Genomic DNA, 72089 nt, shown 5'->3' on the forward strand with positions numbered 1-72089 from the left:
CTGCCTTCCCAATAGGCAGGGGTAAGTTGAGCACCAGGAGTCAGAGTACAAAGGGAGGACCTCACCAAAGAGTACATCAAGACAGGGAGGACCTCTCCCAGACCTCCAGCATGGCAACCCAGTTCAGCACAGGGCAAGTGAGTCTGCTGGACACCCAGCCCACTGGAAGCCCCTGACCCAGGGCAGCTGCTGACACACACACACACCCCCATCCTCCGGGACCCAACCCAGTTGCACATGATGTGTCCAGCACCAAGTCTTCCCTGTCCATTTCCCGAGTCCTCATCTGCCTGTGGCTGTCAGCACCTCTGCCAGGCCCAGGTGAGCTGGCTGGAAGAGGCTGCTCCCTGGTAGAAGAAATACCTCTCACAGTAGTCATTGTGCACCCCACCACCATGCTGCACTCTGAGAATCTGAGCCCAGAAATCGCAGACAGTGAGGAGAGCGGCCTCAGAAACCTCCCATCGCCTCCTGGCAGCCTCGTCCCTGGCCATGTCCTTGGCTCCCAGGTGCTGCCCCAACCCCCAGAAAGGGAAGAACCAGTCCCAGCAGCCCCTCCTGCTCACTACAATTCAATCAGTCTGTAAAAAAGATGGAAGGTCAGGAAATAGAGCAGGGAGAACAACCTGAACACAAAAAAGTGGGGCATCTTGACCCACACGTGAGACATCCAAGGCTCCAAGTCTAGGCAGAAATCCATCTTCCAATGGAGGTACCAGGTCAGGGGCTGTCTGTCAAGGCAGAGGTTGCTGCCTCTGTCGGAGGCAGGCTCAGAAACGTCAGTGATTCACAGCCCGGTGCCAAGGCCTGGCTGGGGCTTGGAGCTACTCAGAGCAATCTCCCTGATGGTGTTAACACACAAAATTGGAGTTCTCTTACCCCGTGTGCATTTTAAAAGCCAGTTATTATAGCATCAGCTTTTGGGAAAAGAAAACAGCATTATTGCTAGATCAATCTGCAAGGAACCAGGGAGCGTATGCCCACAAATCTGTCTCCAGAATCCAGAGCTTGGGGTAAAATTTATAGGATGAAGGGTAGGGCAGTCTGAAGTGTGGAGATAGATGATTGGAGGTAAGGAGAAGAGAGGTAATTGATGGTCTGCCCAAACATAGTCAAGCTTCCTAGTTCTTCATAGGACACATGTTCACAAAATGGTGGTGTTAGCATGATCTGAGGGTGGAGTTTTCAGCTGTTTGATGTCAAAAAGGTCACTTATCAGGCATCTGTGCAGGCCCAGTTGGGTTGGTGGTCTCAACTGACCTGAACTGGTCAAGGGGTCTCAGTTCCTGAAAAACCACTCTTAGTCACTCTATTGATAAGATTGGGTCAGTTAAACTGGTCCTAGAGTGCCCATGATTATAAATCCCCGCCTTTTTTTTGTTCATTACCCAATCTTGAGGGAGATGGAGTGACAACTACTCTAGCTTCTTCCTGCTGATAAGGGGCATAGGTTGTTCCATCTCATTGAACCAGTCTCTTAGTAAGGCAGTGATGCATATGGGCTCCCAAAGTTAGGCCTATATTGTGTAAGCAAGTAACCACATATTGAACAAGAAATATTTCTAGAGAAACAAAAAGAAAAACAAGGTTAATGATGGGAGAAAATTATAAACAAGTTTCTGAGCCCAGGGGCAGTCAATCAAGATTTCTAGATGTCAGAGTCAAAGCATCTTTTGTGGTTTAAAATGTCTCTGATGATGTCACTGGGCATTCAGGTATCTGTCTGAGTGGCTTATACAGCAACAGGCATGAATCTCTCTTAAGTTTATATTGAGTTGTCCAGCTTCAGTTTCAGGCCTCTGGAAAAAGTGATTTCAGTTCTCAATGATCCCAAATGAAAATGATGGAAAAAATTGAAAACATTAGTTTGGAGATTTGTAGCCAGATATCTCAGGAGAAGGAGATATCTCAGGAGAAAACCTCAAAGATAATTAATAAAACTAGAATCTAATCTCCACAAATGTGTATTATGGTTTCTACTGAAACATAACTTTTCTCTCTAGAATCACCCTCATTTTTACCAAAGATAGCCAAATTAAGACTAATTGGCTGGCAAAATAAGTCTAGTTTCAATCAACTTGTCCGAGTTATTTACATACGTACAGCAAGAATAGCAATTAACCATAAAGGCTCTTTTAAATCTACTTTGCTGGAACTTTTTATAAGGAATCTCACATTGAACTTTAAAGGCCTCTTGCAGCCAGGAAAGTCAAGCCAAGGACTTGTCATCAGACTCTGCCTGCGGTACCTGTAGATTTTGGTAGATTCTTCTCTTATTGAGGTTTCCCAAAATGTCCTGAGGTTCTTCACACCTGCCAGAGAAGTGACCTTCTTTACTCACTTGGTAAGATTGCTAGGAATCCTATAAGCAAGGTACCCAGCCAATATTTCCAAGTAGATTTATTTCATAAAGTCAATCTTTGTTCCTCAAAGCTATCTGGCTATATCTGAGTCTATGCATGTTTTCCTCAAATACGACATTCCAGACAAAGCCTTGGTAATCAATGTTTCCAACTGTGTCCTGTAATAAGGAGAACAGATTCTTATTGAACCTATGCAAATGTCTATATTGCCATGAAAATAAGAATACTCATTCATCAAGAGTTTCCAAACTCTGGAGGGATCAGGTAGGGAGAAAAAACAAATGTTTCCATTTTGCTTACAAAGGTATAATTCTACCAAATTGCTTTAAGTCATAGTTAGCTTAAGAGGAGAAAAGATTTCCTTAAATCTGGAAAAACAAAACATTTTTAAAAATCAGCAATATTTCAAATAAACAATTGTCAAAATCATAATCATCCTCATCAGTTCATTTAGTCCCATGTAATCAACTCTTCACCTTGATCTTCTGTTAGTAGTTTTATGAGGACATCAGTTTCTCTGTTAGAGTTCTATAATTTCTTACCCAGTTCAGTTTTATAATCCAAAAGTTTATCAGAAACCTTCATTCTAGAGCAAGTGTCAGAGTCCTTTGCGTGAATCTCTCTGAAGATGAAATACATCTGCAAATACATCAGAGTAAAACAACTGTCTGAAAATGACAAAAGACTCAAAAAGGGCAATTGACAAAGAAACTTGATTATTTCTGTGATGTACAACACTTTAAAATAATAGCTAGAATTATGGATGACAACTAGGACAGAACAGAATTTTAGGAATGTTATATAATATTTAAAACAGTTATATCAATAACATTCACCCACACAATATAACCTAAGAAGATTTATCATCATTTATTTGACAATACTTCCCATGTAATTCAACATACCAAATAAGTCTAATTAGTTTAATATCTCCTTCTTTATAGAAAGAGAGAACAAATTCTTTGAGAAGCCCAGGGCCTCATTGGAAATTCTCAAAGTCTGAATTTGAGAGAAGTTTCAAAAATATCAAAAGGTTTTAAAACATTCAGGCAAATAGGAAACAATGCTTACTGTGAAACAATGCTTAGTTATCTACCCAACCAAAGTGACAATAGAAGAGGTTAATGGCAAATACACAGAGTTAAAACATTTTTTAAAAAAAACAGCCCAAAGTTCTCTTAATAGAAAGATTTCAGCCTTTTAGAACATAGGAAATTATTTTGACAAATCACAGAATTTCTGTCTTTTAGATAGACTTACTCAAAAATAAAGAAAAACCTCTTATAACCTTTTTATCAAGAGCAGACAAAAAGTTTAAGAAAATTATCCTTTTAAGAGAGAGAAAACCAAATTCTAATTTTGTACCAGCTTACTTTTTGATATTAAAACTCATTCACTTAATTAAATTTATTTTAATCTCAACCAACTTGACCATGCACAAAACTCTTTCCTCAGGGTTACCCTTCCACAAACCTTCCATAACTTTCTTTTTACATTCAGAATTTGTCCCATGCCTTCTTTCTTTCTTCCTAGTACTTTAGGACAAATTTGTCTTTCTTAACAAAACAAAAATATTTTCATTCCTTAAATCTTCTTTACTAAAACATACATCTCACATTCCTTAATTTTTTATATATTGACATAATGTAGATTGGCAGATCCACAAATACTGTATAGAAAATATCTCAGTATGGCACAAAACATGTTTATCAATAAAACCCAAGTATTTTCCATTTTCTCTTTGATACAAAGACAAAGGTAGATAAATCTATGTTTAGTAATTAATATCTAATATTGTATCTTACATAGAAATGACCTAGATACTCAGTAAATTCTCTCATTTAACTCAATGTAGCAAAACTCTAAAGTTTCAAGTTACTGAAAGGTTTTGAAGTTATTTTAAGTATATACACCACAACACATAACTATTGTTAAAAATTTCACCCAACACTTTCATCTTTTTCATATCTATTTCATTTACTTGTTCCCAATAACTATTTAGATTGCCTACAAAACTTCATGAGACATTAGACAAAATAAGCTATTATTTTCAATTATTTTTAAAAACCAGTTTTGTAACAGAGATAGCATGAGCTTATTTGACAAATCAATGTAGGATAAAGATTGCATGTCAGCATTATGTCCATTGCTGATGACTTTGAAGACAGCCTATTTCAATCAAGTCAACATACTTAAATAAACTTCCATTTACCAAAGATTATTTTGTATCATGTTAACTTGAAAACATTAGGGTCAGGTTTTATTACATTTAGAAATAATTTATATAACCACTTACTTTAAGCCAATTGAATAGAGCTCTTTTAGAAATTATACCATCCAGAGGTAAGATATCACACATACATAACATACATATAGACACACATGCACAAAGACTACACAGTTTTGCTGGGCTTTTTGTATGAGGGTTCCCTTTTCTCCACATCCTTTCCAACAATTGTTGTTTTGTCTTGGTAATTATAGTCATTCTAACAGGTGTAAGGTGATATGTCATGGTAGTGGGGTTTTTTCATGTTCACCACCCAAAGACTAATTACAATCCATCACCACACACATGTGCCTGTTCATTCCTTTCACCCTCATCTCTCCCCCCATCCCCTCTGGTAACCACCAATCCCATCTCTGTCTCTATGTGGCTGTTTGTTTCTGTTTTTATTTTCTACTTATGAGTTAGACAATGTGGTATTTGACTTTCTCCCTCTGACTTATTTCACTTAGCATAATACCCTCCAGGTCCATCCATGTTGTCACAAATGGCTGGTTTCATCATTTCTTATGGCTGAGTAGTATTCCATAGTGAATATATACCACATCTTCTTTATCCATTTGTCCCTTGATGGACACTAGGTTGCTTCCAAGTCTTGGCTATTGTGACTAATGCTGTGATGAACATAGGGGTGCACATATATTTACACATTCTTGTTTTCATGTTCTGTGGATAAATATCAGCAGTGGAATAGCTGGATCATATGGTAGTTCTATTCTCAATTTTTTGAGGAATCTCTGTACTGTTTTCCATATTGGCTGCACCAGTTTACACTCCCACCAGCAGTGTATGGCAGTTCCCTTCTCTCCACATTCTCTCCAACACTTGTTATTTCCTGTCTTGTTAATTATAGCCATTCTGACTGGAGTGAGGTGATATCTCATTGCAGTTTTGATTTGCATTTCCCTGATAGTTAATGATGTTGAACATCTTTTCGTGTGCCTGTTGGCCATCGGTATATCTTCTTTAGAGAAATGTCTGTTCATATCTTTTGCCCACTTTTTAATTGGGTTGTTAATTTTTTTGTTGTTGAGATTTGTGAGTTCTTTATATATTTTGGACATCAACCCCTTATCAGATACATGGTTTGCAATATCTTCTCCCAATTGTTAGGTTGTCTTTTCATTTTGTTGATGGTTTCCTTTGCTATGCAGAAGCTTTTTAGTTTGATGTAGTCCCATTTGTTCATTTTTTCTATTGTTTCCCTTGCCCAGTCAGACATGGTACTTGAAAATATGCTGCTAAGACTTATGTCAAAGAGTGTACTGCCTATGCTTTCTTCTAGAATGAAGTGTCATTCTTTTGCATGTGGCTGTCCAGTTTTCCCAACACCATTTATTGAAGAGACTTTCCCCTCTCCATTGTATGTTCTCGGCTCCCTTGCTGAAAATTAGGATGTCCATATATGTATAGGTTTATTTCCAGGCTCTTGATTCTGTTCATTGATCTGTGTGTCTGTCTGTGCCAATACCATGCTGTTTTGGTTACTATAGCTTTGTAGTATATTTTGAAATCAGGGAGTCTGATACCTCCAACTTCTTTCTTTTTTCTTAGGATTCCTTTGGCTATTCAAGGTCTTTTGTTGTTCCATATAAATTTTAGGATTCTTTGTTCTATTTCTGTGAAAAAATGTTGTTGGAACTTTGATAGGGATTGCACTGAATCTGTAGATTGCTTTAGGAAATATGGACGTTTTAACTATGGTAATTCTTCCAATCTAAGAGCACAGAATATCTTTCCATTTCTTTGTGTCTTCTTCAATTTCTTTCAACAGTGATTTATAGTTTTCAGTGTACAGGTCTTTCACCTCTTTAGTTAAATTTATTCCTAGGTATTTTATACTTTTTGTTGCAATTAAATGAGATTGCATTCTTAATTTCTCTTTCTGCTATTTTTTGTTAGTGTATAGAAAGGCAACTGATCTTTGTATGTTGGTTTTGTACCCTGCAACTTGACTGTATTCATTTATTATTTCTAAATAATACACAGACGCAAAGACTCCACAGCTATTGCTTTAAAATTACTGCCATGAATCAGGTACAATAATATAAGGTTCATTGTGTATGAAAGAATAATTGAATCCAAATTTTGTTTCAAGCTTTCTCTACTAGTATTTGTGGTGAAGACACCAGGATGCTAGATTTTAGGCAAAGGCACTCTATAGGAAGTTTTGCTTTCCTTTTTTCTTTTTTTTTCTCTTGAGTCTTATGAATTGGTGGTGGGCTAGGTAACCATTCCCAGAGAGGAAATAAGTCTTTTTGAGATAAAGGAACTGGGTGGAATCTGAACTGCCTCTAGAGTGGCATTTCCAGTTTTGCAATGATTTTTTAAGGACAGTTGCTCTTAATTCCTCAAAACTTGGTTTGTGACTTAAATGATCTACCTGTTAAATGCAACTTAAGTTGATCTACCTGTCCAACTACCATCATCCTTTGTTTGTTTCTTTCCCTTTGGGTACTTAGTTGTATATTAACTTAGGGAACAAGGCCCCCAGAAAAGTCCCTATCAGGCTCTGAATGTCAGCTAATTTCTGACTGTAAGTTGCTAAATCTATTCAAATATCTTGTCAGCTCTCAGCTTGGATGAGCAGTAACTATACCTGGCAGTAGTGAACAGCAGTTTCCCAGGAAATCTCTCAGAGTCTCATTAACTCTAGGAGTAGATTATGCAAGTGTCTACAAAGCCATGACCTAATATGCTTTTCTTTTAGGTACCTTTTATAAGTGACTTTCTTCTTTCTGCAACAAAACTTTCAATAATGTTACTTCAGAATTTTGAAGTCTTTACTTTTAAGTGCACTTTCAAATGATCTTATCTAATCGGAATATTCCTTCTAATGGCCAATGTAATTCCCCTGAAGCTGATAGCAGTGTGGTAGGACCCTTAACCGCAAAAAGGAGTGTAACCCACATTTCTGTCCAACCATCTCTGACCAAAAAATGGGGTGCAACTGCATTTTTGTCCAACCATGTTTTGGAGACCTCACAACCTGATGATTGTCAAGCAAAGCTCTCAGGACATGAAACAAGCTTGGTAAGACTTTGCAGTTCTTTGTAAATATTTACAGCTTCTGGAATCTTTAGGTTTTGAGTAATCGTGCCAGAAGATGGAGCGCTTGATTCTTTAAAGATTGAAGACTTTCCCTGTTCTTTGGTTTGGAAACTCAGAGCTCAAAATGGCCACAGTAATTTTAAATGATCTCAGATTATCTTTCCAGCTGTTCACAGTTATCCCATTTTAGGGGGCTTTTCCCAAGGTGGCTGCAACAAGTAAGGTAATTTCTAAAAAGAGTTTATTACCATCACCAAGAAACTCAGTCCCCAAAGAACCAATTTTAATAAATAAAACAGGGGCTGGCCGAGTGGTGCAGCAGTTAAGTGCACACGTTCTGCTGCAGCAGCCCCAGGTTCGCCCGTTCAGATCCTGGGTGCAGACAGGACACTGCTTGTCAAGCCATGCTGTGGTAGGCTTCCCACATATAAAGTAGAGGAAGATGGGCATGGATGTTAGCTCAGGGCCAGTCTTCCTCAGCAAAAAGAGGAGGATTGGCAGCAGATGTTAGCTCAGGGCTAATCTTCCTAAAAAAATAATAAGAATAAATAAATAAAACAGTCAGACATAGACAAACATGAACAGACACAGAAATCCAATACTCTGGGACTCTAACCCAGGATGCTCTGGGACCCTACCCCAGAGTTCAGGACTCTAACCTGATCCTTTGAATGCCCCAGTGGCCGTAACCCTTTTATATTTTGTCCCTTGGAGCAGGACTCAAACCTACAATTCTAGCCTTGGGACTTTAATGCAGCAAAAGTCTCCCCAGGGGGACTCTAACCCACAATTCTGACAAGGTTGTTAGAAAATTTAGGCACAGGCACATTTTAATGAGGTCACTCACCCAAAAGACATCTGATCCTGGTGCTGTTTCTTCTCTTAAAAGGAAGAAGGGTTCCTGGGGGCCTGGGGCACCATGGCAGGAAACGGGATCTAATCAGTTGAGCCTCCAGACAAAATCGTCTGGGCAGCCACTTAGGGTCAGTGAAAAGACCCCACACCCCACTGGGGGCTCCAGAGCCTCGGGCGGGCAGTCACAGGACCTAGTCCCTTTGTAGTCGCCAAAGTTGTTACCACACAAAACTGGGGTTCTCCTACCCAATGCACATTTGAAAACCAATTATTGCAGCATCAGCTTTTGGAAAAAGAAAGCAGCTTTATTGCTAGATCAATCTGTAAGGAGACAGGAGGCATATGCCCTCAGATCTGCCTCCCCAGTCCTAGGCTTGGGGCAAAATTTATGGGATGAAGGGCAGGGCAGTCTGAAGTGTGGAGATAGACGATTGGAGGTAAGGAGAAGAGAGGTAATTGAAGATCTTAGCAAGCATAGTCAAGCTTCATGGCTCTTCATAGGACAATGTTCACAAAATGGTGGTGTTGGCATGATCTGAGGGTGGAGTTTTCAGCTGTTTGATCTCAAAAAGGTCACCTATCGGGTATTTGCATAGGCCCAGTTGATGGGTTGGTGGTCTCGACTGGACTGAACTAGACAAGGGGTCTTAGTTCCTGAAAAACCACTCTTAATTACTCTGTTGTATGAGATGGGCCCAGTTGAACTCGTCCTGGAGGACCCATGGTTACAATGGGTCACTGTGCCCAGGTGCTGGTGGGCTCATGGCCTGAAGACCTTTGGCCTGGGACTGACTTCAGCCTGATGTCCTGGTGGCATGTCACTTGGGGAGCCTTTCTCTGGGGAGTTCTCTTGTCCAGAGGGAGCAAAGGCGGCCATGCGTTAGAACAGGAGAACGAGCGGAAGTTGGAGGAGCTGTCCGTGGAAATCCAGCGTCTAGAGAAGGGTTTGACAGACTCTGAGGGAAAGCTCAAGTTGACCAAAACAGCTCTTAACACCGGCAGGGAAATTAATGAAGATCTGCGCAAGGGAGTGTCCGAGCCAAAAGGTTTCCTAAAACTGTGTGAAGAAAATCAAAAGCTAAAAAAGTCTGCTTGTCAACTTGGCGTCACAGCAAGGACATGATTTAAAGCATTTTCCAGACGACCAGGCCTCCCTGGACACGGCACGAGATGAGGAGGTGGGGGTGCCAGCAAGTTCTGGAGGAGACCGGGCCCTGAGCCCAGAGGAGCCCCGGCGGAGCCCCTCCGGGCTAAGGACAGGGCCTCCCGAGGAGGTGACAGGGCGGGGTCACAAGGACAGGCCGAGCAGCGGAGTTGGCCGCACCCGGGCCGTGAGCTGGGGAGCTTCCACCAAGAAATGCGGGGTTCCTGGAAGCTTTTGCCTTCCAGGCGACATTTCCACACTACCAGGGGCTGACGTCCCCGCACACGGCCACCCCAGGAGGACATAAAAGAGAGCTGGGGTGGAATGTGGTCCCTCCTTGAGTGAGGTGGCGCGAGCTTCACGACGTCTGTGGGTTTTAAATACAGAAGTGTCCCGGGTGGTTGTGATGGACAGCCCGGGGTCGCAGTCACTGCACGGCCGCACGAGCAGTCGCATCCTCCAGCTGGCGAGTCCGGACAGGGCCAGTATCTAATTTGACCCTGAGAGCAGAGCCGTGAGGGGGCAGGGGTCCCCACAGCTCTGAGAAGGTGTCTGGAACCACAGGGAGGCGACACTGAGCACAGCCTGCCCGTCCCCCAGTCAGCGCTTCTCGCACGTGGTGACTCCTCTGAAACTCGAAGCCGCGCTGAGGTGGGCGCCCTCCTGCTGGGAAGGAGGCGAAGCCGGGTCCGCACCTGGTTGTTTCTGCCGCGACCGCTTCTGGCTAACACCTCCCAACCAATTTGTGGCAGACGTGGGCGCGGACCCCGACAGGATGGCTTCCAGCTCCACCCGCCCGGCAGCAGGTGCTTCTCCCCCGCAGGCTCCTGTCTCCTGCGGGCCTTTGATGAGCAGATGTGCCAAGCAGATATGCGGGGTAAACCCGGGGTGGGGAGAGGCTGGAGGCAGGCAGGGGCAGCAGGCCCTGACCCTGGGGCAGGTGGGTGGGGTGAGGGCGGCAGGGGAGGGACTGGAGATGGGGGCCAGGGTTGGGCACTGCGTTCTCAGGGCCACGAACCCCTTGCAGGATGGGGGAGAGACGTGGGATTCGCTCTCATGCTCTGGGGGCAGGGTTGGAGGGACAGAGCAGGCGAGCAGGAGACAGGTGGGCACAGGTGCTTTGGGAGATGGGAGGGTGTCTGTGGACATGGAGGCGGGGGCCCCTCCAAGAGACAGAGCTGAGAATCGGTGATGAGTTGGATGCTGGGGGCAGGGAGGGAGGAGGCGGCCAAGGTTCCAGGCTCAGCCCTCCAGTGCGATGGGCCCCTCAGCTCCAGGGACTGTGGCTGGAGCTCAGGTGAGGTGGGGACCCCATGAGTGGGCCACCTGAGTCTCAGGCCGAGGTGGAGGTGGAGAGCCTGGGGCTGTGGCCCAGGGCGGTGCTGGAGGCCCACGTGCTCATAGCAGCCGGGCCTAAAGGGAGGAGAGTCATCCAGAAGCTGGGTCTGGGGGCAGGTGAACTTGAGGGGGACTGGGACGCTGTCTGAGCCATTTCCAGGGCTGCTGGTTTCAGGAGCCAGTGGGGAGGGTGGCGGAGTCCAGGTAACTGGGAGCTGAGGGGAAGTGGCTCACGCTGGTGTTAACGGGATAAATGTGGCGTCAGACGGCGAGGACCCGGAGGAGGTGCAGTGTGAGGAGTGACATTTGGTGAAGGTGTGCCCTGGGGTGGGCACTGTGGGACCTGGACCTCTGGGCCGGCCCTCCCACAGGCAGAGGCAGCATTTCATACTCATTTCCTATCAACTGGGGACCCCAGGTCTCCTGCACTGGGTGCGGACTGAGGGGCAGAGGTCAGAGGGCGCAGGGTGCACTTGTGTGGTCCCAGCCCTGGGACCCTCCACTGCTCAGCTGCTCAGACCCGACTCACCTGCATCCCAGGTGCTGAGACACAGCAGCCTCCTGGAGGCCAGAGGAGCAGGACCTGAGTTTGGGGGTGTGATCTGAAGCTGCTCATTCCTTCCCAGCCCCCAGTTCCCTCCTCTGTAAAACGCAGATGATTTGGGGATGGGGTGGGATGAGCAGGAGGCAGGAGATGACAGGGGTTGGGGAGGGCGCAACAGGGGCAGGGGCCTGATGGAGTCCCAGGGAGGCAGAGTCCACTGTGAGCTGGCTCAGCTCCTTGTCCTGGCCCTTCCTTCCCGAAGGCAAAACATCAGCTCTGGGAGGATCGCACCCTGAGTGCTGTCTCTGCCCCACACCTGGCCGTCTCTGCCCCCTTGGTCACAGGCTGCCACAGCCCAGCACCTGCATTCCACAGACCCCTCCTGTCTCCTCCACTGCTGCTCGGCCCCCACATGTTGGGTCCTGGGCCACAGGGAAGCTTTGAGCTCCAGGAAGCCAGAGTGGGATGGCTAGCTTTAGGGAGCTATTCTGTGACATGTTGATAAATATGGCATATAGTGTGTGTGTATATATATACATATATAGAGAGAAATATTTATAGATTCACAGAAAGCTGCAGATTGTACAGAAATGTCCCAGGTACCCTTCACCCATTTTGTCCCAGTGGTAACATCTTAACATCACTTACAGTACTGATACCAGGAAACCGACATGGGCACAGTGGGCATGTCTGGTTCTGTCATTTTATCATGTGTACCTTCTCATAACCAGCAGCACAATCCAGGTGCAGAACTGCTCCATCAGCACAAAGACCTCCCTCATGCTGCCACCCCTGCTCCCACCGTTCCTGCCCATGGCGACCACCATCTGCTGTCCATCTTGGGAGTTTTGTCAGTTCTACAACGCTACATGAATGGAATTTTTCTCACTCAGCAGCATGCCCCTGAGATCCAGCCAAGTTGTGTGTGTCAGTGGTTCTTTCTCTTTTGTTGCTGAGCAGGGTTCCATAGTGTAAACATACCACAGTTGTCCATCCATTCACCTTTAAGGAACACTTTGGATGTTTCCGGTTTTTTGGCCATCACAAATAAACTGCAGTGAACATCTGTGCACGGGTTTTGGTGGGAACTTAAGTTTCGTTCTCTGGGATGATGATCCAGGAGTGACTGCTGGGTTGTAGGGTACATTTATGTTTAGCTTTTTAAGAACGTCTCAGACTGTCTTACAAGTGTGGCTGTACCATGCACGTACTCACCAGCACGTATGAGAGATCCACATTCTTGCCAACATTTGTGTTGTCACTGTTTTTTCTTTTAACCAGCTGTTCTAATAGGGGGGTAGTGATGTCTCATTCAGGTTTTCATTTGCATTTCCCTAATGGCGAGTGATGTGGAGCATCTTTTCATGTGCTTATTTGCCATCTGTGTATTCTCTTTGGTGAAATGTCTATTCATGTCTTTTGACCATTTTCTATTTGGATTGTTTGGTATTTTACTGCTAAGTTTTGAGAGTTCCTCGTATATTCTAGATACAAGTCCTTTGTAAGATATGTGGTTTACAAATATGTTCCCCTAGTCTATAGCTGTCTTTTCATTATCCTAACAGTATGGTTAATAGAGCAAAAGTTTTTAATTTTGTTCAAGTTCAATTTATCATTGTTTTCTTTCATGGATAGTGCTTTTAGTGTCGTGTCTAAGAATTCTTCACCAAGCCCTAGGTCCTGAAGATTTTCTCCTATGCTTCCTTCTAAAATTTTTGTACTTTTACATTTTGTTTTTAAATCTATGCTGTGATCAATTTGAGTTCATTTTTGGATAAGGGATGAAGTTTAGGTCAAGGTATTTTTGTTCATTTGTTCTGTTTTTCCTGTGGCTGTCCAGTTGCTCTGCACCATTTGTTGAAGAGACTATCCTCCTCCATTAAATTGATTTTCACCTTTGTCAAAATCAGTGAGTTGTGCTAGTGTAGGTCTATGCTCGGTCCTCTATTCCGGTTGAGCATGTCTTTTCCTCCACCAGTACCACAGTCTTGAGTCTTGAGATGGAGCATACTGATTCCTCCCATTTTATTCCGTTTCAAAATTGTTTTAGCTATCATAGTTCCTGTGCATTTCCAAATAAACTTTAGAATAATCTTGTCTTTGTCTATAAAAGAAAACTTTCTGGGATTTCTATAGGAATTGGGTTAAACAAGCATATCAACCTGGAGAGAATGGACATCTTTACTGTGTTGCATCTTCCAGTCCATGAGCATGGTATGTCTCTCCACTCATTTACATCTTCAATTTCTTTCATCAGTGCTGTGTAGATTTAAGCATACAAGTCTTGTACTAGATTTTTAGATTTATATGTTTTAATAATCATAAATGGTATATTAAAATTTCAGTTTCCATGTGTTCATTGCTAGTGTATAGCAATAAAATATCTGTGTGCTTATGTTGTATCCTGAAACTTCGCTGAACTCACATATTAATTCTAAAGTGGTTTCTTGTTGTTTTGTTTTGTTTGTACATTCACTGGAATTTTCTACGTAGACAATCATGCTGTCTACACAAAGGGATAGTTTTACTTTCCCCTTTCCAATCTCTCTGCCCCCCTCACTTGCCTTACTGCACTGACTAACTTCCTACACGATGCTGAATGAGAGGGATGAAAGCGGACGTCCCTGCCTTGTTCCCGATCTTAGGAGAAGAGCATTCAGTCTGTCACCATTCGATGTAATGTTAGCTGGAGGTTTTTTTAGATGCTCTTCATCAAGTTGAAGAATTCCTTCTGTTTTGATTTTTTCTGAGAGTTTTTATCATGAATGGGTGTTGAATTTTGTCAAGTCCTCCCTCTGCATCAACTGATGTGCTCATGTGATTTTCCCTTTTTAGCCTGTTGATATGGTGGATTATGTTGATTGATTTTCAAGTGTTGAAACTGCCTTCCTCCCTGGAATAAACCCCACTTGATCATGGTGTACGGTTCTTTTCATACAGTGCTGAATTCTATGTGATAATGTTTTATTGTGGATTTTTGGCATCTCTATTCACGGGGGATATTAGTTTGTGGGGTTTTTTCTATATTATCTTTGTCAAGTTGAGTGTCAGAGTAATACTGGCTGCATAAAATAAGGTGGGAAGTGCTCTCTTGTCTCCTATTTCTGGAAAATATTATGTAAAATTGATGTTAATTCTTCTTTAAATGTTTGGAGGAATTCCCAGTGATACAATCCAGGCCTGGATGTATCTTTTTTGGGAGCTTTAAAATTATCAATTCAATTTCTTTGATAGTTATAAGGGTATTTAAATTACCTATTTCAAGTGGGGGATGGATAGTAGTTTGTGCTTTTTGAGAAATTGGTCCATTTCACCTAAGGTGTCAATTTGTGTCGGTGGAGTATTCCCTTATTATTCTTTTGTTGTCTGCAGGGTCTAGGCTGATATGCCTCGTTTCATCCCCAATATTGATAATTTGTGTCTTCTCTTTTTATGTATCAATTTTGCAAGAGGTTTGTCAGTTTTATTGATTGCTGTTTCATTGATTTTCTCTATTTTTCTTTTTTCAACTTTGTTGATTTCTGCTCTTACTTCTATGCTTTCCTTCCTTCTGTTTGTTTTGGGTTTATTCTGCTCTTCTTTCTTCTAGTTTCTCAAGATGCAAGTTTAGATTATTGACATAGACATTTATAAAACACTCCAATCAACAAGAGCAAAATTCGTATTGTTTTCAAGTCCCCACAGAACATATAACGAGATAGGCTGTGTCGTGGGTCATGAAACAAACCTCAACAAATTTAAAAGAATTGAAATCATACAGAGTATGTTCTCCAACAACAATGGAGTCATACTAAAAAATAATAGAGAGATTACAGGAAAATCTCCAAACTCTTGGAAACTAAACAACACACAGCTATAGAATTCATGGGTCAAAGAGCAAGTGTCAGGGAAATTAAAACCATTGAACTAAATTAAGCATATTAAAATTTGTAGAACACAGTTAATGCAGTGCTGAGAGGGAAATTTACAGCACTAAATGCTGACATTAAAAAAGAGGAAAAATCTCAGGGGCTGGCCCTGTGGCCTAGTGGTTAAGCTCAGCATGCTCTGCTTTGGCAGCCTGGGTTCAGTTCCCAGGCGCAGACCTACACCACTTGTCAGCAGCCATGCTGTGGTGGTGTCCCTCATACAAAATAGAGGAAGACTGGCACAGATGTGAGCAAAACTGATAAGAAGAGGAGACAGACATTAGATGGTGTTGGTTGGGGGTGTTGCTGAGTTTCTTCTCTATCCCTGCGCATTTTCCGTGTAGCTGTTCTATTGCTCGTTGAGAGGGCAGCGTTGAAGTCAACCACCATAAGTGTTTTTCTTCTTTCAGTTCCATCAGTTTTTGCTTCCTGTGTTTTGCAGCTTTGTTGTTTGTTGCATACACACTTAAGAGTGCTGTGTCTTCTTGGTGAAAGCATACTTTTATCTTTCTGTAATGTCCCTCTCTGTCTCTGGAAATTTTTTTGCTCCAAAGTCTACCTTATCTGATATGAATATAGCCATCCCTGTTTTCTTTTAATACTCACATGACTTATCTTTGTCCATCCTTTTACTTTCAATCTTCCTATATTGATACATTTGAAGTGAGCTTTTTGTAGACAGAATATAGCTGAGTTACATTTTTCTAATCCACTCTGCCTATCTCTCATTTGCTTTATTTAGACCATTTACACTTGATATAATTATTGATATGTTAGGGCTTAAGTCTGACATTTTATTTTTTGTTTTCTGTGGGTTCCCTCTATTTTTTGTTTCCATTTTTTCTTTACCTTCCTGTGGGTGACTTGAACACTTTTTATAATCTTATTTTGACTTGTGTTTTTCAGGGTATCTCTTTGTATAGTTTTTTGTGTGCTGGTTCTAAGTGTGATGTTACACGTACATAACATCACAGTCCACTGGTCTCCACACTTTACAGTTTGAGTGATGTGTAGTCACCTTACCTACCCTTAGGTCACCTTAGCCTCCCCTGTCGATAATATAATTGCATTCAATATTCCCTTTTCTTATATTGAGAACCACTATCAGAAAAAAATGTTATAATTTTTGCTTCAACCATCAAACATAATTTAGAAATATCAAGAGGAGAAGAAAAGTTTATTGTATTTACTCATATTTTCACTCTTTCTGTTTTTCTTTCTTTGTGATGTTCCAGGATTTTTTTTTTAATTTCTTTCCTCTCAAGAACTTCTTTCAACTCTTCTTTTAGGGTAGGTCTGATGGTGACAAACTCTTAATGTTCCTTCATCTGAGAGTCTTGATTTCATTTTCGTTCTTTAAAAATATTTTCACAGAATATAGAATTATGGGCTGGCAGTGATTTTCCTTCAGCACTCGAAAAATGGCATGCCACTTCTGGTTTCTAATGAGAAAGCCACTGTCATTCAAGTGTTTTCTCCTCTATAGGTAAGACGCTATTTCTCCCTCACTGCTTTCACGACCTTTTCTTTGTCTTTAGTTTTCAGAAGTTTGATAATCATGTGTGGTCTTAGTCTTCTCAGGCTGCCATAATGAAATACCACAGGCTGGGGGGCTTAAACAGCAGAAATTTACTTCTCACAGTTCTGGAGGCTGGAGGTCTGACATCAGGGTGACAGCGTCTCTTCTCATAAGGGCACTAATCCCATCATGGAGGTCCCACACTCACAACCCCCTCTAAACCTAAGTACCTCCCACAGGCCCCACCTCCAAATACTGTCACATGGGGGTCAAGACGTCAACATGTGAATTCTGGAAGGACAAAACTCAGTCCACAGCATGTGTCTTGGTGTAGATTTCTTTGGATTTATCCTGTTGAGATTTTGCTCAGTTTCTTGAATTGTTCGATTAATGTCTTTTGCCAAATCGAGATTATTAGCCATTTTTTCTTCAAAAACTTTTTGATCCCCAATTTTTTCTTTTCTCATTCTGGGATTCCAATGACACGAATGCTAGATTTTTTGCCATAGTTTCACAGGTACCAGAGGTTCTGTTCTTTTTTTCTTTTCAGTCTATCTTCTCTCTGTTGTTTAGATTAGGTAATTTTTATTGTTCTAGCTTCAAGTTTACTGACTCTTTCCTCTGTCTTCTCCAGTCTGCTATTGAGCTCTTTTATTGCATTTTGAAATTTCAGTTTTTGTGTTTTTTCAGTTCTAAATTCTCAATTTAGTTCTTCACATCTTCTATTTCTTTGCTCAGACTTTGTACATTTTCATTTCTTTCAATCATGTTTGTAATTGTTTGTTGAAGCATTTTTATGATGGCCACTTTAAAAACCTCATCAGATAATTGCAACATCTGTGTCATCTCAGTGTTGGGGGTCTTTTGATTGTTTAACTTGTTCAAGATAGTTTTTTCCTGGTCCTTATCCCCTCATCCCCAACACCAAATTGTAGTCACAGAAGGAGAATAGCCTGCTGGTCACCTCACCTGGAAATGCCAAAGGCCAGTCTGTCCCTCTCCCTGCATCAGGCCAGGGCAGCCCTCTAGTCCTCCCACATCCACCTGGGCACTCCCTTGGGGAAATGGACCCCTCACCAGCAACTCCAAGACCAGGTGTCTCATGGAGGGTTCTCCCAGTAGGTAGCCATCTGGGACCTTTCCCAGGCTCCACCCAGCCTCCTCTGGCTGCAAGCCACAGATGCCTCTGAGGCATTCCCTCTTGCTCAGGTTAATCAAGGCCAATCTCTCAACTTGCACCAGAAAACCCAGGTAATACAGAACTGCTAAAATAAGTTGACTTTTCTCATAACCCCAATCAGTTAGAATGAAGGGAATATCCTCACTTCCCCCAAAACATGAATCAGACATTTCAACCTGAGTCCATCTACACCCAAAGTGCCTCCCCTACCATGGATCATGGCTGGCCCCATAGACAAGACAGTCCATTCACTCATGGATAATGAAAACATATATTTGGGAAACACTTTTGACAAAAGTAACCCCAAACCCTTTCTACATGGAAGCTGGCTTGATGAAATGGAAGTGATGACCTGAACCACATTCTCGAAGTCAGGAAGTGGAAGTTCAATTCCACAAGACTTCTTCAGCTGAACTAAAGATGAGCTCACCGTGTTCATCTCACGCTCCTCAGTGTGGCAGCAGTGCGAGGCCTGGACTGGAGCGGGTGGCCCAGGGTGCAGCTGCAGCGATGCCCCAGATGCAGCTCGCTGGACTCAGGGTTCTGTGGGTATCGCAGGACAGTCAGCCTGGAGGAAGCATCCCTGTGCAGAGTCTTGTAGAAGCCCCTGCCTTTGTAGACATCTGCTTTCTATTATGAAAATGAGTGCAACTAGGCGGGCTGAGCCCTCTGTCCAACATGGCAAAATGAGAGATCAGATTCAATGACATGGGACCCAGGAGAAGAGGTGCTGGCTCTCTGGGCAAATCACAGAAGTAAAGCTGATGTTTCAATACTCCATTTTTGAATATCATATTTTCTAATGCAGATATAAAATATAATGTATTCATATAATAGTTTGCAGTAAACTGTGTTTCCCACAGCTCGGCAGGAAGGAAGACGTCCCCCCATTTCTGCCCTGATTGTCCCTGCTGTCCCCCTTGCTCTCCACCATCTGCACTGAGGGCCCTGAGGCGACCTCTGTCCTGCTGGCCACAGGGAAACTGAATGGACGCGTAGTAATTTCTGAATCAGAGCAACATAGATGTTGCTGAAAACACAAAATGAGTTGAAAGAAGAGGCAGCAGAGAGGGATGGAAGCTGAGGACTCTGTCCATCGTCCACCCGTTTGACAAGGATGACCACAGGGCTTCTCCCGGCTTCGAGGGCAGGGGCCGTGCAGGGCACGGGGCACAGAGGGGGCATGGGTCTGTGGGACAACGCTGAATGAACCTCACAGAAACGGTCACCCCAACTCCCCACTTGCTCTTCCTCTCACTTGCTTATGCCCCAAATTGTCATCCTGGCCCCCTCCTCCCAACACAGACCCCGCCCGGGCCGCCATTCTCCCTGCAGAAGCCTGAGGGACCCACGGTCTATCTCATCCTCTGCATCCTGCCCAGCCCTGCTCGAACCTCCCGTGGCTTCCAGGACACACGCTCCTCACCTGCCCTGCCCTGCCCGCGGGAGCCCCCAGGCCTGGGTGTCACCCCCTCCTTCACTGATCACCTCCCCTGGAAGGCTCCTCCCCATCTCCATGCGCCTTGGCCCCCTCAGGACCTCCCTGGGGACCCCCACAGAGAGGGCCTGCTCCCCCAACTAGCCTGTCACCCAGCCCCCTCTGTCCATCCCCTGAGCTCACGTTGCCCCTCCTCACACACTGGACTGGCGTCTGTCCCCCAGAAGGTGACCTCAGTGGGCCCAGGGACTGCTCTGAACCCCTCAACTTAGTGCAGGCCCAGCAGGTAGTTTGCGCTAACGAGCGCATGCTCTGTAGGGGAGGCCACGTTTAAGGAAACAGGCAAACTCGAGCTGGTTGTACGCAGTAGAGAGTAACATCTGACAGTAGCTGTTCGTCCGTGGTCCCGCACTGACCCCAGATCTTTGTGAAGGCCTGTGCCTTAGAGCATGGGCCCCGTGAGCAGGACGGGCTCCGCCCGCGGACGGCGTGGGCTGCTCCGTTGCTGGTGAACCACGCGGTGGACGCAAGTGGAGACTGCGAGTTCCTGGGGCAGACGAAGCCTCGGGACGCGGGACCCCGGAGGGACGAAGCCCGGCTCCGAGGGGCCCGCGGCCGGCCGTCGGGGCGCCGTCAGGTCCGCGCTGCTCCAGCCTCACCCGCCTCCCGCTCGCGCCCCCCGCGCAGCATCTCGGCCTCCGCGGCCCCCGCTCCAGAGCGCAGACCGGGCCTGAAACGGGAAAGGGGGCCGCAGCTCGGGTTTCCAGAGCGCAGAGGAGCACCGGGGGAGGCGAACGCGGCTTGTCCGCCTGCGGACGCTGGAAAGGCGCGGGCCGCCCCGCCCAGGGCCCTCCGCCCCGCAGCTTCTGGGCGGTGCCGGCCGTCACGTGCGCGCCCTCCGAGCCTTCGAAAGGCCGCCGGGGCTCGGGCTCCGCCGCCTGGGGAGGAGGGACCCTGCCGCTTCTCACGCATCGCTGGTCCGTCGCGGCGGGTTTAGGGGACGAGGCGGGTGAGCGTTTCTCGCTACAAATGCTGGCGGCAAGTGCTGTGTCGAGAGGCACTTGGTTCTGGCTGGGTCGGGGTGTTGAGCGAGTCACGCGAGTGACTTTGTCTCGTCTGTCCCAATCTGACCCCACCCAGGGCGCCCTTCACACACCGGTGGTGCAGAGAGAGACGCAGCAAAGGTTTGTTGAGTGAACCTGTGCACAGAGGAATGAGGCACCAGGGCCAGAAGGGGTGTGGCAGCAAGTGGCCACACTCCAGAGCCGGGAATCGGGGATGGGGCACCCTCAAGCTGGACTCCCACGCTTTTGATTTCAGGAGCCAACCATCCAGGGCGTGCTGGAGGGTTGGCACCTTTCTATTTTAGGAATAAGAGCATGAGGGGCAGTTCCGTCCACACCGTCACCGCCTCATCTAAGGAGGGAGATTTTCCCAGCCCCTGGGAAGGACACAACTTCAGAGACAAGCCAGACCCTTCCAAGAAACAGGGACAGGTGGCTGATTGTCCTGGCCAGACCCCTTTCAGGGTGAAGGGACGTTCCCCACCATCATAGGACAGGGGGACAACAGGCCTCACCAGTGGTCAGGCACAGAGGATGTGCAGTCACCTGCCAGGAGAGGGCGCTGGGACGCAGGTGCACTGCGGAGCCTGCTGTCCTGGAACCCACACGGAGAAGGTGCCTCAGAGAAGCAGGTGTGGTCAGTGTGTCAGTTGCTGAGGGGCCAGGACGGGGGCACAGTTGTGCACCAGCTGGTGGGGGTCAGGTGGTCCTGCTGGTCCCCTTGTGTCCCTCTTGCTGGTTCCGTGGGCCGCCCCCAGCTGCTGCATCGTGGGCCCCTGCAGGCTCCTGCAGAGCACTGCCTGCGTGATGGGCCACTTAGGCCCAGGTGCAGGGAGTGGAAGCGACGGGTACTCAGGCTGCCCCCAGGACCCCCGAGCCTTTAAGCCTTCGGCTGACTGGCACTGGAGGAGGCAGGTGTAACTTGTGCCCAGGGCCCCACAGGATCAGATGGCGCCCGTACACCACGTGGCCTCTGGGGTGCTTTGCAGTGGACGTGGCCCACTGGGAAGCAGCCCGCCAGCCCGGACCGCCATCCGCACTTAGAACGCCGCCGACCGGCGGCAGAGGGGCTGAGCCTGGAGGGGAAAGCTCTCCCTTCGGAGCCACAGCGGGCGTCCTGGATGGCCAAGGGCTCTGCCCCAGGCTCTGTGCCCTCCTTCCACACACAGTGGAAAGAGAGCACGGGACAGCCATGGGTGGATGGGCAGGTGAAGGATTTCCCACCTTTTGTGATGCACAGGTAGCTGTTTGAAGTACTCTGATGTCCTCTATTTAAATAAGCTAGACGTCCCCTGCTTGTCACCATCTCTGGTCCAACCTTTCTACAACCACGTGATCATTTAGGAAACCTCTTGTGTGACTTGTGACCAGTCAAGCCCTCAGCCGGCCTCAGGTCAGGTCACCTGCCAGCTGCGGGAGGAGAACTTCCCGGGCTGGGCTGCCTCCACCCGTGATGGGGGGGCAGCTGCTGCCTCTGACGCCCTGTGTGCCCAGCTTCTGAGAGAACGGGGTCTCGGCAGTGCTGAGAGCCAAAGTCAGAGGCTCACACACCCCGAGCCAGGTCAGCCCCTTGGCCCTCATCCCCCCTCATCCCCAAACAGAGCCAGCCAGGACCCTGCAGGGGCTCCAGAACCATCAGCATCGGCACCACGGGAATGCGGACCCGCCCGGGACCAGGATGTCCCACCCTCAGAGCAGTCAGGGGTTGGGCCGGAGGAAATCACAGGACATAGGATTTGGAGATGGAATTTGGTGACAGCTGCTGACCTGTCCACCAGTCAAGACCCTCCATCAGCAAAAAGATTATGACTCGCTGAAGGCTCAGATGATGGTTAGCACTTTTTAGCAATAAAGTATTTGTTAATTAAGGTGTGGACATTGCTTTTTTAGACGTTAACGCTATTGCACACTAAGTAGACTACAGCACAATGTGAACGTCACTTTTACGTACACTGGGAAACAAGGAATCCACGTGACTCGCTTTATGGTGATACTCGCTTTATTGAGGTGCTCTGGAACCGTGCCAGCACTACCTCTGAGGTGTGCCTGCATTTTGAGCTCTTGAGTTAACAATAACTACCATTTATTAAGTACTTGTTAGGCACTTTTCATACTGCATCAGTTGGAGTATTTTTCATTACAAATGACAGAAAACATACTTGAAATTTGTTTGAATAAAAGGGACTTCAGGGACCAGCCCCATGGCTGAGTGGTTAAGTTCACATGCTCCACTTCAGTGGCCCAGGGTTTTCTGGGTTCAGATCCTGGGCAGGGACATGGCACCACTCATCAAGCCATGCTGAGGCAGCGTCCCACATGCCACAAGTAGAAGGACCCACAACTAAAAATATACAACTATGTAGTGGGGGGCTTTGGGGAGAAAAAGGAAAAATAAAATCTTTTAAAAAAATTGCCATTAAAAAAGAAAAAAAAGGAACTTCAGGGCTCACATAACCAAAATAGCATAGGGACCAGATGAGGCTTAACTGGGCGCTGGCTCAGTTTCTCCCAGCTCTTTCTCCACTGCCGTCCCCCATGGTCAGCCTCTACCTCAGGATGGCTCCCCCGGTAGCCCATGGCTCTCGGGGTCACAGGCCTCATGGAATCTATGCCATCAGGCAAAAGAAAATGTTTACTTCCCCAAACCATCTAAATCCTGAGCTTGGCTCAGATTGGACCAACCCGCGTCACACGCCCCAGGTCACATGACTGGGATTAAGCCAATCAAGCTGGGATCAAGTCAATCCCACCCAAGCCCTATGGTTGTTCCCTTTGAGAAGGATGCCAAGGAGCCGACTATCATTCAGAGGGTCTGCAACGTACACGCCGTCTCATCTGATCCTCCTAACAACCCCAGGACATGGTCGTTAGTTTTCTCCTCCCAGATGAAGAGACTCAGGCTGATCGGCAAAGAGGAGTGACGTGCAGAATCGGCCGGCCTTCCAGGGTGGAGCTGGGGCTGAATCCATGTCTGTGACCCCCAGCTCATACTTTGAACCCCGTACCTTACTGCCTCCCATTTTAGAGATGGTTGACAGCACGGCTGATGGAAATTAGCGCATCTGTTTGGCAGCGTGGGGTGGAAATAGGCTGGAATTACACAGAAAGGAGGTGCTTTGAAAAAGAGAAGTGGCAGAAAAGAATCAGCTTCTGAAGCAGGAGAAGGAGCTGCCAGACTCTGTGGGGGCGGGGGGAGGTGAGAAGGGCCTGAGAGCAGGGGCCGGCTCCAGAGAGTCTCCGTGGAAGGGAAAGGCTTGGGGAGAGGGCGCCTCTTGGAATCCAGAGAGAACCACAGTATTGGAGTCCAGGTGGCCATGCAGCGGGGAGGTCAAGCCTGAGGGCTGGGAATTTATACCTGGCAGTAAAATACCCTGTTTCATAGGAACTAAGAAGCCTTCCATTCTAAGATGCACCCAGATCACCACGGAAGAAAAACTGGCAATAAAGCTGATATGATGCATTTTTAGCCGTGCAAACTTTTCTTTATATTTATTGAAAGAGCTCTTTTGGACTTCATAGACATGGATTTTTATCATCCATCGCTCTTGTGCTAACATAAAATTGAACGAATCAGTGCAATCCATCAGTTAGGGTATTTCTGATCAGCTACGTGGCGTCCCCCTTGGGTTCAGGGCGCGGGCCTGTGTTTCCCGTGCTCACTGGACCCTAAAGGGTGGGAGAGAAGCAGCTTTCTTCTAAAGGCGTTTCCAGGGTCTCGTGACCTCTCGGCATCCAGTTGCGTCTCTGATGGGGACAGGCAGTCCATTTTCACGGATTACTCTCCGTGGGCGTCTCCTTTTGTTAGGGCACTTGGCTGTTGCTTTGCAAGAAAACATGAAATTGCAATGTGAAGTATTTGCTTCTTTAACGTCAAATTTACACCCTGACAGTCTGTGTCCATGCTCATCACATACACAATATTTTTTCATTTCAATGCCGAATCATACTGTAATATTTTTGAGAATATTTTAGAACAGCAATTGAACTCACTGCGTGTAGTACTGATAATACCCGTAACCGCATTAAAGTGACGACCACAGGAAACACTTTGATGGAGTGAGCACACGCATAGTTAACGACAACCATGGCAGGTTGTCATACCTGTCACCTGCCTGACAGTGTTGTAAGAAACATCCCTGACTCTTAAAATGTGCCGCTTTGATTCAACTCAGTGTGGTGGTTCCACGAGCATGTATTACCAAAGGCAGGAGAGGGCCCAAGGAAGAGCTGTCCGTGGGTCTGGCCCTCACACTGGGATCACCTGGGGACTCTACAGATGACCTCCGCCCAGGTCGCAGCCCCAGAGTTTCCGATGTGGAACAGGACTGAAGTGGAGCTCCCTGCATCCCAGTGGTTTATAAGGTCCCCAGACGATTCTGGTGTGCCTCTAGGGTTAGGTGGCGGTGGCCAGGAGGTTCCAAGGTTTCTGGGAGGGGAGGGGTGTGGCCCCTATCAGGGCTGCACCTGCTGCCTGGGTGGGTCCCCGAGAGCTGACTGTGTCCCCCCGCAGTGCTGCAGCCATTTGTTACCAAAACACAAAAGCTGGAAGTGCGCGCCCGGCTGTGGCCCCTCAGGACTCCCTGGCCAAGGAGAAGGCAGATTGTCCCTGTCCCTCACTCTGTGGAGCACCTGGGAGGAGTGTCCCAGGTGTTCCAGGACTAGAGCTCTTTAGGTTTTGTTCCGTGGCCCTGCCCTCCAGGGGGGACCAGACAGCAGACATTGGTGTGGCTCTGAGACACCTGGCTCTGCCTCCAGGTGTGCACTCCTGAGGACCCGCTTCCCCGTGCAAATCGCCTCCCATAAGGATGGCTGACTATCAGGGCACGAACCCTCCAGCACACCCGGGCATCTGGGCAGAGGCTCAGCCACCAGCTGTGTTAAATCCAGGGGGACCTTGCATTTCCTGTTCAGATGGGGCGCATTTGTTGGAAACGTTCCCCTCGCGGTGGACGACACGTACTGGCTGATCACAGAGCTCTTGTGGCCCAAGCTGGGTAACTCCAGCAACCAGGGCCCTTCAACTGGCACTGCCCCGGGGGAACTCTGCGCCCATTCCGGTGAAGCCTCTCCTGGGCCACGGGACACAAATTCCTATGCAGTTAACTTGCAAACTATGGTCTCCGGCTCCCTGACTGATTCCCTGTGAAAGTGTGCGCCAGAGGGGTTCAGGATGGGGACTTGTGGCCAGAGCTGCAGGCCGTCAGAGGGGAGAGGCAGGCGTGGGGAAGACTCCTGTTCGAACAGGACAACGGAGGCGGGTCTGCCTCCTGCCCCGCAAGCTGTCCTCTCCGGCACCTTCCCTCCGCGCCCGCCCGCGTCTGGCTCTCTGCGCCAGCCCTGCCCTCCGGGGCCCTGGGAGCTGCTCCCTAACCTGGGCTGTCACCCCGCTGAGGTCCGCGCTGGGGAAGGTCGCGGTGCAGACATTCAGCTGTGCGTAATCCTCCGAAGCGATGATGCGCTTCACGCAGTGTATCAGCCATGCGCTGATTTGAAACTTTGGGGAAGAAACTAATTATCCAGAGCAGAGATAGACGTGTGGCCCGAGGATGGGCTTCAGGGATGGAAACGGAAGCCGCAGTGTTTGTGGGAGTGCGTGCGCTTTTTTAAGTGGGACAGGGTTCAAAACTTTTTTAGATTCTCGAATGGGTTGGTGGCCCCAGAAATGGTTAAGGACCTTTTCGTTTGTGGGAAGGCTCATTTGATTTTGGACTTTCGTCTCTCACATCGATATTGGAACTCCTGCTGCTTAGGTAGTTTGACAGAATTTCCTGAGGGGCCACAACCGAGGCTGATGTCAGTCACAGGGAAGCATAAATTAGAAGTAGAGGAGAAAGGAAAAGGAAAACACAAGGGTTGGAACACAAAACAGAATTAAGACTGTCAAGGCCAATACCAGCCTTGTTTACAATAGCCCAAAGGTGGAAACCAATCAATGTCCAGTGTCAGAAGAATGGACAGACCAAATGCGGTCCATCCACACAACGGGATATTATTCCGCCTTAAAAAGGAAGGAAATTCTGACACACGCCACAGCGTGGATCAACCTTGAAGACGTTATTGCAAGTGAAATAAGCCTGACCCAAGGGGACAAATACTGTATGATTCCACGTATATGAGGTACGTGGAGGAGTCAGATTCACAGAGGCTGAAACGGCGGGTGCCAGGGGCTGGGGAGGGAACTGGGGAGTTAGTGTTTGACACGTGCAGAGCTCCAACTGGGGACGATGAGACAGTTCTGGAGATGGATGGTGGTGATGGTTGCACACAATGTGAGTGTACTTGGTGCCACTGAACTGTACACTTAAAATGATACATTTTATGTTATGCATATTTTACCAAAATTTTAAAAATGAAAAAAAAAAAAGACTGAGGCCAATGTCAAAATGCCAGCGTCCCATACACATGTTACAGTGGGTTACACACTTGGCTCTAAGCTTTCAGCAGCTGAGTCTCAAGCCTGTTTCCTTGGAGAGTGAGGGGCTTACCTGACTTATGAAGCAAAACACTTTGTCATAATGGCCACTTAAGTACTGACAATTAAAACCAATACCTATTACACGGCCATTTAAACGTGTGACAATTTGCTAACGCTTTTATAAGCTAATGGGACCTGAAAGAGAAGGTGAATTATGTTAAACTGATATATGTAATTTAAAATGAGAGTAATATCCAATAAATTGGTGTTTTACCAAATAGATGGAGACGCTGAGATAGCATGAAGAAGCGGGGAAATTTGGGAGAATGGACACAGATCCCTCTTTAAATCAGCAGATGAATGAAAACCAAGCATCTGCCTCAGCTTGGGGAGGGAGAGCCAGCCCTGGGGTCACGTGCATCCCAAACCCTACGTTTCCAGCACCAGGAAAATCTCGCTTCAGCCCAGGGAAGGCTGCCACTAGCTTCTGCGCTTTGCTGACCAGCCAGGACCCATGCGGTCTCATGACCCAGGATCTAATGATGCTGGAAGGATGCGGAAGCCCTTACACACAGCCCCTGAACGGCACATTCTCTTGCCAGGCTGGAGCAGACCCCCAGGAAAGCACAGCTGCCCCTGCTGGCCGGCTCCTATAGTGGCCTGGCTCCAGCACGAGGTGCCTGGGGGGTGGAATCAGCCTGGGTTGCTAGTCCTGTCGTCCTGGTCCCCTGCTGGCGTCACCTCGCAGGGAGTTCTAGCCTCCTTTCTCCTGTTGCCAGCTCACACTCCCTGGAGGTGGCAAGCGGGCCTGAAACGCCATCCAGAAAAACAGTCACCTGCTCTTCCAAGGAGGCCAGGGGTCTCCCTCACCCAACTGGGCTCTGGGCCTGAACTCTCAGGAAAAGACCCCTTGCACCCCACCTAGAGATGGCTCCCCCAACCCCCACCTCCTGGCCGGCCCCATTGTCCTGACTCGGTACATGCGTGGGGACTGCTCTGTCAAAAACCCACCCTCAAGCGCAGTGACCAGGGCCAGGGCAGGGTTTCCCTGCCTCACAGGGGCTGCATTCTGCTGACCCGTGGGTAGCAGGGCCAACCCGCCATCGCCCGGGGCCTCCTCCTAGGCAGCAGGAGTGCACCCCAAAGCATTAACAGCCAGTGGGGGCGGGTGAGGAGAGGGGCCACCCTCAGCCTCCCTCCCCGAGGGGGCTTCAGTCCCAGCACCCCCTGCAGGACTGCCCCTTCTCCATCCTTCTGCAAGGTCCGGGAGGAGGGAGGCGTGGGTGCCGGACAAGGCGGGGGCCGCGGGCAGCCGGGCCTGTCGGGGGCAGGAGGGCAGCTGCCATTCAGCCTCTGGGGCCCCGGGGGCCTCTCTGCGCCCCGCGCTGTAACCCGAGAGTGCGGGCCAGCGGCCGAGTGAGGCGTCCGCCGGTTTCAGCGCTCCCTCCAGCGGCCGGGGGACTCCACCGTCCGGAGGCTCAGGAGCCTGGGGCCGCCTCCGTGCCTGCCGCGCGCGCCAGGGTCTGCGCTGGCCGGGGAAGCCCGGAGCCGGGGGGGCCCCGCGCCTCGGACGCCTCTGCGTCTCCGCAGCACCGGCCCTGGCGGTCCGCGCCGCCCCCGGTCCCCGGCGCTTCTCGGTCTGGCCTGTTTTCCAGGGACCCCCGGGCGGCGCTGCAGCGAGCGCTCCCCCGGCGTTCACGCGCGTTCCCAGGCTCGCCGATCCCAGCTGCGTGTCCTCCTCCCGCGAAGTCGCCGCTCCTCTGCCGGGTCCACACGGAGAAAGTGGAGGGAGACGCCTCTGCGGAAACGCGCCGGGCGGACTGCCAGGGCGAGAGCAGTCGTCCGACAGCGGTTCGTCTTCAGCGAGGGGGAAAGGAAGGGAGGAAAAGAACCCACGTGTTTTCTCGAAACCTGCCGGCTGCCAAGAAGCGCCCGACCGAGCTGTGCAGATGCGGAAACCAAGACAGAGAGATTAGATAGTAGATGGACTGCCCAAGATCAACAGCCGAAGAGCCCAGTGGCCATGGCTTGAACCCAGGAAGTTGGCTCCAGAGCCTGGACCCTCCGGGGAGGGCCTGTGGGGTGCGGGGGTGCAGGCAGCCTGAGTTCAAGTCCTGCCACGGCCCCATGGCGATGGCGCAAGCTCGGGGGGAACGTCCCCCTCCCCCCAAGAGCAGTCTCTGCGCCTGAGACACGGGGTTGACAACACCAGCTTCCTGGGGCCCTTTGGGAGGAGTAAAGGGCGCAGTCTGCCGCGAGCTCGTGCGGACAAACGGCTCCAAGGCCAGTCTTTTCTACACCGGGAGCAAGGGGCGGCTTTCAGACGCGTTCTTAGTTAGGTTAGCTGTGGTAATTACATTTTCATTCGATCATTTATATTAACACGGAGGGATAAGGGGGCATCTTGCTGTGCTTTGATGAACCGAGAGAAACTTCCGCGGACTGCCCAGCAGAGTGTCTGCTGCCCGTGGTGGCAGCATTTCTGTTGACGGGCCCAGTGGCTGCTCTCTGAGCTCCAGGGCCTGGGGGTCCAGCTCGGTCATGGATGCAGCTGCAAGAGCCCGGAGTCCACGCTGGCATCACTGCCCAGACGCAGCAACGAAGGGCGACTGCTTCCGATGCCTGACGATTGTCATTAGCTGCATGGACCAACACTGTATTTACCACAATTTTTACTTTCTCCCTGCGAAAGTCCTTGGGTAGATATAATTCCTCACCCTGACGCCATGTCGGCTGCAGTGGACGTCCATGTGGCTCCTGTTTCCTTCTGTCCCATACCACATCCCTGTGGGAAACAGGGAAGACCCTGCCTCTGGACAGGTGAGGGAGTGGAGGCCGGGCAGTGGCCGCCCAGGCGGGCCCTGCGTGGGCTGTGGAGGTTTAGTTTCATTTCCGTCTCACAGGGGGCAGCAGGGGCTTTGGGACACAGTTTCTGCTCTCTTAGAGGAAGAGAGAGGAGTGAATCGCTGTCCTGTTCTTTCTCTAAATACTAGAGTTCTTCCCCTCTGGGCTGGGGCATGTGCCCTGATCCCCTTTGTATTTCACCACAAGCTACGTCTCCATCCCAGAATGAGGCTTTAGACAACTCCTTTGAGAGGGATGAGGCCTGTCAAGAAATATGACGGATCTGAAATTTTACCCACCTTAGACTCTAACAAGTTATCCTGTTACTATTTTGTGGATGCTGGCGGGAGACACAAGACTCCTGGGTCAGAGGTAAAGGATTTTATTAAAAGCACAGCAAACAACATGAGCACATTTGCATTAGTTCTCCTTGTCCCGACATAACACAGGCATTGTGCAATGGTCCCAGATGAAACCCACACAAGAGTAGGTGGCCTTATAGGAGAGGAACCTAGGGTCAAGGGCCCAGCACTTGAGCAGGCAGCAAACAAGGCACCCTTCCACTGTGACCTACCTAATCGTCGGGGTGACTAACTTGAGAAACTGTTCCATATTGGGAGACAGAGGAGCTCAACTGCCCGGTGCACTCAGCTAGAGCGTGCGGGATGGTCAGGGCCCACGGCAGACTGCCTCTCCCAACAGGGCCCACATACATTTTATACTTCCAGTCTTTCCTTCAGATTTACTTTAATCCAAGAGCGCACAACCCTGAGCGCTGATGGCCCTGGGCTGGCTGTTGAAAACTGCTTCAAACGTTGTATTCATTGCTGAAGGAAAATGGGATTGTGGGATGTAAATCTTTCTCCCTATGTTTAAACAAAAACACTCAAAACCCTGCCCCCCCCATCCATCCATCCGAGGTTTCAGTTCCCGCTTTGCTGTTACATAAACTCTCAGTTCCTGTTAGATTGTAATACTGAAAAAGAAACACCACCTACTCTCAAATTTGGAAGGGGAACTCAACATAAAAAGGAAAGCAGTATCTAACAAGCAAATCAAACTTCGCACGCCCTAAGCCAAACGTCTGCTCTTCTCCACACACCACATTTGCTCCTCCTGGACGCCCCACAACAGCAGAAAGCAGCTCCATCCTTGCGGTCTCTCAGGCCAACAGCCTTGGACACTCGCCTGCTGCCTCTCTGCCATTTCGCAGCCTGCTCAATGAATCCAGAACCTGGCCTGTGCCCTCCTCTAATGGGGAAGCCTCTGTAATTTCTTGCCTGGATTATTAAATAGGCTGCTAACTGTTTTGCTACTTTCATCTTTGCTTTCTCATGTTGATTCTCAATCCAGCAGCCAGAGTGATCCTTTCAACATGAAAAGCCAGATCCTATCATCCTCTGCTCAAAACCTCCCACTGACTCCCAACTCCTTCAGAGTAAAAGGTCAGGTTCTTACAGTGACCTGCCAGGTCCTATATAACCTGCAACCCTCTCTGGTCTGATCTCTGACTTCTCTCTTCTAACGGCCTCCGTTGCAATCACACTGGCATCCTCCCTGCTCTGGACACACTGAGCCCACCCAGCTCCGGCACCTGCACTGCCATTCCCTCTGCCTGGTGTGCCTCCTCTAGGTGTCCTCAGGGCTTACCCCGCTCCTCCTTGGCTCTACGCTCACCGCCTACCCCAGCACTCCCCACACCTCTGTGCTGTATTTTTACCCATGGCAGTTGTCATTGTCTGACACGCTACAGATGTTCATATCCTGGTTGTTGTCTGTTTCCTCCCCCAGACGAGAGCTCTGTGAAGTCAGGGGTTCTTTTTGCACTTATGCTTATTGTGCTATGCCCAATGCCTAGAACAGTGCCTGCCATACACTGGGCATCCAATAAATGGTTGTTGAATTCATTAACTCAACAAGTATTTATCACCTGCCTTGTCAGTTTGCAGTCCAAGGCGGTGAGAGAGACAATCAACAGAAACTTATAACACAGTACACTTAGTGCCACCTTTGGAGAAGTGCGGGGTATTACAGACTCATAAAACAGGACTAGACTGGGGAGGGTCACGTGGAAATTCTTTTAAAAATAAGGACCCCACAGAAGTCCCTGGGACATCCTGTGTGTCCCACTTTAGCATACCCAGCATCCTACCCCACCCAAGGAGTTCTGGTGTTTTTGTTTTAATTGTGAATATATGTGTGTCAGTCATTGCTTTTATAGGTAATAGCAAATTGAGGGAAGATTTACTTATCAAAAGTGATAGCCCAGGAATCAACTAAACAATCCTAAATCAACTAAAACAATTTTTAAATAATTTTAAATTATTTTGTACTGCTTTGTATACTTTTTATATTGAATTTAAGTATCTTTAAAACTTTACTGAACAATATATTCCAATTATGCCAATTCTCTCCTAATTATTATTAATGTGGGTATATGTTTCACAAAATTGTCTCTCTCCTTCTCTCCCTGGCCCTGAAAGTTCCTCTCCTCGAATTCAACCTAACTTCGGCCTGAATTGGCTTCCCCTATACCAACTGCAGCCCGGAAGTTTCTATGGCTCTGGCTCCTAGAAGATCAGAAGCTGCCCTTGTCTTTGCCCTCTATCCTCTTGAGTTGCTCCAGATTCTATCTACCCACATGCCTTTTCATGGAATATCGCTTCGTTCGCACATACCTCTCCATTGCATGGTCTGTGTGGCTTTCTCACACTCCTTCACTCACCTTATTTTTCTGCTTTTTCTGGTGACTTATCTTTCTTCAAAGATCACGGGTTCAAATAAACCATAAAATGGAAATTTTTCCTATAGGCCAGGGTCGCAAAATCAGCTTTTCTGGTTGTCTTCCCTTCCGCTTCCTCCTTCTTCCTCCTCTTGTCTTTCGTTCCTAGAGGTTTGTGTGTTTTTGTTGGGGTTTGGTTCTGTTTTGTTTTTTGGTCTTTTTTTTTTGACAAGGAATATAGATGACACCCACAACTTATAATTTCTTTTCCTGAACACGATGGAGCTTTGCCTGAGAGCCTCTCTGCCATTACCACCCACTCCTTGGCCTACCTTTCTCTTCTCCCAAGCCCACGGGAAGCAGGAATCTCAAAACAAAAGTTCCTTTCAGTTTATAAAAAACAGCTAATATGTATTAAGTACTGACAATGTGCCAAGCGTTCTGCATGTACCCTGTCACTTGAACTTTGTGACCCCACCTTGAGGCAGGCACAAACGCAAACCCTCAGGCTCAGGGATCTGAGAGTTCGGTGGTGGAACATTTTTTTTTTTCCTTTAAAAGGTAAAAATTTTATTTTTGAGGACCTTTATACTGCACATTTTCAAAGAGCATCACATGAGAAAGCAAAAATGTTATCCTCCCTTCATCCTAGAAATAAATAAGAGTATAAAATTTCTTTTTAAGAAATTTAATTTTAAATCATGACACTTGGAAGTTTAGCACCAGCATCCAAAATGAACAAAAAAGAGAAAAAAACATTTACTATATACTTCAGATTTCTTTCTTTGGGGTTCTCCCCATGTGGTATCGATATTTCTTCTTTCAATTCATATTTCCAAAATAGTAAAAACCAGAAAAAATATATAAACCTAGTGGTTGCTGAGACTGGGGATGTTGCTCTCTTGTCTTCTGCACGGGCCTTCCCGGGATCTCAGCGTGCTGGAAAAATCTGCTGACATTTTCCCTTTGTAGTTGTTTGTTTCATAAAGAATATAGTGAACATTCTAATGTCCACATCTTGGTTAGTCTTCCACTTTACTGCATGGATGTTTCTTTGGTGTTGGTAAGGTGGTGTTCTGCTTTTTGATCTGTTTAAATTATTGAATGGTCATTAATTCTTTAGGTCCTGCTGATGGTGAAGGTGCCCGGGAAACCTGGTGTTACTAAACCAAGCTCCCACCACCATGCGACGCTGGTCAGGGAGGCTGGCAAGGGATAACAAAGCAGTAAACAAAATTGCAGCTATCACAAGAAATCATTAGGAATTGCTGATTTGTAGAATACTGGCAAAATTTGGTCCTTGTCTTTGAGGAAAGGTAGTAGGGTTACTTTTAAAATGGCTCCTTTCCTGGTTCTCTAGGTTTTGCTCTCCGGTGAGCCTCACCCAATTGGGTTTGAGTAGAATGCTGGTAAAGCTCCTCAGATTTAGGTCCCAGGATGATTCAAGTCAGCATCCCTGAGGAGCACAGCAGTGAGATTCTCAGCAACTTCTAGGACCTGCCTCCCTGTGCTGGTTCCCTTCCCACCCATCACCCCTCTGGCCCAGGACCAAGCTTTACTTTATCCCAGTACCTGAGGACACCAGAGCCTGCAGGATTCTGCCCGGTCTCTGGGTTTTCTTTCTAATTAAGGCCCCTCTCTCTGGCCCTGAAGCTTTCTCTCCTCAAATTCAAGCTAACTTCCACCTGAATTGACTTGGATATATCTTCCTTCCCCTATACCAACCACAGCCCAGAAGTTTCTATGGCTCTAGCTCCTAGACGATCAGAAGCTGCCTTGGCCTTGGCCTTCTATCCTTTTCAGTTTGTCTAAAATATTCATCACCAAGCCATTCTGATTGGTTTTCCCTTTATTGAATCTCAGCTCCCCTTCAGTACACTGTTCAGTTGGCACCTGGGGCCATGATGGTCTGGTGACCACAATGGCAGGTGCCACTATAGGGGAACCCATCTGCCTTGCATAGGATCTTCCAACAGCAGCTGCTGTTTCCTGTTTGAAAGCTCAAGCCCCGAGTAAACCCACTACTAAGTCAGAGTTTCCAGTCAGGGGACTGTTCTAACTCTCCACTCACCTGCACAACAGAGATGACACTACACCCAGGGCTGTCACTGCCCCTCCCAGTCCAGGTGACCAGCTCTCCCAACCCCAGTTTCTTCCCTTGGCTCCCTCCGATGACTCATCTGTGGGTTACATGCCTTCCGCGTAAGAGGAGTGTCCTCTAGTCTAGCCTCTGCTAGGACATTCCCACAGGACTGAGTCGTGTTTCTCACACCTCAGTCTTTCATATACGTAGTCACAATTTTTGTCACAGCTGGGTAACACCTATATTATTAGTTGTTTTTCTTTGAATCAACTCAGCTTTTAACTTTAAATTTAATTTACTTCTGTGTTGTCCTAAATAATATCATTTGATTTGAGGTGCAGTTATATATTTGCAAATACACATTAACTAAACACATAATTATGAGAACTGAGTCCCTCTGGGTCAACTGTTTGTTCCAAGAAATTCTTGCCCAAGAAGATAAGACTGTACATCATTTTTCTTTTCTTTTCTTTTTTGAGGAAGATTAGCCCTGAGCTAACATCCACCATCAATCCTCCTCTCTTAGCTGAGGAAGATTGGCCCTAAGCTAACATCTGTGCCCATCTTCCTCTATTTTATATGTGGGATGCCTGCTACAGCATGGCTCGATAAGTGATGCGTAGGTCCGTGCCCAGGATTCGAACCTGTGAACCCTGGGCCACAGAAGCCGAGCATGTGAACTTAACTGCTGTGCCACCGGCCCAGCCGCAAGACTGTACATCAATAAATAACGTTACTGTTTGCTTCAGGAAATCCTTGCAAATGACTTTATTCAGGTAAACAGTTTGCTTACCTGAGCAAACTGCTATTAGATAGCAATTTACTCTTCCAGACTGTCACCTGTGTGTCCTCCATCCTGAACCGCTGTGTCATAAACTGTGCCCAACTTTAATTCTTTCTCTGCCTTGAAAGACCCACCTTCAAATGCTTGAGCCCAGACCTCAAAACACTATGAATATTCTTCCTTGAAGTTTTCCTTCGGAGACACAACTAAAACTGTCAAAATGGTGGTCTCCGTTTTTGCAGTGAGTCTAATAAACAGCTCTGTTCACTCAATGGGTTTTTCTCATGGTCTTTTGGGAGTTGACAGTCAGGAACTAAAAGATTTTAAAATGTTCAACTGGGCACCACCTGAAAGCATCCCAAACTCTCTGACTGGGGCACCGAGCACGCTGACCAACATCCCCTTTAGAAGCAAACAGGAGAAGGAAAGGGCTTCCCCCAGCACCCTTCTCTGACACTCCCTGCCTTTCTCCTCCCCTCTCTATTCCCTTCTCACCCCATGTCCTCGCCACCATGGCCCTTTTTCGCACCGAATCTCTCCCTGCCTTCCGTGACTCTGAAGGCAGGGCACAAACTAAGAGGGAAAGGTGATCACCAGCAGATGAGCGGATCGTTGTATAGTGAAAGTTATAAAGTCATATTCAGCCTCTGTGGTTTGAAAGATTGTTAACTTACAACAGAATGGACCATTCAAGGAACTAGTCATTACACTGGCCAAACTAAAGCCAAATTTCAAGTAAATGAAGATTCACCGTCCAATACAGAGCAGCATCCCGCCCAGCTACTTGGTCAGGTGGTATGATTTGAGAGTGTCAAGAAGACACCTCTACCCAAAATTTCTTGCCTTTCTCCCATTTTTCCCACAATGCACAGGTTGTATAGGGTATGAAATTTTAACTTTAACTTAAGGAAAACGGTAACTTTAACTTTTTAACTTTAACTTAAGGACTGCCTTTCTGGTCTTTCGAAGACACAAGATCTGGGGAGATATGATACTAACAACCATTGGTATTTATTGGTCATTGTCTTAGTCAGTTCCAGATGCTATAACAAAAGTACCACAGGGACTGTGTGGCTTAAACAACAAACATTTATTCTCACAGTTCTGGAGGCTGAAAGTCCAAGATCAAGGGCCTGGCAGATCTGTGTCTGGTGAGGACCCCCTTGCTGGTTTGCAGACAGCTGCCTTCTCTCTGTCTCCTCACACAGCAGGGAGGGAGAGAGAGAGAGATCAATCTCATGTCTCTTCTATAAGGACACTAAGCCCATTCATGAAGGCTCCATCCTCATGAAAATCACCTCCCAAAGGCCTCACCTCCAAATACCATCTCACTGGGGATTAGGCTTCAATATGTGAATTTTGAGGGACATAAACATTCAGCTCATAGCAATCGCTTACTACAGCTAGGATCTATTTCAAGGTGTCTAGGTGCATTATGCATTTTGACTCTTAAAGAACCCTGTGAATGGGAGATACTATTTTCCACAATTTAGAGGTAATGGAACTGAGGCTTCAGAAGGTTTGATAACTTACCCAAGGTCACACAGCTGGTAAATGGCAGACCCAATCAGTCTTGCCTCATTTCTGCTTCCCTACCATTACCATGAGTGGTTTCATAATGTAAAAACAACATCTGACGTGGGTATAGCCCCATCGTTCTTACAGCTCGCATACTCATTTTCTTATTTCCTCATCAGGATACCCACCTTGAGGAGGCAAAGATAAGTGCTAATACTAGCAATAGTTTGTCAGTTCAGTTTCCTCTGGGATAAGGCTGCAGCAGGTTGAGGAAGGAAGGAGGAAGAGGCAGAAAGGGACTGAAGAGAGACCAAGCGGAAGGGAAAGGGTGCAAAATGGGGCTGGATACGGAGACCCAGAGAACACACTGGTGGCTGCCGGGGCCGGGGAATGGGTGAAGGGGGGCAAAAGTTATAAACTTCTGGTTATAAGATAAATAAGTCCTGGGGGTGTAAGGTAGAGCATGGTAACTGTAGGTAACAATACTGTGTCATATACTTGGAAGTTGCTAAAAAGAGTAGATCTTAATAGTTCTCAATAATAAGAAAAAAATTGTAACTATGTTTGGTGACGGATATTAACTAGACTTATTATGGCAATAATTTCACCACATACACAGGTATTGAATCGTTATGTTGTACACCTGAAATTAATACAATGTTATATGTTAATTATAACTCAATTTAAAAAAATAGAGCTGGGTCCTCACTCTTCTCCCAGGGCCTCCTCTGCTCACACAAAATGCTCCTGTTGTGTTTGGGTAGAAAATCCCCCAGGACAGCGTCCCACTTCGAGAAGGAAAAACCATGAGAGATCATGTTCTCTGTAAAATATAGAAGGCACTACAGAAGCAAGGAAAACATTTCTACTGAGATTTACAAATAAATTAAGCATAGCCTTAAACAGAGTAAGAAGGTGTGGCACCAGACTGGCCGGAGGAAGAAGGAAAATCCCTTACTGGGGTTCTGGCTCCATCATAGGTTTGAATTTATTTTAGGGATATTTGCAATTCTAAGATACAGAAATCTAGGGCAATAAAGGAAAATGAAAACTACTTAAAATGGTATCAGTGAACTGGTGACTCTTGCTGTGTCTAGAGCATTGTGTACCCACCACATGACGGGCACATCGTCTACGTGGCCCATTTGTTTCTCACGACAATGCCATGCAGTAAGAGTTATTAGCTTCATTTTCAGATTAGGATGCTGAGACTCAGAAAGCCTAACATACAGCTAGAAGTTTCTGTGTCAGAATTTAAAACCAGGCTTGTCCTACTCTGCAGGCTGTGCCTCATCACGATGGAGCTCCCAGACCCATTATCCTTCCATCAAGGAGAACGAAAAGACCCGGCGGCAAGCACAGACGTCCCATCTCTATGCATCTAATTCCAACCCGTTTGCTGCCTTGGGATATCTTAAACTGCCTTTTGTAGAAATAGAGAAGCGTGTTTACATACAGGGAAACCTCATTCATTCGGAATACAACACAGATTTTAGCTTTCATTTGATTTTGTTGAGAACGGTAGAGCAGAGGCTTTTGAACTTTTTTGAACTTGACCCACAGAATGAAAAGTGCTTCACATCACACCCTAGTGCACACAAATACACACGTGTGTAACAGAAGTTTCACAGAACGGTACTCACTACACCCGTGAGAAGCACTCCGACATTTTAGATTCTAGTCTGGTCTTTCTATTCTTTCTTTCTTTTTTTTTGTTCATAGTCTTCCTTAATGATCCTTTTTTAAAAATTGTGGTAAGAACACTTAACATGAGATCTACCCTCCTAACAAAATTTTAAGTGCATAATACAATGTTGTTAACCACAGACACAACGTTGTTCAGCAGATCTCTAGAGCTCATTCATCCTATATAACTGAAACTTTAAACTCATTGAACATCTCCCCATTTCTTCCTCCCCTCAGCAACCACCATTGGCAACCACCATTCTCCTCCGGCTAGTACGTGTTTGGCTCTTTGAGATACCTCATATAAGTGGAATCCTGCAGTGGAAAATAGTATGGAGACTCCTCAAAAATTGAAAAATACATATTTTCTTTTTTTTTACTGGTCATGACTCACTATATTAATGTCAGGATCCACTAACATGTTGTTACCGCAGTTTGAAATACATTGCAAGAAAAACCTAACTTCAATTACACAGTAGAGTAGTTAAAGGTGGTGTTGAAGTCTTGTGAAGTAGGTAGGAAGAGACAAGGGGAGGGTAAAAAAGAGAGAAAGGTTTTTAAAATTAACTATTGATGGCAACTCAGTGGAAATATTAACATCCTTATGCATTTTTAATTATTGAAAAGTAGAAGAGATGCTACTTATAAATGTTGCTTATTTTTTCCTACAGGCTGATCAAAGATGACAAAATACCAGATTTGCTTCACTAAAAAGTCATTTTAAAGTCCAAATGGAACTAACACTCAAAAGTTAATTCATCTTCTGTGTCCCAAATAATGTTCACCAGCTCTTTTACTGAGTAGGGCAAGTCTCTGCAGCGAATGCACCAAAGTGCTTCTACGTCATCATCCACTAGATGGCGATGTAGATTGAGAGTAGCTCTTCCTTTGCCTTACTGACTCATTCCTAGGCTGCAGAAGAATTTAGAAACCCAGGGTTACCCAGTAATTCACATGAATTCGGCCTGAAAGTTTACTTCATTTTCCTGGCATGTTTCTGCCTTTTCTTGGAACGTCCCTGGATTTCACCTTCACTCTTGCTGACAGGCTGGAATTTAAAATTAGTAACATCCCTGGCTATTTCCTCGTGGCCGTCCAGATGAATTGCTGCCGTGTAGTCAAAACCATCATAACACCTGCATTTATCAATAATCTGCGAAGTTAGTGTATGCCACTAAGCTTTTATTTCTTGCCCCTTCCATGTAACATTTAAGAAATACCGTGGGGACTTGTGTCATGTCCCACTGTTAACATTTCTGTATCTCTTAGTTGTTCTACATACTGTAGTCATCGGAAATTTTTAATGGACATTTTGTTTAACTGAAAAGAATGGTCAGATACACATTGGCAAGCCATTTTCCCTGAAGGAAACAATAGCTGATAAGTTGGAAATGTATCATAAACAAAAATGCATGCTTTTTGCGATGTGGAAACAATCTTTGGAAAGAATCCCATATATGAGAGATTTTAAAAATTCTCTTCAAGTGATGTCTATATATAGATTTATTTACACTTACTTGGAAGTCTTATTTTTACAATAATTTTTGGTGTGGGTAAAGAGAAGGTATTTATGAATGATTTTCTCTTGCTATGTATTGCATTTGTATATCATTTCAATTTTCAGAATACATGTTACTTTCACAAACAGGAAAATAAAGATGTTTTGTTATAAAAATAATATGTAACTATGACGAAAACCTTGTATTTTAGTATGGCATAACCTAGAAAGTTGTTACTAACATTACTATTAGGTCAGCTGAATGAATTTAAGTGCTGTGGAGGTTAATCTTGACTGTGAATCGCTGATTTAGGAAATAATATTTCTGAATTTAGGTAATTTCTACCGTGATCCTACATATAATTAAGTATCCTTCTTAAAGTGGAAAGAATATCAAGCTGTTCATTATTCTTACTGTAAAACAATTAGTAAGACAGCTGTAGCAGCACCTTTAGTTGTTAAATCAGCAAAATGAGTATATCTAATATTCTACTATTCTTCAGGCTGCACAGTGACCCACATCCATGCGGTGGTCCATAGGTTTACAGAATGAGAAGCACTTTCACTGACATTAGTTCATTTTGTACTCCTGATAACTGTATGACATAAGTGGCGCATATCGAGGTTCTAAGGCATAAAGTTAGTAAGTTCCATGTAAGTTCCTCCATCCGAGGAGTTGCAGAGCCAGGGAAGGGCCAACCATGTGATCCTGAGTTCAGGCTATTTGCCTTTCATTTTTGCAGCCTTGAAGACTGTGCCCACAAATGCTCCCTACATGTGAGTGAGGAAGAGGGAGTCTTTTTAGCAGCCATTTAAAGCATTGGATGCTCTTTCTTGCTTCTTCTTCACCTGCATGAGGGGAGTGAGCCAGGGAGAGCGACAGGAACGATTCAGAACAGGCTGCATGGGCCTGTCATGCTCATACCCAGTGTTGACTGAGTTCTTCATGACACCTGTGGGCAAGGCTTTATAGGTCCTATTGATGCTGTATCCTGAGGCCATACTGATTTGTGTCATTGTCCACCACTTTTCAGACTGCATCTCCCTAAGGCTACTGGTGTGTTCATTCAAGTGATGAGTATGTGTTGACCACTCCTGAGTGCCGGGGACTTCTGCCGGGTGGTGCACATGTGGAGCCCAGCCCAGCAGACAGGCCCCCTGCCCACGTGGAGTCTGAAGTCCAGCAGGGGAGACAGACATTAATGAAATGAGCACACAGACAAACGTATAATCACTAATCCTGTTGTGAAACAGAAGTAAAGGTTTTATGAGAGACTGTGACAGGGTGAGACATAATTTAGATGGGGAGGAATGTGTCCGGAAGTTTCTTTCAGAAGCGTTCCTTAAGCTGAGACCTAAACGAAGAGTAGGGATTTACCAGGAAAGATTGTAGGAAACGTCCTAAGAAGAGGAGCCGTCCTATATGAAAGCCCTGAGGCAGGAAACGCTTCGCCTATGGGAGGAATCGAAGCTCCTGTGGCCACCCTTGAGGAGGAAGGGGGCGGTGGCGGCAGGCGGAGGGGTGGCGGCAGGCGGAGGGGGGGCGGGCGAGGCCCCAGCGTTGGACCCCCTTGTGTGTATTAAGAATGTTGCACTTTATCCTAACGGTGGCAAACCATCGGTGAATTTTAAGTAGAAAAGAGGTGTAATTAGATTTATGTTTTCAAAAGATGACCTTGGCAGCTTCGATTCGATTAGAATGAGGTGAGCCTCTCGGGGCAGACCAGCTTGGAGGCGCCTGCCGTGCTCGGGGGACAGATGGTGGCCGCTGCACGAGGGCGGTGCTGGGGGTGAAGGGGAAGAGAAACGCCCCGGCGGCGGTCGAACAGCGTGCGAGGGGATGTGCTCAGCTCAGGTGTGGGCTTGTCAGGGATCAGACACGTGGGAGACGTTCAAGTGGCGATGCCAAGGAGGCATTTGGATTGAAGAGGCCATTGTTGAAAAGATAGCAACGGCCGGAGCTGCCGCTTTGGGAAACGACATCCTAGACGTGGTACTGAAATCCACGAAAGCCCGTGAGACCAGCTCAGGAGAAAGAGTGCGGGAAAGCAAGCAGGCCCAGCACGCAACCCGCGGAGGCCTCTGCGTGAACAAGTAGGTAAAGGAGAAGGAAACAGTGGAGGAGCTTGAGAAGGGGCCATCAGCAAGCGAGGAAGAACCAGGACAGCGTGGCGTCTACCAAGGCAGAGGAGAGGCCGCTTGCTGAGGAGCAAGGCTGCCCAGGCCAGATGCTGCTGAGAGGCGACAAGGTGAGGACCGTAACCTGTGTCTTGGAAAAGTACCCGACAGTAGTTCAAAGAGGACAGCGCTGCATATTAGAAATGCAGTTTGGGGGCGTCCCAAGGCAGAGTGGTTAAGTTCGCACGCTCCGCTTCGGCGGCCCAGGGTTTGGCGGGTTCGGATCCTGGGCGCGGACGTGGTACTGCTCCCCAGGCCATACTGGGACGGCGACCCACATAGCAGAGCTGGAGGACCTACAACTAGAATATACAACTATGTACTGCAGGGCTTTGGGGAGAAGAAGAAAAAGATGATTGGCAACAGATGTTAGCTCAGGGCCAGTCTTTGAAGAAAAAAGAAAAAAAAAGAATATGCTGTTTCAACTAGAAGGAACTGGTACCCTTCTTTACTTCCAAGAAGGATCTTTTACCACATACTATAAAACTGTCCTGACTGGAATATTTTATTTCACAGCATTCAGATTTCTGAGCTTTCTGTAGCAGCCAGATTGGTACAAGCTGTCAGGATCACTTTTTTCCCCCAACATTTAATTTTGAAAATTTTCAACCATTCAGAAAAGTTGAAAGAATTATACAACAAACATTCGTGTATCTCTTATCTAGATTCTACAACCAACATTTTGTTACACCTGCTTTATCATATATCTATCCATCTAACCATCCCTCTATCCACCCACCAATCTATCGTATTTTTGGATGCATTTCAAAGTAAGTTTTAAGTATAAGAAGATTTCACAACTAAAAACTCTAGCATCTCTGTCATTAACTAGAGTTCAACATCTGCTTATGATTCTATTTCTTTTGAGGTAAAATTTAAAAAGAATGAAATGCCCAAAACGTAAGTGTACCACTTGATGCCTTTTGACAAATGCATACCCTTGTGTACCCATCCTATTAAGTTATAGAACGTTAAATCACCCACAAAGTTTGTCACTGCCACTTTATCTTTCAGAAAGTGCAGGAAATGTAGGTAAGGAGTCCTGGCTGTGCTCATGGTAAGAACACAGCAAAAGTTAATTCCCTCCTCCCTTCTGCCAGGGGCTCTGCCACTCACATAGATCCACCCACATTTTCACCAAGACAGAAACAGATATTGAACTCTTCCTAAACGTGCTTTTGTAAACATTTCACAATAAACCCTTTGTAGAGAAGGACAATGGTGTCCAGTGAACCAAGCCCAATCCGGGAAAATCCTAATTCCTCACTCAGAATCCTGCTCTGCTGGTGCTGAGCAGGCTCATGTTGCAGTCTTCTTATTTGTCAAACAGCAACAATAATCATCCATATCACACAGGTATAAAAATTACCTTGATATTTTAATATAATAACTAATATAACCCCGGGGGAAGGAAAGGTAAAAAAGACTTCAGTTCCAGGTTGTGAACATTTTGACTAATCTGCCATATTTTCACAGTGTGCCCTGTTGGTGCCATGGCCTCACCTCATTACTAAGGTAAGGCCTGTTGGGCAGAGGCCTGAATCAGGGACGTTCCGTGTAAAGGGTTGTACCTGCTCAGATTTGGCTTCAGAATCAGGACTGGAGATGCCAACTAGGTCTGACAGGTTCAAACATCTACTGTTAACCACCCTGAAAGAGGCTGCGGGGTTAGTTCATTTTCTTGCTATTGTTTTGTTTTGTATCTCTGGGCTTTAGGAGGATCACACACAACACTGATTTGTTGGAGTAAAGAGAGTGTTTCTCAGCTTACGCTGGTTTTAAGGAACCTGGGGACATTAGCTGAGGTAACAGCACCTTTTAAGATTTAATTAAACTTTGTTTGAGCCATCTTCCCAAGCTCTGTGAGAAGTCTAATGCTCCCTTATAGATTTATAGATTTATGTTCATCTCTAGCTCCTGAATCTTGCTCTTGCTGAACTTATACCTCTGTTGGGGTCCACTTCACTGCTGTCATCTTTTTTTCTGCTCTGGGCCAACCCAGACATGGAATTCAGCTTCTTTCCTTTGATTTCCCCCAAGACAACTTTCCTAAGCAAATCCCTGTGGAATCCTATTTCGCACTTTAATCTCTCTCCCTTCTACTCTTGGCTCCCAAATTCCTCTTGATGCTTAGATTCAGGTTCGTTTAGCTATGACTTTACTCCCTTGTATTCTTGCATCCATGGCCCCGGGACCTTACTTTCTACCCACAAATGGATAACCAAGGTATTTTTCTAAACAAAGATAGTTCTCTAAGAGGAACCGTGGTGCAAATTCTTTAAAGTATATATGTATATACACATGTATATACACACACACATGCACAGACACAAACATACTTACATACATATACATAATACATATATGCATATAGGTGTCATACATATGTACATAATATACAATACATAGAAATATATAATCACATGAATGTGTGTGTAATTAAATATATGATACATAACCTACATGCATACACATGAACACACACATATATATACCCTACAACATACATCTACGTAGCTATCAACTACCTTCACTATGGAATTGGTGCACTCTTTAGTCCTGCGTCATTCTGCTGAATTCTATTTTCATCTTTTTATTTCTTCATTGCCACAGATCATCCTCTATGATTGAATGGACCCCATCTAGTTTGCACTGTTTAGTTTAGAAAATAAGAGACTGGAAATTTTTGTTCGGTTACTCATTTATTCGATCACACATTCACTCAACATATAATAATTGAGCACTTATGATGGAATATCATATTGGATCCTATAGAAGAAAGAGATGGGTAAGGGTGGGGTCCTTGTCTTTAGAAACTTAACATCCATCTGGATGAGCAACATTTAACACACATGAAACAAAACGCCCTCAAATGCACAATTCTCATCAGAAGAACAGCAAATTAGAGCAGAAAGCTAAAGCCTTGCAGTGTTCCCCAATGCTGCTGTTTCAGCAGAATGAGCAGGAGGAAAAAAACCACTGTGGTCAAAAGAAACTGCTGGCTTATGGATTTTTTTTAAATTACAATTTGCATGCTCTTCTAACAGTGTTAGTTCTGCTTAGATGGCAGAGTGGCTTTCCTGAAAGTATGAGCTCAGCCTTGTCTCATGCCTGTTTAAAGAAAGAGGTCAGGTAAAATGACTGTAGTTACAGCACCAAGCTAATTGAAAACCACAGTGTCTTTCAGAGGAGACGAAAAAACCACGCCCTGGAAATTTTTTGCCCACTAAAAGCCCCACGAAGTTGTCTCAGAAACACACATATAGGCAATGTCCTCTTTTCTCCTTAGGAGCGTCCTCAAGGAAAACAGCTTACAAATCTGAAGTGTAGACCAGTAGAACAGTTTAGCAGCCTGGGTTAATTCTGAATTGAGTAGCACGTGCTCCCTGAGTTTGAAGGGAGCTCCCGGTCAGGAAGAACTCTGAACTCGTCAGCGTCTGGCTAAATTGCACGTGCCTTGAGAAGAAGTTGTGATTGACCAGGTCTACACAAACGCACAAGTCACGAGCACTAGGAATCCAGTCCCTCTAACACACTGGCCATGCTTTGGGTGTTGTTTTCTTTTCTGCTGATTTGATTTTAGACTGTGGCAAAAGGGGAAGATGCAGCACTGAGACAAGGCAAAATAATAGGAAATGTATCATATTTTTTAACCTCTCTATATGGCTGTTTGGGATGAAGGACTTAATCCTTATGTAGCCCTTCCAAATCTCTTCATATAGTGCAGCAATTTATGACTGAGCTCTACACTGAATATTCTAATCATTTAAGACATTTTAGACCACTTTGGAACAGAAATGAGTAATGACTGAATAAATTAGCAAAAACCCATGCTGTATATATTGCAGGATGTCTCCATAAAAGTTAGTAACTTCATCAGTGTTCATTTGACATCAAAGTGGACCCAAGGTCAGAAAAGAGAAGGACTCTCATCGTACATACTGATAAACACGGTCTATCTGTGGGGTTTTTTTCTTTCTGCTTTTTCTCCCCAAATACCCCCAGTACATAGTCGTATATTTTTAGTTGTAAGTCCTTCTAGTTGTGGCATGTGGGATGCCGCCTCAGCATGGCCTGAGGAGCAGTGCCATGTCCACGCCAGGATCCGAACCGTGGAAACCCTGCACCGCCGAAGCAGAGTGCACAAGCTTAAGCAGTTGGCCATGGGGCCAGCCCCTTATCTGTGGTTTTGGTAATTTTTTTTAATTTGAAAATTAAATGTATTTTTAGTGTACCCATGGAGGAATTTACACACAAATTTCATGAAGAATAGCAAGTATGAAGGTCCTGAAGGGTGATATTCTTGTATGCAGAGGAAAGACATGACCACTCCTTTCTGGATGGTCGTGAACTACGATAAATGACTTCTTTCCACAGAATCTCCAAAAGAGAGTGGGGCAGGCATTCACAGTCTATCAAGGTTAGTTAGACAGTACTTTTCTAGGAATTGGCTCTGTTTTTCCTTCCATACTTCTGTGACAAAATGAGAGATAAATTATTTGTTAGAGGAAATACTAATGGTCTTAATTCAAAAACATTAGTAAGATGAACCTAGCATGTTGGATGTGATACTACAGAACTTGTGCCTCAGTTTCATAAATTTGCAGGTCGTAGATCTCATACTTCCCCAAACTGTAGAAAAACTGGCCATTTCTGGGAAATCCTTACTTCTCACATTATGCTCCTTTTTATTCTTTTTACTTATTTACACTGCTTAATGAAATCAGGAAATCATATGATGTAGTCTAACTTGAAAATCTTTTAAATTGATACTTCAAATTCTATAAATTATATCCAGATTTAGTATTGATTCTCTAAGTTTGCCTGAATATTAGAAAAGTTCTCTCCTTGTGTGACAGAGGTGGCATTATAAACAAGTGGGGAAATGATGGACTATCAATGAATGATGCTGAAAATATTGATGGTGACTATCTTAGGGCAGTAGGATTTCAGGTGAACTTTTTATGTATTTCTTCATATTTTAATAATTATTTGAATTTTAACAATGACCATAAATTGTTTATATAATCAGAAAGTTATTTCCATTGTAAAAATTACAATATTGGAAAAATTGGCTTCCTATATGTAGATAAATAAAATTAGATCCTTACCTGACACTCTATTTACAGATAAGTTACAGAAAGAATAAAGACCAAAATATGCCAAGGAAAACTTTTATACGATTAGCAGGAAATACACAGGTTATCCTCATGACCTTGAGTTAAGCAGAATTTCTTAAAACAAGACAGAAAGAGCATGAATCATAAAGAAAAAGATTTATAAATTAGCTTATAATTTTTTAATGATGCCAAAATTCAAGCTTAACTTAAAAATTTAGTTAAAATACAAGTCACAGACTAGAAGATATTTGTAATGTATTAGAAAGTATCTAAGATATACAAGGAATTAAAGTTAATAAGCAATAAAACAAAACCCCCAATTTAAAAAATGGGCAAAAAAAAAAATGAACAGGAAACAGAAAAGGAAAACAAAATCACCAAAATTCACAAAAATATGCTCCTCCTCGCTATATTTAGAGAAACACGAATTAAATTAGATGCCACTTTATATCCCTCTGATTGTCTACAGGACGTTTGACCTGACAATACGAGATGCTGGAAAGGATGCAGAAAATAGGAACTTGCATATTCTACTAGTGGGAGTGAAAATTAATACAACTGATATCAAATTAACAATATCCAGTAAAGCTAAAAATTTACCTTCCTCATAACCTAGAAAGTCCTCCTCTACAGAAACATGCAAATATGTGCACAGGAGACAGCTACAGAAAGCTGGGAACAATCTAAAATCCATCTGAGGGGAAATGAAAAATGAAGTTTATATTCCCAAGAAGATTAAAATAGCAGTTTAAAAAATAAACTAGATCTCTATGTATTAATGTTACTAACATAAATCCCAAAAATATACCATTGAGAGAAGAAAAAAAAAGCAGGTTGTGAAAATACTTAAACAATATGATACAAATTATTTTAAATTTAAAAGATACTGTATATATTGACAACGGATACGTAGATTCATAATCACTAGAATCATGTGCTGGAGGATACTACCAGAGGTTGTCTCTGGGGAGAAAAGTGGGGAAGGCAATTGAGGAGAGGAACAAAATGGCCCTGAATTTTATCTGAATGTTATATTATTTTATTAAAAATACTTATAAAGCATATCGTAATATGTAAAGGAATGAACTTAGACTCTCGTCCCTGCTGGTTATAGAGCCTGAACATCAAACCAGAGTCGCCGAGCACTGGCTCTGCGGGAAGAGCATCCGCAGGGCCCTGGGCGGGACTGCCCTCCAGCAGGAGTGGGAATAGAGAAGTGCTCCAGTCTCAATCTCTATCTATAATCATGACGTGGAGCAAACACTGCCGGATGCCCAGCACGAATCTAGATGATGTCTCTCAGAGAGCACCCACTGCGATGACCCCTCCCTCACAGACACCACGGGATACTGACAGAGTTTCTGAAATAGACATCTCGTAGCACCGGAGGAAGAAACAGATCTCAGCCTGAAGAAGATTATATTGAGACAAGAAACAAAACATTTTGAAAAAAACCTCAGATTGGATATGGGATTGGTCAAGTCTGTCTGAAAAGAACCCCCCTCCCCTCCAAAAGACAAACTTGAAACTTCTTTAAATATCCGAAGCACGTGGCCTCTCGCAGCATGAGGAACACATGTGTTATGAAGAAAGGAGATGTTTTCTCACCAAAATTTCTAAAAGATTTTCTTCTGACTCTGCTGTTTTCTCCCATCTGCTGGTCACTGGACTGCGGATCTATGTTGGAAGGCGTCTGACAACCTCTATCGGCACCTTTGACAAAGACTTGGAATCTGACTTTGTTCACATAGTGGAGGTTGTCTGGTAAAGACTGCACTTAACTATGCCGTTTATTCTTTGTTAAGCAGGAACCAGGAAACCAAGGTGCAAATACAAACTCCACAGTAGAGTTTCTACACTAAAATATGTATGCTTTTACAGTGTAAGGACAAACTTCCCACTGTTAAGTAACAGTTAAGTGTCAGTTTTCTGTCAGAGGACCTGCTCAGTCTATTTCAGACTCTTCATCAGTGTGGGTTGCTCTATTGAACCTTATCCCTTGTGCTGAACTTTTGAGGGCTCTTGGAATCAGCATTAGTCTAAGAAATGCTGCATCTACATTAAAAAACTGGAAATAGAAAAAAATAAATCTTTGCCAAATCCTCCAGAGATTACTATATTTGCATACAGTTTAAAACCAAACTTTATAAAAGCTTTTTGGTTAAACCAGAAAAAAAGTAATTTATTTAAAAATAAATGTTTGTTCTTCCCCAGTGTTGCTGGGGACATTTCAGGCTTAGTTTGGGTGACTGTAGGTGGAGCCAGCTGCAGCAATGGGAAGCGACCCCATCTTTGGCTTTTGCTGTTCAAGAGCTGGGAGAGCTTAGGAGGTCAAGAGCCCAAGACAAGAGCATAATCACCCCTCTGGGACTTCAGGGACCTTGCTTGGGGCAGAGGTGGGGCTTGATGGGGTGAGAAATCTTAAAGCTTCGCTGAAGGAAATCAAGCCCTGTGTTGATTTATAGCTGTTAGCAACTATTTTATTTGTCAATATTCTAAAAATTATTGGGAAGTCTGCATCACTTAAAAAAAATCATCTCTCAACCCAAAGATAAGGCAAGCAGTTTTCTCTTGAGAAAAGTACAGCTTGATATTTTTTCCCTCTAGATTTCTAGGTCAGTTTAAGGATATTTGATACAAGCATCATAAGTGTTGTGATTAAATAGCTATATTTCTTAGAAAACTCCTGTTTTTGGTAACCTCCCCTCATTTCTAACAGGCTTAATACAAACTTAACTTGATAAGCGTGCTTGGAAATAGAACATTCCACAGGTTCTATGTATTAACTACTGCCTGGAGCACCCATAGATATGTTCTCACGCTGCTACTTGGCAGATCCTTGGAGATAGGGCTGAAAATCAGCAGGCACTGAACTCCGTCCAGCATACAGCCACTGTCGACCTACTTAACTCGTTAGTACTGAGCTTCCCCAGGAGTTCAGCACTGTGCCTATCACCCTGTCCTGGAGGATCATTATGGCCACAGTTGCCTGGGTCTTGGCAGATTTAGTGTTTCGAGTCCTTCCTAGTCCACTGCTTCTCCAGCCTTCCTTTCCCCATTGCTGGAGCAATCTGGTCCCTGTTGCCACCCTTCGTCTCAGACAGTCTCTAGGACTCATCACCCTGGTTTACTGCTGAGTATCTAGTAGGGAATACATGACCTGATCCCCTGAGGATCTTTCCTGCTTTATGTCTCCACTCCATCCCTCCCTCGGCCCCCGTGCCTCCGGTACATGTGTACGCACACACATGCTACTGCTCTCAACCAGTGTCAGCCTGTTTAACATCCCCAGTCGTGACTTCAGTCAGGCTGCTTCCTCTTTCCTCCGGCTGGAATGCATCATTTTCACCAAAAGGGAAGCACCATGACTAAGAAAGGATATGATAGGGTTCCTTGATCATTCATGCTTTTTAGAACACTGTTACATTCTGTCTATGTTCAAGGCAAGTTCTGGCTCCAGTGGAAAGCGTGGCCTCTCAGGGTCACTGACCCTGCTTACTCAGTCCTAGAAATGGTACACTTACCTTGTATTCCAACTTTACATTTTATTGTGAAAATCTTTCCACGACTTTCTGAGGGAAGAACAATTGTCTTCATTCTCCTGTGAGGAAACTGAGCTCAGAAAGGCTAAACATCTTGCCCAAAGTCTCCCTTTTGGAAAGCTGGGAAGCTACGATTCAAACCAAAGAGTCTCCAATTCCAAAGCCCGTGCTCTTCATCCGTGTCTCCATGGTCCTGATCTTGGACTCACTTCTTTTTTGTCCCTGTTGCCTGAGTCCATGTGTCGTCTCAGGGTCAGTACCAAAGTCTCTCTAGGACTGTGTCCTTGCTTTGTTCCAGCAGCTGCTCCTCAAAGACTGGAAGGCTCCCTCAGACCTGACTGAGTGCCTGAGTCCAGCTCGCTGCTGATAATGCTCTGGGTCACCGCCTGGCTGCCTGGCTATCCGAACGCAACCCCAAGTTGCCCTTTCTGTGCTCTCCCCTCTGCTAGGGTACTAGACCCCTACAGGCCCTACATCTGAAGCTGACTGCTGACGTAACCACAACCTTTTATTGCCACCCCCTTGGGCTACTGCCCTGCAGCCTCATTTTCTCTCAGCACCAGCAGCTGGATCTGAGCTCCCAGTCTTCACCCTCTCCAGCAAGCAAGTGAACTTACATGTCCTGCGCTTCCCAGCCTTGTCCACTGATCCCACCTCACCAAGTTACATCTAGTGCTTTCCTGAGGCGCTTAAGCAAGACAGCTTCAACCGGACTAATTAAATCAGACTCTGACTTAAGCCTCCTATCTTTATTTGTTCACTAGGGTATTAAGTGGAGTTTCCCCAGTAGCCAACTTTGAGATGAAGATTTAAGCCCAAGTAGTTTGTTCTGAGGATGACCCAAGGAGGTGTTATTAAGTGGGTTACCCCTGTGAGTACCTGGGTTCAGTGGGCAACTATGGATGATAGCACAGAACACGCTCAGAGTCATCCCATCGAAGAAAGGCAAGGAAGTTTTGGGGTTTTTCCTGCCGTTCACATGGCCGCTGGCTGAGCACTGCGCCTGCACGCCTGGCTGAAGCCCTCAAGTGGAAGTTGTGCGTGCTTGCGGTAGGTTGTAGTAGGGAGTTGTGCGTGCTTGCGGTAGGTTGTAGTAGGAAGTTGTGCGTGCTTGCGGTGGGTTGCCCTGGCATATACTGTGATGGCGAGTACCTAGAGGTTATAGGCAGAGCACAAGCAGCATCTGCCATAGTCAGTAAAAATAACACTCAAAGCTGTTGTTTTAGTCATTCTGGAAAGCTTCTGGAGGAAGTATGCAGTGTTACAATTAATATGACCCGTGGAAGTCTTCCAAAGTTTCCTATGTTTGCCTCATGAACCGTGCGTCAGAGCTCTACGTAGGACCGCTTTGGCACCCCCTCGCTCCAGCCTCTCTCCAGCACGTGCGCCAGAATTCTCAGGTTTTTCAGGAAATTCAGAAGTCTTTCATGTGTTTTTTTGCTTTTTTACCAACTGTGAGAACAGAGTTTATCCTTCATAATTAGTGAGCCCTCCCTCACATGAAAGAGCATGAACTAGGTGCCATGACAGAGGAAAGAAAAAAAGAACTCTTCTTACCCCCAAGGAACATGTAGTCTATTGGGAAATTACAATATGTATCATCATTCTTCTTTTCACACGGATTACAGGGTAAGAACTAAAGGGATGGAGTTGCTCGAGAGCCTTTCCAGCTGGAAAATCTATAAGAACAGAAATCAAGTTAGCTTGAGACTAGAATTAAAATGCCAGAATCACAGAATTGAGTCCCTGATTTAAAGCTCTTCCAAGTTACTCAAGACGGCACTTCTTTTATTAACATTGTGCTATAGTTACTGTTCTGAATCCAGCTAAACTGTCAACTCCTTAAGAACAAGGATAATTTCCCTATTAGTTATCGACTGCTGCATAACAAATTACCCCAAAGCTTAGCTTAAAACAAGATATGTTTATGATCTCACAGTTTCTGTGAGTCAGGAATCTGGGCACAGTTTACCTGGGTCCCCTGTCTCAGAGTCTTTTACAAGGCTGAAATCAAGATGTCACCCAAGGCTCAAATCTCATCTGAAGGCCTGGCTGGGGAGGGATCTGCTTCCAAGCTCACATGGTTGTTGCAGGATAAAGTTCTTCACAGACTGGTAAACTGAGGGCCTCGGTTCCTAGACTGCTTTTGTCTAGAGGCCACCCTCAGTTCCTTGCCGGGTGGGCCTCTTCAATATGGCTTCGCCAAAGCATGCAAGCGAGGAATACAATGGAGACAGAAGTCAGAGTCTTTTCTAACCTAGTCATAGAAGCGACATTCCATCACCTTTGCTATATTTCACTCTTAGAAGTCACTAGGTCCAGTCCACACTTAAGAGGAGGAGGTCACATAAGGCATGACAAAATCTGTCCTTCTTAGGATTTGTTTGCCCCAGGGTTACACATTTAACACAAAATGCTATGCCAATTTAGAAAGCAGTCATGGAGAGGGGAAGTTTACTTGCAGCGATACTAAATAAATATTTGATTAAATGAATGTTAACAAGGTGTTCCCCATGTTGGCACTGGCATCTTCATTTTTCAATACCTTTTAAAATGCTAATCTGAGAAAGCCTATAATATGAATAAATAGAAACTGTATCTAGGGGCCAGCCCAGTGGCATACTGGTTAACTTTACACACTCTGCTTCAGCGGCCTGGGGTTCACAGGTTTGGATCCTGGGTGCAGACCTACTCCATTCATCAGCCATGCTGTGGAGGCATCCCACATACAAAATAGAGGAAGACTGGCACAGTGTTAGCTCAGTGACAATCTTCCTCACAAAACTGTCACTGAGCTAACACTGTGCCAATCTTCCTCACTAAATAAATAAATAAATAAATAAGAAAGAAACTGTATCTAGTAAAATCTGCAATTGCTATCACAGTCAGATTGAGTCTTTATAGCACAGTCATTGGGCAAGCAGAGTTTAGAATCAGGTTTATCTAGAGAGGTTGACCAGCGAGGATTCAGTATGCATGTATCTGGGGAGAGTGTTTCATAGAGACTTTGAATTGGAGTTCAGCAGAAGAAAATTCATGTGAAAATTAGTGCAAACCCTTATCTACACAAGGTCAGCTATACATTGTTGTAAGCCCTTAGAAGTCTAGGATTGCAGTGGGTTTTAAGAATGTGTCATTATTTGTCTCAGATGAAATGCTGGTTACAAAAGGAAGTTCTCTTTTTGTGCATGTGAGGAAGATTCGCCCTGAGCTAACATCCATGCCAATCTTCCTCTATTTTGTATGTGGGATGCCTCCACAGCATGGCTGATGAGTGGAGTAGGTCCACACCCAGGATCTGAACCCATGAACCCGTGCCACCGAAGCACAGCGTGCAGAACTTTAACCACTGGGCCACGGGGCCAGCCCCGAAAAGGAAGTTCTTTTATTCTGAGAAATTAATTCTTGGTCTCAGAACTGATATAATTCTCTCATTCCTCTCTCTGTCTCATTTCCTCTATCTCAAGGAAGAGTGATTTCCTGATTCTGTACACATGAGATATTTGTGGAAAGTCACAAACATTACTGGCCTATTCAGCCTTCTTAACTCTGTTTTGGGTGATTTAAACCATGCATATTAATACTAGCATTCCTGAGATGTTGACAGATGAGTAAGAATCAGACTGTGTACTTTGTAAGAACAACAGAGGGGCTCCCAAGAGCTACAAATTCTGCAAAACAAATCTCTTAAGTAAATAATGGGAAATGATAGTTTATTTTAAGTCCTCTGAAAAGTTGAAAAATGATGCAGAAGGAAAGGGCTCATCTGTTTTCAGTCAGCTTTTGACCTTTGACTATATAAACACAAGAAACGAATGAGCTAGAGCTAGGAAACAGAGCTGTACCTCTCTACTACCCAGATGAACAAAATTCATCTTCCCATTAGGTTTTACAGAGATATACTAGAGCACCACCACACAGAACATTACACTGAATAGTTTATTATCAAAGAAGAAGGCAGTTGTTAAGACTCTGGCAATCTTGGTAACTTTTTTAAAATCTGTAAAGCAAGGAGATTGGATCAGGTCTTTTCTAGTCCTTCCTCCTCTAAAATGCCGATTCCAAGACTCATTAGATCGAGCTACCCCAGAATCCACATGACAATTCCTGTCTTCCACCTCCCTGATATCACAGCCCCTTCTTCTCTGGCTTAAAAATTCTATCACACGCCACCTTGACATTAACACACAACCGTTAATACACAGTCATGTGCAAGTCCCCGCCAAAAGCATATTGCTCCATGAAGAACAATGCAGGCCTCAGCACCAGTATCAAGCGCTTTTGTTACCACACTCTGAAATTACCTGGGAGGGAGTGGGCCCCAGAGGAAGTGGGGAATCGTCTCCTCTAACCCTTTTAATTAGCAGGATCAGTTTAGGAGTTTAGTTATTTGCCACCTTGACCTTTTAGCCGCTCTGTAACAATACTTATCTTTCATTTCTTTGGTGAAAACTTACCTTCAAGAAACCATATTTATGACAAATCCCTATGTAGTCTTCAGGGGTCTGCACTACACCAACTCCCCCAGTAATATTTTGGCACTCCTTCCTCTGAGTTCCCATTTCATCTTGCACACAGACTCCTTACTCTAATTATTTCCCTGTAGCGTGTAAAGACTTCCCAAGAAGGGACCATGTCTTCTATCTTTGTATCTCCACTGCCCTAGTGCCTAGCACATCAAAGTGGCTGAATATATGTTTGTGCAGAACATAAATGAATGGAAGTCTTTTCTGACCAATTTCATCCTGCTCTGACCACTTTTTCACTATACAGCTTAGGTTATTTACATCACACTGCACAAGTAGAGGAAGCAAATGAACTACTGAGATGCAATATACTTTTTCTTAGTCAAGGAATATCTTCTATCAGCAAGGAGAATTGGCTATTTCAAAAAACGTTATATGAATCTTTTTGTAACTGGTCAAGGAAGACAGAAATTCAGATAAGCAAAGAGATTTTAAGGGGCAGCCTTGTGGGAAGGAGTCCAGAGCTGTTCCTTCTGCCTAGAATTAAAACTGCCCAAAGAGCCTAGGAACTGCTCTGTTTCCCTCTTCCCAGCCCACATTCTTCAATGCCCTAAATTAAAATCTGAATAAAAATTAACACCAGTAAAAGGAAGTACACACTAAAGAGGTTTTCATTCACTAAAAAGAAGTGCGTATAGAAGAGAATTGTGATTTTTTCTTTATTAGACTGTTTCTCAAAATGAACACAGCTTTATTTTTTCTTGTAATAAAAATAACATTAATTGAAATAAATTCAGACAATACAGAAAGTGTAAAGAAAAAAATGAAAATTACCTTTAATCCCATCACCCAGAGAGAACTCTTATCAACATTTTTTTTAATTCAGGGAACATTGGTTTATAACATTATATAAATTTCATTGTACATCATTATATTTTGACTTCTGTAAAGACTACAACCTGTTCACCACCTCTTATTAATATTTTGATATGTACCTTTCCATATTTTTTCTATGCACATACAAATATATATCATTATATGTATAACATATATAACATGTATATTATGTTATACATTATGTCATGTTATACATGTTTTCTAAAATTTTTAAAATTAAACTTAACATATCATGGGCATCTTTCCTTTATGATAAATACCAATCTTCATTATTATTTCTAAATCTGCAGAGCAACATGCCATTGTATGGTTGTACTATAATTTGTTTAATCAACTCTCCATTGATGATGATAATTTACATGGCTTCCATGATAATATTCAGTATTATGAATAACACTGTGATGAACATATCTGTACAAGCAACTTCGTAGACTTTTCTTGTTATTTCCTTATGATAAATTCACAGAAACAAAATTGCTGGGTAAAAGGCTTTGCAAATTAAGAAAGTGAATACATACTGCCTAAGTACTCTCCGGGGAGGCTGATCTTATCACATTACTACGATCCTTGGAGGAGAGACTGTTGCTCCACACACAGCCAATACTGGCAATTAACAATCTTAAAATTCTGTCAATCTATTAGGCAAAAATTATATTCATGGTTGTTTAATTACTTTGATAACTTGATAGGGAAGCACTGATCAAATTCTGGAGAGAAAATTTCACTTGAGCCATGGAAGCCACCAGGATTCAGTCCTACAGTAGGGAAGTTACGAGTGACCTGAATCTGATATGGCTTAAGGGACTTTCTGCTTCTTATTTTTTTAAACAGTCCGTTCCTAAAGTCTGCATAGTTAAGTTACCAGCTGTTTTGATTTTCATTTCCTCTCCTAGTCCTACATGTCCAAGATTAACTTGAGAAGAATTTGAAAGGATCGCGAAGAAGTTATTCACTACCCTTACATCCCTCCTCATCCTCAACGAGCATGAAACAGGTCTACCTTCAGGTGCCACTGTGACCACATTACTCTTCTTTGCATCATCAGATTTCCTGTGAAAAGTACTTTCTTCCCTCTCTTTCTAAAACTCTCTCTTACTCATCTAGCAGTAAGTTTATCCCTTTTTTTCTTTCCTTTGAGTTCTGACTTTATAACAACTGGCTCTTAGTTTCTCTTCTTCCCTCAAAGCACGACTGGGCCTGCATTTCACATCATTCATTAGAAAAGCCAGCGAGGCAGGCTGGTCCGAATTGCTGGAGCGGGCATGTGAGAGGCTGCTTTAATAAGTAAGATGTGACCTAGGAGACAGTTATAATTTAGAATACCTGACTCAAGTGTTGTAAAGGTGGAGCAGACCACATTGTTAGATACTGGAGAGAACGGTGTGCCAGGAACCACGTTAATAATCTCCCATAAACTGAAGGATTTGATATTCTAATTGTACTTTTAGAAACTGAGAGCCAGCCTTGATGACCTGGTGGTTGAAGTTCAGTGCTCTCACCACTTTGGCGCCCCAGGTTTGGTTCCTGGTCAAGGAACCATACCACCTGTCTGTCAGTTGCCATGCTGTGGTGGTAGCTCACATAGAAGAACTAGAACGACTTACAACTAGGATATACAACCATGCACTGGGGCTTTGGGGAGGAAAAAAAAAAGAGGAAGATTGGCAACAGATGTTAGCTCAGGGTGAATCTTCCCCTGCAAAAAAGAAAAAAAATAAATTGAGAACCAAAGCTTCACAGAATCTAGTAAGTGACGAGGTCAGAGTTCAAATCCAAACCCTTGTGATTACAAAGCTCATGGTTTTCATTATACCATGAACTCTACAGCGCCTATTTGTGATGGTTTAAATGGAGAAGAAATCACAAGAATTGCAGAGCCAAAGTTCCCACACTTCGTCATTCTTCCTGACTATTCTAGGTCCCCTAGCACCCAGACTCCCATCCCCTACCCCCAAAGACATGTACTGTTTAATTAAAGGGTTGGTCACTATAGTTAAGGCCAACTTCCCTGAGCTTATAGTAGTAGCACTAACTTAGAATAGTGGAATATACCTAACCAGGCAGCCATAACGTTCATCACATGTATGTAATGAAGCCAATCTCAATCAAGCCTATAGGGTTAGGTCACTAACATTTGAAATCACTGATGTCCATGTTAGTCTGTGCCCAGAAACAATGGCTTTGAGAATGGAAGGAAGAACAGAGATTTTTCAAAAAGCCCCCACGATTCTATCCTAAGGACTCTGGGAAGAATAGTCGATTGTGCATTAGGTTACTTTATAAGTGGGGTGGCTCTAGAAATGAACTCACATTACTGAGTGTGAGAGAGATTAATCCTAATGTTTTCACTTGAGAATTATTTGGGTCATGCTGGACATTAACAAATCTTTTGGACTAGTGAACAGAGTGGTGTCACAACTTACTAGCAGTTGAATGACTTGTTGAACTAAAAGAATTTTACTTTCTGTATCATCTTCGAGAATGTGTTAATAGGCTAGATGCTCCCTTAGCCAGGATCCTTAATGTTTTAAACATTACTCTTTGCGCTCTTTGGTTCTGCTCTTAGGTAAGAGAAATTAGGAACACCTGCTAAGTGCTTGCTTACTGTTAAGACACCAATGAGATACACACGGTCTCCATGGATTGTGAATTCCAAGAGATGCTACTCTACTATGGAAGACCACAGGCTAACATTTATTCAGCATTTACTCTATGCTAGGTACTTTTAAAAGAACTTTACAAGGGTTAACTAATTTCACTCCCATAATAAAACTATGAGGAGGGCACTATTACTAAATGGAAGGCCAGAGAGAATAACTTGTCTAAAGTCACACAGCTAGAAGGCAGTAGAGATAGGATCTGAACCAGCAGTCTCATTCTGGAGCCTGTTCTCCTAACTACCACGACAGGTATGCCAATGAGACAAAGTCTGCTGGAGGAACATCTGGAACCCTTGAAAGGTAAGAGTTCTTTTTCTTCCTTGGAATGTTGTCATCTACATATGATACTTGGAACTGCTGCAGCCATCCTGTGACCATAATGGGAGTCACAGCTGAGTATATGGAGTAGAAAGATGGAAGGCACTCAAGTTTTCAAGGACATCCTTGAGTAACTGAACTATCTAGTCTTGGAACTACTCTACCTCTGGAATTCTTTTCATGTGAGATAGCGAACCCAATACTATTTAATTTACTTTAGTTAGGTGTCCATTACTTGTATCAAAAAGCATTCTCACTGATATAAATGCAAATAAACATAAAACCAACCAGAGACATATAGCCTTTTCAGAGAGGACAAATATTTGCACCATGCGCAAGATTTTCATTCAGCCAACAAATATTGAATACCTTCCATATGCCAGGTACAGTGCAAGTTGTTGAACTGAACAAGTTGGGAAGGGTAGGTTTCTGCACCTATGGAGGTTATAATCTGGTGGTAAATGTGGTAAGAGAGTGGAGGCAGGCATATTTAGGGAAAGTTTCATGAGGACTAATCCAGACTAAGAGGTCAGAGAAGGCCCTAATAGAATCCAGTAAAAACATGCATACCAGATGCAAAGAATCCATGCCAGATCAGTCAGTTTGCATGTACTTAATTCGCGATGTGCTTTTGTTTTAGTTGTTTAAGAACTATAAGAACAGTGTTATGTGTATAATAGTGTTGCATGTATATATAGTTAGATAACTTTATAATAAATAATTTAAATCAACATTGAGACCCAGAACATTTTTCCTTTTTAAAGGAAAATACTGAAGCCAATATAGGAGAAGCACACTATTATAAAACATAAAGCAAAGGAATAGGAACCAAGGCATTTTGTGTCTATTCCTAGCTCACTGGCTGGCAGCCCTCTGTTACTTGAATTCCATAATTTGTAAACCATGATTCATAAAGAGTTGCAACGGAATATTTTAGAGTTTTTAAATTAATAAGAAAGAAATTTTAAAAATCCCTGTACTGCTGTGAAAGTTCCAGAAATCACTCACAAATTTATTAAGAAAATGGGCAAAAGGAAGAGGGTGGGTACAGGACATGACACACAAGAAAAGAAGGCAGTGAAGGGAAAAACCTAGGGGCATTTAGTGCCTGGCAAACTCTCCACAGCAGGAAACAGTGCTGTGCATATCATAGCCGTTACTGAATTCATACTTGTTGGAATTTCCAAAGATGACCAAACAAACATCACGAAGGAAGTGGCTTTTTTGTTTTTAAGTTTTGTTATGGAAAATTTCTAACATGTACAAAAATACCGAGAATAGTAATGAGAACTACCACGCAGCTTCAACAGTCATCACTCATGGCCAATCTTGTTTCATTCATATCTCCCACCCTCCATTATTGTGAAGCAAATTCCAGACATGTTATTTCACCCCTGACTATGTTGGCACACGTTTCCAAAGCAAAAGAATTGAAACGAAGGTATTTGGTGTCCACGCCTGGCTCACTGAGTGGCAGCCTCTGTATCTTCGAGTCTATAATTTGTAAAATATGATTTATAGGGAGTTGCGACGGAATTTTTAAAAAAAGTAACCACAATAAAAAAAGAGGTGGCTAAATCCTCATAAGGTTCTCCAGGAGGGAAGCTCACCCCATAAATCCAGGTCGGCGTTTCATCTCCCGGGAGCCCAAGATGACTCAGGCAGACGTTTCCTTTCAAGGTTGGGACCCCAGCCGCAGCCAGCAGGACCCGGCCTTTTAGGGCCCTAGCTGGTCCTCGCCCCGCCCCTCCGCCCGGGAAGTCTCCGCCCACTGGGCCCCAGCAGCCCCCGCGCGCCCCCGCAGCCTCGGCGTAGGGAGCGGCGCACCGCCCAGGACGCGCTAGGCCTGGGCTCGGGAGCGCGCACGCCGTGCGTCCCAGGCTCGCTCGGGATTCTCGCCTGGTGGCGCCCTGAAAGGCGCGCAGGTTGGTCCGCCATGTTCCTCTCCGCGGTGCTCAGGGCCCGGGCGCCGGGCCTCGCCGCCCAGTGGGTAAGGACGCTCGGAATGAGCCCAGGCGCCTCCGCCGTTCTCCCTCTCTCCGCGCCTCCTTGTTGTGGGCACAGGAGAGCCCTGGGCTCTGGCCAGGCCTGCAGGCGGCGGCAAGGACACTGCGGCCTTCGCCCTGTCCCCTGGCGGCTGCTGCTGCAGCTCCTCCGTGAGCCAGGAGCTCCGAGGGAGGGTCGGCAGAGGAAGCGGCGCGGGTGCGTGGCCTCCCCCCAGGGCTGGGGATTTACACCTAGTTTGGTCAAGGAGAGGAGGAAGGAGGGGCCGCTCGGTCGTCTGTTGTTGCTGTTTCGCTCTAGCGCGGAACGTGGCCTGTCGTGGGTCGGCCAGGTCTGTTTCCGAAACCCGCCCGCGAAGGAGGCACCTTGCAGCCCTAGCCTCGTGACCTTATTGCTGTCGGGTTGCAGCGTCCTGGAGACAACTCTGGGATTGAGGCTCTAGCTTGCTTGGTGAAAGCTTAATGAGCATTTCCTTGAGCCAAGAGAAGGGTGACCGCGGTGTTTCATTTACTGTAGTTGTGTTTTGCATATCGGAAAAATTCGGTAATAATCGTATCAAACTAACTGAAAGAACACCACCACATATACTGCACTCAGCAGGATTTTAGAGCTTGGATGGTCTTTTGAGATCCAAGTACGTTCATCTCTTTTAGGCAAGGAAATTGAATCTCAGAGATGTTGAAACACTTGCTCGGGTTAACTTAAAAATGCAGATTCCAGAAATGACGACCATAACAACAGCGCATTTCCTGGAAATAAAGAAGCCTTTTTTTCCCCTAGCGGTACAGTTGAGGTTGAGTCGGTTCTCAGCAGCAGAGGAGGAGAGAGTTCGTGGTAGTATAGAACGAGGTCAGGGCTTTAGAGTTCGACCTGAGTTCGGATGGTGGCTTCACCGCCTTTTCTTGCTTTGTAACTTTGGGCTGTTATTTTTCTCACTTAGTTCCTTCAGTTGTAAAATGGGAATGTTCCAATTTGCAGAGTTTAGTCTTTCAGTAAACATTTGAGGTCCTACTGTGGGTCATGTGCCGCTGGGCTCCAGGTAACAATGTGGGTAATAATGGTAGGTAGCATTTGGTGACTGCTTTCTATGTGCCAAGCACTGTGTTAAATATTTACTTCTAAATCTCATGAAGTTGGTACTGTTATTTCCCCATATTACAGATAAGAAACAGATTTAGACAATCCCTGTTCTTGCCGAGTTGATAGTCTCATGTAAGAGGAACTTCACATTAAGGTAAATGTCATTTAATGTGAAAGTACAGTGTTACAGAGATGAGTAAGGTCATGCAGTTTGCTTTGAAGGTAGTATAAGATTTTTCCTGGAGGCAATACTAATAGATTGGGGTTGGAGTCAAATAGATTGGGGAGAGGGCAGTCTAGGTGGAAAGGACAACATGAGAAAAGACTAGTTTTTGTTTTTTTCTCTTTAAGCTACCATTCTGAAGTTGCTCAAGTTTACTGAGGGAAATTGCTATGTGTGGTGAAGATTTAATGAGTGCTATAATAATAGAAGGGTATGCCACCCTGAGCAGAGACTAGGGAAGTGATTTCACTTTGCTTAGGGAAAAGAGAGAGTGGTTCAGGGACTTTGGAGGGGTAAGAGGAGGAAGTGAACCTTAGTCATGGTAGATGAGAGGGAGGTATAGTGTGACATAGCGTTGGAGGTATAGGTAGCCGTATGTACAGGACAGTGAAGTGTGAGAGCACAGCAGGATGGACAAGGAATAATGAGTTGTGAAAGATGAGGCTGGAGAAGGTCATAAAGACCTTGGTATGTCATACCACAAGAGTTTAGATTTTATTCTGTAGGTAGTGAACAATTTTAAGTAGATGAGTAGCAAAATCAGATTTATTCCCAGCACTACCACCTCACCCTCCCCCCATTGTAATTTTAGGACAGAATCTCTGGAGATGTGGAGAAGGATGAGATTGGAAGTCAGAAGAAGAAGGTTATTGTAGTAATCGAGGAGAGAAATGAAAGACTTTGAACTGGGGATAGTCACAGAAAAAACGGAGTAGCAGGAAAAACAATTTAAAAGTTGTTGAGGTAGGATGGGTAGGACTTGGTGACTGACTAAATTGAGAGAGTAAGAGAGAGAGAAAAGAGGACTCTGGGATGTTTCTCATGATCATGGTTTAGGCCACTGTCTGTAATGACTATCTAATGTTGAATTACAATGAGGTTGAAAGAAATATTTGTTACATCCTTTGAGCAAGGTGAGGCATAATTTTTTAAAAAATTGTCATGGATAGCAAATTGATATAAAGATGAGAAACAAAATGAAGGCATTAAAAATGACATTTCTCTGCATAAAGGAGTGTTAATAGATTTCTTTGGGGATCAGTACAGTAGGCAGCTTTATTTGATAATTTCAGAGGTGAAAGGGTGCAGAACCCACCTATTTGTAGAAGTACGTGACAAATCTGTGAAGAAAAGCAACTCTTTGGGATTAAACTGCAGACAGTTACATAGCTATGATGGTTACTGGAAAAAGTATAATTTTATCAAGGTAGTAAAAGTATGCATCTTGGGGGAAAATCTGGAAATTTTCCTTATAAGTTAAGGTTCTGAGCCATGATTTGCAACCCAGAAAAGTGATCTTGTCGTTACTAATACCATGTCTAATATATGTTTAATAGAAAGACATATTAGAATATTTACAAATAGTACTATTGAAAATATAGCAGGATATAATTTTATCCTTGTCTTAACCAATTTATAATGAAAACGGAATACTGCACACATTTTTAATCCTCTTCACATCAAGAATAGCATAACATAGGTAGAAAACGTCCAGGAAATAGTAACTAAAATCTGGTGAGTGTTTCAGCTTCTGTATGAGGTTAGACTTAAGAAACTTTGGTGGGGGCCGGCCCGGTGGCGCAGCGGTTAAGTGCGCACGTTCCACTTCAGGGCCGGGGTTTGCCGGTTTGGATCCCGGATGCAGACATGGCACCACTTGGCAAGCCATGCTGTGGTAGGCATCCCACGTATAAAGTAGAGGAAGATGGGCACGGATCTTAGCTCAGGGCCAGCTTCCTCAACAAAAAGAGGAGGATTGGCAGCACATGTTAGCTCAGGGCTAATCTTCCTCAAAAAAAAAAAAAAAAAAACTTTGGCTACCTGAGAAGGGGAAGGTTCAGAAAGGAGAAGTGAAGAATAAATCACTAAGAGGAGAGAATGGATAAAAAGACTTTGTTAACTCAGTTACAAAACAGTGCTAGTTGACGTTTAAAGGAAATACTCTTGAATCAAAAGAATGCAGTTTTGTTCCTAAGGGGATATTATGGTAGTTCCATGAAAAAATAATTATACAGTTTGAAAAATACAAATAATGTCATGTTGTGTTCGGATGGTTACATTTATGGTGATATGTGGTACATGTTGTTAATATTTTGAGGTATGGAGAAGGAAGTTCCTTATTATCAGTGACTAAATATTCCTTAATATCCTTCAGTATTTCCAAAGATCCTGGGTTGGAAAAGATCATTTAGCATTTCTTGTTCTTGGAATCATTAGCATGTTGAAAATCATAAAATCCGTGAACTGTGAGCCAGGATACAGTCACTGTATACCCTACAGCAATAATCCCCCAACTTGATCAAAAGAATCACCTAGGATGCTTTAAAAATATAGATACTTGGGCTCCTTCTGGTCATAGGTTTATTAAATTTTAAACAAATGTATGTTTACCTGAGTATTAATCTTTAAGACTAGAAAATGAAGCAATTTAAGTTTATACAGCATTTGTTTGTGTTTATTTGATTTTCACGTTAAACTAAAAAGTTCGTGCTTAAGTTTTACCAGTTAATTCTTTAGGCTAAAAGCTCTTAAAATCATTTAAACTTTTGAAAATGAATGTTTGCTGTTAGAATCAACTCTTAATTATTTAGGGTCTCATTTGTTTTTGAGATTATTGAGGTCTGTTGTTTGACCTTTTTTTCCTTCAGTAGCATTTTAGGGGCACAAGAAGAAATTATAATGAGAAGTGAGTGTTACTGTTTAATTAAAGCTCCAAAAATAATAATAATAGTGGCTAACACATGAGTATTTATAATGATACCATGCTAAACACTTTATCTCATTTAATCTTCTTTAACAGTTTAAGATACTGCTGTTATTTTGTAGATGAGCAAACCTAGGTACAGAGAGGCAGAGCAGCTTGCCCAAGATTACATTAATTGGTGAAGATGAGACTGAACCTCGTGACTAAAATAGTGTTTGGACATTTCATTTCTATGGAGTATTCCTGTCCTTAGGACATTTGAGTGTTGTTTGTATTCCTATTCGATTTTAGATGTCTAAAGAATGCTTTGTTTAATTTATGGTCAAGATAGCTGAAAGTAATCAATATTGTTGCCATTAATATGGTCATCTTAATCTGTAATGCTCCTTTAATACCTAGGCTGTTCATGTAGCTTTTCTATAATATAAATTTGGCCAAATTTTAGTTGTTAATTCTCTCATAGTGCTAGAAAAATCGCTTCTGTTTCTTTAATACGAATTAACATTTTTAGTTTTTAACGATGGAACTTGATATGGAGGACATTTGTAAAAGCCCTCCTATGTATATCTGAAAATATACAAAACAATTTTAGTGGTTAAGGCTTGTACTCAAGTCAGGAAAACTTATGTTTGGGTTTTCATTTATTTAACTGTGTGATCTAGGAAAAGTTTTTTTCCTCCCTTTGAGCCTTAGTTTCCACATTTGCAAAATGGGATGATAATAATACTTATACGGTATGGTTGCTGTGAGGAGTAAATGAGTTACAGTATTTTTAAAGTTTGTAGCGCAGTATCTAAAGCATTGTATTTATTATCAGTATCCTTGAAATAGATTTCAGTTACCATTAACCCATCATCTACTTTATTAAACTAAAATGCATTGAACAACTGATTTCTCAAGGATTTTTTTTTTTTAATAATTTCATTCTCTCTTTTTTTTTTTTTTTTTTAAAGATTTTATTTTTTCCTTTTTCTCCCCAAAGCCCCCCGGTACATAGTTGTGTATTCTTCGTTCTGGGTTCTTCTAGTTGTGGCATGTGGGACGCTGCCTCAGCGTGGTCTGATGAGCAGTGCCATGTCCGTGCCCAGGATTCGAACTAACGAAACACTGGGCCGCCTGCAGCGGAGCGCGCGAACTTAACCACTCGGCCACGGGGCCAGCCCCTCAAGGATTTTTTAAAATGTAAAAATACCTACCCTGAGTGTATCATGGACAAAGACTTTTGGGGAAATACAGTACAGTACAGATTAAATAAGCCAGTAGGTATTGGTAAATAATGGGAAGAAACTACAGAGGGAGCCAGCATCACTTTTCTTTTCCAGGAGGTGTTTCACATGTGAGTTGTGACCCCCATGCAGGTGCACACAGTATATAGTGGATTTAATCTGTAAATGTTCAGAGTAGTCTAAAAGGTATATTCCCTGCCTCAGTTGGTTGCTAATAAAGGAAAAGACTGTTTTCCATTTGCCTGACCTTAGTCCTCTCCTGACTAATTAGGGTAGTGATTCTGTCAGTTTCGTTTTACAGCTTCCTTGTCCTTTAAGTTGCCCTCGCTAGATGTGGCCTTTTATACTACACGTCTGATAGAATTGAAAGGTGAGCAGAGTTGGATACTGATGATGTTTGAGCAACAGAAGAAACTAAGGAAGGTCACTGGACCAGAGCATAGGAACACATCCAGGTTACACGATGTCTGACCCAGGGGATCTTCCTAAAGGAAAGCCCCAGAAGTATCCACAAAGGAAAAGAACCATGTTCACTCAGAAACAACTGGCGGATTTGCGGCTCCTGTTCAATGAGAACCCATACCCGACCTCCAGCCTTCAGAGAGAAATGGCCTCAAAAATGGAGATACATCCAACAGTCGTGAAGGTTTGGTTCAAGAACCACAGAGCAAAACTCAAGAGAGCCAAATACAAGCCTATTCAGCAAAAACAACAAGAGGCTCAACAGCAGCAATTAGCTGAGGCAGGAGGCAAGGCCAGCTCTTCCAAGACAGGCGCGGATACACCTCCCAGATCCCCTCGCAGGGCCCTCCCCGCATCCCTGGTTTATACAGAGCATCCAGTGCCTGCCTTCCAGCTCCGCCTGTGCCCCAATTTTAATGCTCACACAGACCACTTTGTTGGCCACAAAATAGTTCATTTCGGCTGCTGCCGAGACCCTAACATATACTGCCTCTCTCCCACTCTGGAATCCCAAGTTCTTTCCACGAGCATCAGCGCTAATTCCTTCTGCTCTTCATCACCACCAAGATCTTGTCAGTGAGAGGACCCAGACACAAAAAGTCACGTGGTGGAATGATTTGTAATGATTCCCACACACGAGAATGCTTTTCAGCCATAAAAAGGAAGGAACACAAGATATACACAACATGGATGCGTTTCAACATTGTGTTGAATGAAAGAAAAAAAGACACGAAAGACAACATACTATATAATTCCATTTATATGCATTCCTGGAGCAGGAAATGCCACAGCGCCAAAAAACACATTAGCGGCTGCCCATGTGGTAGATCTAAGAGACTAGTATGGGCAGTATCTTTTTTCTTTTTCCTGCTTCTTTGTTATGATTTTATTTTTTTTCTCCAGTATCATTCAGGTTTAGTCACTGTCAGTAAGTGGAGCTTTGGCTTATTTTTTTCTACTTTCTATTTTTTAGTCACCTTCCCAGCCATCTCTTTTTTTTTTTTTTTTTTTTTTTTTAAAACATTTTATTTTTTCCTTTTTCTCCCCAAAGCCCCCCGGTACATAGTTGTGTATTCTTCGTTGTGGGTTCTTCTAGTTGTGGCATGTGGGACGCTGCCTCAGTGTGGTCTGACGAGCAGTGCCATGTCCGCGCCCAGGATTCGAACTAACGAAACACTGGGCCGCCTGCTACGGAGTGCGCGAACTTAACCACTCGGCCACAGGGCCAGCCCCCCAGCCATCTCTTTATAACTTTGACCACTCAAATATTTCCAGCTCCCAAATTTTTCTTTTGTTAATCTTTTTTTTTTTTTTTTTTTTAAGATTGGTACCCGAGCTAACATCTGTTGCCAATCTTCCTTTTCCTTTTTTTCTTTTCTTCTTCTTCTCCCCAAAGCGCTCCCCAGGACACAGCTGTACACTCCAGGTGCAGGTCCTTCTGGTTGTGCTATATGGGACACCACCCCAGCCTGGCCCAATGAGTGGTGCCACGTCTGCACCCAGGATCTGAACTGGCAAACCCCAGGCCACCGAAGCAGAGGGCACGAACTCAACCACTTGGCCACGGAGCTGGTCCCTCAACTCTCCTTAAGACAATGAAACATGCTCTCCTAAGCCATCTGTAACCCCCCAGAAGGAACCGCTATTTTGACTTTTGCCTATTCATAAATTTCACATAAGTTGAATCATTCCAAAAAAAAAAAAAAAGGAAACTAAGGAAAAAAACCCTCTTCTTGGGGAGTGGGTGGAAGAATGTGAAATTTTAGTTTTTGTCATTTTGAACTTTTGGTTATCAGTATTACAAATGATGTTAAAAGAGAAGGGCTAGTAGAAAGAGCAGAGGACTTAGATTCAAAAGGCATGGGCTCAGAATCCATCTCTGTCACTAATTGTGTGGTGGAGGGCAAGTTACTGTCTCTGAGCCTAAATTTCTTTAAAAGTAAAATGGAAATAATAAGTTCTAACCACAGATATTTGAGAAGTCAATGAAAAAAGGTATGTTGAAGTACTTAACACAAAGCTACTCAAGGTTACTTGAATCCAAAGAAATCACTGCCGCTATTTGCCTGCTGTAAATCTTCTCTGCTCCTTCTGAAACACCCTGAAAAAAGAATAAACTAGAATTGAAATGCACTATTAATTCTGCATTATATATCAGATTACGTTCTTGTTTATTAAAAAAAACATCGTTTGAATTTTCAATTGGAGTTCACTGAATTCAGTTGGAACTCACTGAAGTATAGACATTTCAGAGTCTTATGAGAAACTAGACTCTAGTCTAAGGGGAGAACACTGAGCTTACTCTTCAAATCAGTCAAGCCTAGCTAAGTTGTTTTTTTCCAGTTCTAAAACTGGTCCTGGGGTGCCTCTTTATTCCAAAGTGAAACTGAATTCAGATGGCCCTTTAAGTAATGTAAAGATGTTAATCAAACTTTTAATATCTTATTTATTCCTTTGTTGAAAGTGACTGACATAGATATTGTAACAGATGTAAAATAGGTCAAGTTATTAAAGATATCAAAAAACAGGGCAGCTTTGGGGCCAGCCCGGAGGCGTATTGTTAAGTTTGTGTGCTCCGCTTCAGCAGCCTGGAGTTCATGGGTTCCGATCCTGGGTGCAGAGCTACACACCGTTCATCAAGCCACGCTGTGGCGGTGTCCCACATACAAAATAGAGAAAGATTGGTGCAGATGTTAGCTCAGGGCCAAACTTCCTCACCAAAAAGCAAGACAGAACGAAACAGGCCAGCTTTGAAAATGGCCATGTGCTAACTTGCTATGAATAATAGTTTATGCTGGTTGAAAAAAAAGAAGGCTAATATTTATCAATGTACTGTCACTGTTCTGCTTGCTTCTTTTGTTTCATACACAAAATCTGAGCCCTTTTTCTCCTATTTTGAAGAAGTCAACTTCAGACATTTAAATTAAGTTGCTCGAATGCTATGCTAACATATATATATTTAGGTTTTCTGCGGGAATAGAAAAGTGGCATTTACTATTTAAAAAAAAAAAACAGTAAATAGCTTGTTTTAAATAGAGTACATTCATGCATCCTTTTCTCTCTAAACTGGAACATCATGAGCCAAGGGAGGCAGGCCTTTTCATTTCTAATCTGTCTCCCTCTGTATGTATACCTGATTTTCTTTTTCTTTCCTTTTTTTTTTTTTTGGTGAGGAAGATTGGCCTTGAGCTAACATCTGTTGCTTATCCTGCACTTTATTTTTTTTCCACTTTTTGTGTGTGTGTGTGAGAACTCACATTTCTTTTTTTTTTATTGAGTTGATAATAGTTTACATCGTTGTGAAGTTTCACTTGTACATTATTTCTTGTCCGTTACCAAGTAAGTGCTCCCCTTCAACCCCTGTGCCTACCCCTGACCCACTTCCCCTGGTAACCACTGAACTGTTCTCTTTGTCCGTGTGTTTGTTTATCTTCTACATATGAGTAAAGTCATTTGGTGTTTGTCTTTCTCAGTCTGGCTTATTTTGCTTAACATAATACTCTCCAGGTCCATCCATGTTGTAGCAAATGGGATGATTTTGTGTTTTTTATGTTTTTTTATGGTGGAGTAGTATTCCATTGTGTGTGTATGTATATATATATATATATATATACACCACCTCTTTTTTATCCAGTCATCGGTCCATGGGCACTTGGATTGCTTCCATGTCTGAGCTATTGTGAATACTGCTGCCATGAACACAGGGGTACACAAGTCACTTTGGATTGTTGATTTCAGGTTGTTTGGGTAGATACCCAGTAGTGGAATAGCTGGGTCGTATGGTAGTTCTATTTTTAGTTTTTTGGAGGAATCTCCATACTGTTTTCCATAGTGGCTGCACCAGTTTGCATTCCTACCAACAGTGTATGAAGGTTCCCTTCTCTTCACAACCTCTCCAACATTTGTTATTTTTAGTCTTAGTGATTATAGCCATTTTAACAGGCATAAGGTGGTATCTTAGTGTAGTTCTGATTTGCATTTCCCTGATGATTAGTGATGTTGAACATCTTTTCATGTGTCCTTTGGTCATCTGTATATCTTCTTTGGAGAAATCTCTGTTCATATCCTCTGCCTATTTTTTGATTGAATTGTTTGTTTTTTTGTTGTTGAGTTGTGTGAGTTCTTTATATATTTTGGAGATTAACCCCTTGTTGTTTACATGATTTGCAAATATTTCCTCCCAGTTGGTGGGTTGTCTTTTTGTTTTGTTCCTGGTCTCCTTTGCCTTGCAGAAGCTCTTTGGTCTGATGAAGTCCACTTGTTAATTTTTTCTTTTGTTTCTCTTGTCTGAGTAGATGTAGTATTCAAAAAGATCCCAGAAAGACGGTAGTTTTAAGATTAGTTTGGTGATGTTAGACAGGATGATTTGGATTGGGGAGGGGTCAGCTAGAAAACTGTTAGAGTAGTGCATAGACCTGAAATAATGTCTGAAATAGAATGGTGATAGTAATAGAGGAAAAGGACTAAAGACTTTGTTTTTAAAAATTGAAATGTGATACATATACATTGCAAAAACTTCAAACAGTATGCAAGGATATATGTTATAGTAAATATAAAATATGATAAATATTGTGTATATTAAAGAATAGGGGTACAGTAGTCCCTTTTATCCTTGGGGGATATGTTCCAAGACTCCCAGTGGATGCTGGAAACTTCTGATAGTACCAAACTCTATATTTAGTGTTTTTTCCTGTACATACACATCTTTGATAAAGTTTAATTTATAAATTAGGCACAGTAAGAGATTAATCACAATAACTTCTCTTTGGCATATCTGAATTGCTAGCATCACTACCCTTGAGCTTTGGGGCCATTATTAAGTAAAATAAGGGGTACTTGAACACAAGCACTGCGATACTGCAATGGTGGAGATGACTATTAAATGACTAATGGGCGAGTAGTGTGCATATACAGTGGGGATATGCTGGACAAAGGGATGATTCAAATCCAGGCAGAACAGTGAGGGGCGGC

At 44.2% G+C, this 72089-nt stretch overlaps 2 protein-coding genes, 1 non-coding gene and 1 pseudogene across 3 annotated transcripts in view; 3 read left to right on the forward strand and 1 right to left on the reverse strand.

The window, feature by feature from the left end:
• Positions 1-42078: 42078 nt before the first annotated feature.
• LOC100146497 (BCL2/adenovirus E1B 19 kDa protein-interacting protein 3 pseudogene) lies at positions 42079-49353 on the forward strand (annotated as a pseudogene).
• A 4441-nt stretch (positions 49354-53794) lies between these two features.
• Positions 53795-53913, reverse strand: MIR9004 (microRNA mir-9004). Its single transcript, NR_128014.1, has one exon. It is a non-coding gene; the product is annotated as a microRNA mir-9004 (primary transcript).
• A 7105-nt stretch (positions 53914-61018) lies between these two features.
• Positions 61019-72089, forward strand: part of NDUFV2 (NADH:ubiquinone oxidoreductase core subunit V2) — a 33192-nt gene continuing 22121 nt past the window's right edge. The window contains exon 1 of the mRNA XM_023647454.2: positions 61019-61409. Coding sequence (XP_023503222.1) covers positions 61356-61409 — 54 coding nt within the window. The 5' untranslated portion in view covers positions 61019-61355. The remainder of the gene's footprint in view (positions 61410-72089) is intronic.
• Positions 66975-67843, forward strand: LOC102148044 (divergent paired-related homeobox-like). Its single transcript, XM_005612728.4, has one exon. The coding sequence runs from the start codon at positions 67120-67122 to the stop codon at positions 67696-67698; it is 579 nt and encodes a 192-aa protein (XP_005612785.1). The 5' UTR covers positions 66975-67119; the 3' UTR covers positions 67699-67843.

Source organism: Equus caballus, chromosome 8 (genome assembly GCF_041296265.1).
Source record: "Equus caballus isolate H_3958 breed thoroughbred chromosome 8, TB-T2T, whole genome shotgun sequence".
Taxonomy (NCBI): domain Eukaryota; kingdom Metazoa; phylum Chordata; class Mammalia; order Perissodactyla; family Equidae; genus Equus; species Equus caballus.

Coding starts and splice junctions, on each gene's coding strand:
- LOC102148044 (XM_005612728.4), top strand. CDS start 67,120: ATGTCTGACCCAGGGGATCTTCCTAAAGGAAAGCCCCAGAAGTATCCA.